At 40.3% G+C, this 69,640-nt stretch overlaps 3 protein-coding genes across 4 annotated transcripts; 2 read left to right on the forward strand and 1 right to left on the reverse strand.

Moving 5' to 3' along the window:
- Window positions 1-18,797: 18,797 nt before the first annotated feature.
- On the forward strand, window positions 18,798-44,172 carry chs1 (chitin synthase 1). The gene is made up of 35 exons (XM_070833113.1): window positions 18,798-19,050; window positions 19,233-19,310; window positions 23,139-23,274; window positions 24,804-24,989; window positions 25,327-25,528; window positions 27,288-27,448; window positions 28,512-28,587; window positions 28,990-29,108; window positions 29,348-29,525; window positions 29,780-29,876; window positions 30,044-30,140; window positions 30,824-30,945; window positions 31,319-31,414; window positions 31,862-32,026; window positions 32,121-32,268; window positions 33,099-33,164; window positions 33,258-33,433; window positions 33,606-33,664; window positions 34,059-34,259; window positions 34,366-34,534; window positions 34,687-34,802; window positions 36,266-36,445; window positions 36,554-36,658; window positions 36,818-36,935; window positions 37,782-37,863; window positions 37,948-38,183; window positions 38,504-38,610; window positions 38,723-38,804; window positions 38,998-39,151; window positions 39,502-39,606; window positions 39,845-39,955; window positions 41,083-41,220; window positions 41,353-41,432; window positions 41,744-41,810; window positions 43,983-44,172. Exons 2-35 carry the CDS (start codon window positions 19,264-19,266, stop codon window positions 44,055-44,057), a joined length of 4,257 nt encoding a protein of 1,418 aa, XP_070689214.1. The 5' UTR covers window positions 18,798-19,050; window positions 19,233-19,263; the 3' UTR covers window positions 44,058-44,172.
- Window positions 44,173-45,261: 1,089 nt separating this feature from the next.
- Window positions 45,262-53,632, reverse strand: ddx21 (DEAD (Asp-Glu-Ala-Asp) box helicase 21). 2 transcript variants are annotated; one of them, XM_070827991.1, is made up of 16 exons: window positions 53,475-53,632; window positions 51,919-52,125; window positions 51,506-51,643; window positions 51,117-51,189; window positions 50,668-50,846; window positions 50,413-50,530; window positions 50,020-50,205; window positions 49,711-49,856; window positions 49,394-49,543; window positions 48,931-49,092; window positions 48,613-48,732; window positions 48,209-48,282; window positions 47,846-48,005; window positions 47,309-47,443; window positions 46,305-46,349; window positions 45,262-46,213 (listed from the first exon to the last, which is right to left on the reverse strand). In XM_070827991.1, the coding sequence occupies exons 1-16, from the start codon at window positions 53,556-53,558 to the stop codon at window positions 45,959-45,961; spliced, it is 2,232 nt and encodes a 743-aa protein (XP_070684092.1). In that variant the 5' UTR covers window positions 53,559-53,632; the 3' UTR covers window positions 45,262-45,958. The 2 variants fall into 2 exon arrangements, with proteins under 2 accessions (XP_070684092.1, XP_070684084.1); XM_070827983.1 differs by having other exon boundaries at window positions 51,117-51,192.
- A 3,615-nt stretch (window positions 53,633-57,247) lies between these two features.
- ddias (DNA damage-induced apoptosis suppressor) lies at window positions 57,248-61,625 on the forward strand. The gene is made up of 5 exons (XM_070832302.1): window positions 57,248-57,369; window positions 57,576-57,737; window positions 58,338-58,446; window positions 59,047-59,342; window positions 59,807-61,625. The coding sequence occupies exons 1-5, from the start codon at window positions 57,248-57,250 to the stop codon at window positions 61,623-61,625; spliced, it is 2,508 nt and encodes an 835-aa protein (XP_070688403.1).
- The last annotated feature ends 8,015 nt before the right edge of the window (window positions 61,626-69,640 follow it).

Genomic DNA, 69,640 nt, shown 5'->3' on the forward strand with positions numbered 1-69,640 from the left:
GAGTGCACAGTGGCTAGTGTAAAGTTTGGTTGAGGAGGGATAATGTTCTGGGGTTGTTTCAGCTAGAGCCCAGTGTTTACAGTGTTTAGCTCCAGTGGAAAATCTTCTTAATGCTACATGATACAAAGACATTTTAGCCAGTTGAGCACTTCCAACTTTGTGGCAACAGTTTGGGGGAGCCCCTTTGTTGTCCCACCGTGACTTTGATATAGAGGAACTACAATGGTCTGCACAGAGCACTGACCAGTGAACGTCTTTGGGAGGAATTAACACAACATTTGTAAGCCAGATCTTCTCGTCCAACATCAGTGCTCTTTTGGCTGAATGGGCAAAAATTCAAGATCAAGCTCATATAGGCATGATGGTCAGGTGTCCACATATTCTGTGTAATTCTGGTCCAAGAATGACCTGGACTGGAGATTGTGCTACTGGCCTCCACAGAGTCATACAGAGCCTACCATCACTTCACATAGTCACATAAGCATATCTTATCTATAATATAAGTCTATTTTGCTTCCCTGTTCACATACATTTCTCACGAAAGGTGAATTCTACAACAGAAAAACACTTTTTCAGTCATTACCTCATGATGAGGGGTGCACTGCTTTTAAAGAGGTGAGAGGAGATGGATTAATACCAGCCCTTACAGTAACACACCCACAGAGGAAGCTCAAAATCCCACTTTACTTTTTTTTTACCCGCATCACAGGTGGCCCACATGTGTCTGGCCACAGATATACCAGACAAAGACACGGTGCCCTGTGTGATCTCTGCGGTTGACTGAACGCTGCACCTGTGCCATTGCTCCCCAAAAATATCACAAAGGACCTTAACCAAACTTTCCCTCACGCCATATTTCATCCTTCTGTAATCTTGATTGCCAGCCAGTCATCCTCATCCTTCATTTGGTCTTCATCACATCATTCATCTTCATGCTCACTTCTTATCTTGGACAGACAGGGATTAAGTGTACTGTAGAATGGCTGCTCCCTGTTAGCAATGATTAGGGGATCAGAGAGCACTATACAACTGTCAAACTTTCAAATTGCTCTATTGGTCTCGTTAAATATCACCCTTCAACTATCTTTCCCCACATATTGATACACATATCACTCTCTACATGATTCTTCACTGGCTTTTTGGTTATGTAGGATGTCATTGCAAACAGGGACAGGCTTTGACATAAGTAGTATTTTAAATATATACATCTTTGTCAGCATTTTCACATGAAATTGCAGCTTGCAGATTTTGTTGTTGCCCGCGCCCTCATTTACGAAGCAAAGAAAAGGAAGAGCAGCCGTCAACTGCAGAGGAGGGATTCTCAAATCCAGCAAGTCTGAGTAATGTCTGCTGCTTATACAAAGTGTATAGGTCGACTGAATAAACAAACGTATACTGCAAAACATCTAGTTCTGGTTTCTATAAGAGCTCTCACTGCCTACATAAGTTGTATTGTAACTCTGAAGCCCGCCATCATACATCTCACCTGACAGATGTTGTGTCTGTGCTCAAGAAACAGCACTTAGAGTGGACATCTGGGCCTTTGCACAGTGCGTGGTCTCCTGTCTCAGCATAAACCACAAACCCCTATTGTTTGGTTGTGGTGTCTGGCAGGCATGCCAGCCTTTGTATAGTGGACCTGTGCCCTACCCTATAGATCATTCCCTGACACCTCATTGGGCTTTTCTGTGAGAATCATTATGACAGATTAGATCGTTTGCAAATGCAGGCACCATATCAGGTGACTGCAAGTGGTCAGAAATGAATTATGTGATACAAACGAGTCCTCGAATAATTAAAGCTGCAACAGAGCACAAACCTCCCCTACATTCAGTCCATCCACACACATTTCATCATCTGACTACTGTAGCAGTGTGGATTGTGTGTACTACAGTAATCTTACAAAAAGAGGACACTTAGCGCTGACTTGATTACTTGTAAATATATATATTTTTTGGTACACGCACTAACTTGGTTTTCAAAGAATGTATAGACATAAAAAATGTGGATTTGAATGCAAGGTAGAGCAGCATGAACATAAGGCTTCTGTTCCTTCATCACTGCCTGATGAAAAACACACACACACACAAAACACGGTTGTCTGAAGCCAGAAGCTTGTAAACTGTGATTCAACTTTCAGCCTGGATGAACAAGACAGGCCTTTCCATCTGATTTCACTCTTTCATTCTGTCACTCTTTCAGCCTCCCATTCCTTTTTGCCCTCCACTCTTAATTTGTTTTGTTACCCTATCTCCCCCTCACACAGTCTCTTTGTCTCTCAAACACCTTTTCCACTAACCCGAGTCCAAGCTTTCCTCCCTCACTTGCTTTCAATTAGTCCTCTTGTCCATTTCTTATCACCTGCCCTTAATTCCTTTGTCCTTTCAGTTCTTTCTTCCTTTTTAATTCTCCACATTTGATTTTCCCAGTTTGCGGGAACAACTCCTCTGTCTCATCTCTCTTCGTTTGCCTCATTATCTCTCACCACTTCTCATCTGTCAGTCTATCTCCCTCTCTTCCTTGCTCCGTTTTTCATTCCCCACCACTCTGCCTTGATTTACTATGCACACATCACTGTTCTGTCATCTAACGATCCATTTCTTCATTCTCCCCTTTGTTAATTCTCTGCTGAGTAAGTTTGGTTTTCTAAAACAAAGCAAACCCCTGGTGGAAATTTTAAAAAATTGAGAAAACCTTTTTTTTCAATCTAATATTGCTGCCGGGCAGCACAGCGGCTCGATGGTTATCACTGCCACCAGCAAGAGGGTCCTGGGACATTTCTTTTTGGAGTTTCCATGTTCTCTGACTGAGTTTTCCTGCAGGTGCTCTAGTTTCCTTCAAGAGTCTCAGAACATGGTTGGTCTGGTGGTACACTCTACACCATACATGTCAAACTCAAGGCCCGCGGGCCACGTCCGGCCGTGAGATAATTTCATATCACTATTAAGAATGGTAAACAGCACTCCCACCTCTAATACTACAAATCCCACAATGCACTGAACAGCTGCCGTGCTAGTCAAGACCCGTGCAGCAGCCCCTCCTCCTGCAGGTATAATGTCACACCGATCAACGGATCAATGCATCAATCTGCGATGTTATAGCGACACTTAAGCTAGCCCCCCCCCAAAATAAATGGCTAAACGAAAAGTGGACTTTGAAAACAGAGACTTTCAAAGCAGGTGGGGGGCAGAATTTTACCTGTTTGTCGATATCTGAGGTAAACCCGTGTGTCTTGTTAGTGGAGCTAATGTGGCCATAATTAAAGAATATAAATATAAGACGACACTACAGCAGGATAGGTACAAAAAAGAAAAAAGTTATTTAAAATTCTATTTATTTTATTGAGGAAAAGTTGTTGAAGTTTGGCTGTTTAAATTCATATTTCTGGATAATATATATATTACATTATATTATATTATATACTATAATACAAGAGTCACTTTTAGAGTCTTCACTAAATGTTGAGCCCGTTTGGCCCGCGACTTAGACCGTGTTTTAAATTGTGACCCTTTCTTTGATTGAGTTTGACACCCCTTTGACAGACATAAAACATAATCACACAGTGTAGAGTCTACACTGTATGATTATGTTTTTTGTCTGTCCATATGTGTGACAGATTACTGACCTGAACTCTGCCACTTTTCCAGTGCGTGCTCGGATTGGTTTCTGGTCTCTCTGACCCTGCACTGTACAAGTGGATAATAGAACATGGATGGATGGATACATATTGCTTCCCTCGCTGGTTTGTCCAGTGAAGGACCTGCTACATGCATTCACTCATAACAGTAACAAGTATTTCAGCTGATTTTTTTTTGATGTTTTCCTTGAATATCTTTAATCATTTGCTTCAGTTGTGAATTTCCCCAAGTGGAATAACTGTGAAACCATTACACATCAACAGCAATCAGTGTAATTTGTGCACCATCATGTTGGCACGACGACACACTTTGACAAAATAATGTCTTATTGGTGTGGACGGTACAGCCATTTTGAGATTGCAACAGTGTCGTAGTCTGCACTTAGGTCAAACAATACCACCGTAGCTTGCTCAACAGGTTAGACTTACTGATATGACCTCTGTTATACAGCACACCGCCACTCAGTTCAGATGAAATAATGAGGAAAGCTGAAAATGCTGAGAAAAAAAACATTCTTCTTGTGCTTAAAGGATAAAATACAACACTCTTAGTTTGTTCTTTACTGATGCAGTGACAAATGTAATTGTTTGGCTGCTTGTGAAAATGAAAAAGACATACTGAATTAAGTAAAGGTGAAAGAACAGAAAGGGAAAAGCAAAATGGGCTGAACCAATTCACTTACTGTTATTCTAATGTAAAGTGCTCTCATTCTGTATAATGTCAAGAATTTATTAATACAAGAGAGGGATTTATGTGACTACGAGCTATCAAGGTGACGTAACTGTGCACATTTTCTCCTATTAATCTGATAAAGAAATCATTTGTTGAAACTCTTTAATGGCATTACGTTTTTCATTGGCAAAATAAATAACTTGATTCCATCTATGAGCTGATCAGAATTTGACCGACAACAAAGAAATTAAATCTTTGAAGGGAAAATTGTTTTTTCTATTTGAACAAAATGTACCTTTCTCCTGAGTTTGTTACAATGATTTTTTTTTCCCCTCAATACCTTGTCATGTTTCTTTGAGTCACAAAGTCAGGGGAGAGACAGAGATAAAGAGAAAGACCATACAGATGGATACCGAGCACAAGACTGACTAGATCAAGATGTGCAGCATGAATATTCTATTTGTGTACATCACAAGTCCTATGATATCATTCATCAAAATTCTGCAAAATGACATGCAGCTTCATTTCGATGTATGCTAGAAACAACAACCTGATTCCAAACTCAAAAAGAGACAGAGAGAAGGAAAGACAAACACACAGAGAGGTGAGTAAACAAGAAAACAAAGCAGAACAAAGAAGCTGATGCCATCTGGCTTGTTGTTTCTTCATTACAGCTGTTACACACACACACACACACACACACACACACACACCTCTCTCTCTCTCTCTCTCTCTCTGAGCATACCTTCAGCATTTCACTCTGCAGGACACCAACAATATTTTAATGTGATTCTGTCCTGAGGTGAACAGAAAGTGGAATATTTCACTTTGGGATTTGATAGAATTGCAAATGACAGCCAGAGTAGACAGAGAAAGAGTGGGGCGGCATTCAGAGCCTGTTCATTACTCGTTCAGCTGAGTTCATGGACTATACTCACAGCACCAATGACATTTGTAGGACCATTGTTATAGAATGTATAGTTCATGTCCTCTGTTTGCAATGGTTTCAATGCCGTTCAGCTGTTGTAAGACAGCCAACACACACCCTTTTCCAGGAGCACCGTCACTTTTAGAGTTTCTTCTGATGCACACTTCTAATTTTAAAAGTACTTCAAGAGCTACTGTACTGTATATTGTTTGGTGGAAGATCAGCATTGAACAATATCTGATTATGTTGCTGACAAACGGTTGATTAAACATTTTTATTGTCTCTAATAGTGTGTAGCAATGATCCGGTTAATGGTAAATTTAGTGGAACCTCGCCCCACGCTGAGAGAGGAGAAGCTGGAGTTCTCTATGCTCCAATAATGTCAGCATTTCCTGCAGAAGCTCGTCAACAATAATGACCGCTAATGTAACTGATTCCCACTGACACACACAAACACACACTTACTATTATACGATAAGTCTTTTTAATCATTCCTCAGCAGAAAAGTAAAGAACAAAGTAAAAGTAAAAAGTAAATCTCGATGTGATGCAGCACTACTGCCATCTGTCCCCAAGTAAGGACACATATACTTTCCATCTTTTTCTTTCGTTAATTTATCCTTATTTCAATAGATCTCTTTCCCTCTTTTTCTTCTGAGGTCTTTAATTTAATTAAAACTATTTGTTTTATGAGTCCCTCTGAATATAAATGTCCTGCTGCTTTCTTAAATAAAGCTGAAATAGATTATTTCCTATCTTTATCACCATCTTTCTGCCCAAGCTCTCCTGCTTTCCCCTTTTATTTAAAGCAGGAAAAAGCTCCACTGTCCAGAACTACATCTATCATATGAAGGAAATCCCACATTTACCCATTTGCCCTTAAGCTAAGACATTTATTCATTACATTTTTCATGGCAAAAAAGTAGAGAAAACTAACTTACGGAGATGAACATGGTGATATGGCAACAATATCTTCAGCAATATCTCTTAGTATACTTATACCAATGTCACCTCTGTCAGTGGAAAACAGACAGAAAGACAGAGCAGATAGCAATGATAGCAACGTTAGTTTACCTCTCTTAACAAGGTATCAAGGTTCAGTTGCCATTTTACAACACAGGGTTGCACAATTAAATGTATATAAAAAAGATTAAATTAAAACAAACTAAAACAATATATAGTTACGTATTCATATATAACTATATATATATATATAAACACACATAACTTATCGCATATCTTTACACAAGTACCATCCAGTACAAAAACATACATATTTAAATACATGTAGACACAATTTGAATTAGGTAGAAATAGACCTTGATAGCACGTCAGCACATAGAAAGAACATAGCAACGGCACTGCCTCAAGGCTGGTACAAATACTGACACATCATTTTCATGTGATAAATTCAAGTCTTCAATAGTTTTTTCATTATGCTTTTTACAAAATAATGTTTTTTGTCAGATTAGCAACAAGTCTATAGTCCATGTTACAAGTCTTGCAGAAGTCATTCTGCAGCTCACACAGCTTCACACAGCCCCGGTAATTTGCTGTCATACATTTGTTGCCTGTGCTGAAAATTAAAAACAACTTTGGCCCTGTGCTGATGAAGGTGACTTAGAAATCTTTGGATTGATAATTTACTATCAAGTGTGATTAATGTCTGAGGCAAGTCTGAAGTCAGTAATGATGAGTTGTACATTTGAATTTCGTGTAAGTCACCGCCTCAAGAGTGCATCCCTCCCTCACAAAAATGGTATTACCATTAACCTGCTCATTCAAAGCAGATAGGTGTACAGTGTCTTGCTCAAGGACACTCTGACATGTAATCAAGAGCTGGAGATTCAACCACCAAACTTGCAATTACTGAATGTAATTACTGTACCACCTGACCTTGTTGCCTTTATATTTTAGTGTCAGGTGAAGAGGTGAGTCCACATTGGCATCGTCAACTAGGAAGGGAATGATCTCTTAATCCAATCAACATTTTACCATTTTACCATAACATTTAAGGAGGATTAATGAAATAAATGGGCAATTTTATTTTGTATCTATACATATATACCCAGGGTCACAATGAAGTGAATATATATTTATTTATATATTTACATATACATTACTGACTTCAGACTTGCCTCAGACATTAATCACACTTGATAGTAAATTCTCAATCCAAAGATTTCTAAGTCACCTTCATCAGCACGGGACCAATGTTGCTTTTTATTTTCAGCACAGGCAACAAATGTATGACAGCAAATGACCACACAGCTGTGTTAAGCTGTGTGAGTTGCAGCATGACTTCTGCAAGACTTGTAACATGCACGGCCCTAAAATTACCCCTAAAATGTATCATCTTTACCCTTTAGTGTTAGTGAACACCACTCAAGCTCAGTTTTTCCCCTCCCACTGCCCTGCATGTTTAAGATGATTCCCTGCTCCAACACACCTGATTCATCATCACACTCTGTGGAAGCCTGATAATGACTCATTCATTTGATTCAGGGATGTTGGAGGGAAACACGCTGTTCTTGCTGACTGCCATGTTAGCCTACCTAGTTGGTAATCTCACTCGCTAACCCTGCAATAGCTCATATAGCTCCAGCTCTCGGTAGGTACTAGACTATAAATATTAAATATTAATGACTTAATGACTTCAAGGTACTTATGCAGCACCTTGGTGGATGAAGGGGATGTCCCGGGACAATGGAGGCAAGTGGTGAAGGGAGACACAAATCTCTTTGATCCAGGACACCTCACTGCTGACCCTGCAATGCGACTTGGCACTGAGGTACAGAGGAGCCTGAAGAACTATTTTCAGACAGACATGAGGGGGGGGGCTTTTGGGACACTGTCTTCCAAGGCAGTGTCCCAAGGCACACTACATTAATACAGTACTTAGTACAGTGGTTTTGGAGTAGAAACTTTTTTTAGTTCATTTTGAGATTGTCATGACTTTGTACAAATGGGATCCAAGTACATTTTCATTTCAATTACTGCAAACCACACCGGTACACATATGGCTGAAAGTTCAATAAATATTCAATAAGTCACCATAGAGAAAAAGAAGTGCTTGATTCCATAGTAATGGACTGAAATAAACACAAAAGCAAAGTGCTACACATTCAATAAACATTCGGCAGGTCACCCGTGAGAGCAAAAAAGTCTGTCATGTTGTAATCAAAATCACCGCAAACATATAATTCTCCTATCACATTAGTTTTCATCAGGCAGGAATAGTAAACTTGGTTGTTGTGTGTATTATGAAGGCTGATAAATGAGTTAGCTGACCCTAAAGCCAGAGTTTACAATGTCATGAAGGTGGTTCTGTTTAACCTACGTAACCATGGTAATTCCTGCCACAAACTTAGCCTGGTCCAGAGCAGATTATGTTACGAGTTTTGGCTCAATTGGCTGTAAAAATGCCATCATCTTTTCTGACCATGTTCTTTTTGAGCAAATGAGATTCTCAGCTGAGGGAATTCATTATTAATGCAAACTTGTTCAGTAACACGTCAGTAATGCTATTGAATGAAGCGGTGCCGATACTGTTGTACAAACTGTATGTGTTGTGTTGTTATGTGAATGCAGAAAATGTTCATTAACACACACACACACACACACACACACACACACACACACACTCACAGACAAATGTTACACAGAATATCATAAACTAAAAGAATTATGAAGGCACAACAACTACAGACCTCTTTTATGCTTCGCCCTGATTTGCTGCCAAGTCCGCGTATATTGCAGCTAACAGAACAGATTAGAAAGTTGGTATTTATCACAGAAAATACTCATTCAATTAAGTTAATTTCACTTTGATTTGGCTAAAAACTAATAATGGAGAATAATGTTTAAATCTGCTGCATCACACTTAAAGTTTAAGAGCTCCAAAATGTGCAGCTGCCACATTAGAAATAAAAGGGAGGTATTGAGGCAATGAGTGGTAAAAGAAATAAACCAACTTATTCTGCCAGCATTTCTCTCCTGAATAATTTGCAGCAATGGTGTTATTTTTTGATGTGATTTTTTTTTTAATAGTTGTTTGTTATAATGCCCCATTCCTCTTGACTGAAGTAAGTGGCACGCACCAATCACTCCTCTTCTTTCAGTCTTTATTGAAAATACATTCAGCGCCTCGGTTAACAAAGACAGTTGATAACCACCTTCATGATGCCCATTATTTCTGATATCTCAAGTTAAGGGTTTGTTGAGCCAGCTCACACTAGGAAAACTTAGCTCTTGGAGGAACATAGTGATGTAGTCACCAGAGCTGCTGTATGTATTCTGGCCTGTGTGTTATTTTGTGGAAAATTGGACTCAATGAAGCAGTGACTGATAAAATTGCTTATCCAGCTTAGGAATCTGATGACTGATGGACAAAACATACCATCAGCACCGTCTCCACTACATTTTCCAAACATTTTTCACAAGCAGACTCCAACCGATCGATCGATCCAGCACTTAAACAGTTCTCTTATCAGTTCTTTTTGTTATTTTAAGAAACATTTTAAACAAATTATTAGATGCCATCTTAATGTGGAAACTCCATGCAACTTTATACTAAACCCCAAAACCATAAATTAACAATTTTAAACTAGTTTGTTCTTGATTGGAAATGGCACAGGCGTCTCCCAGAAGATTATAAGACGATGTACAAGAGGCATCATTGTGGAAAAAAATATTTCTCAGCTTTTATTTACATTTGAACAAAAAGTGGCATGTCCAAAATTATTCATACCCTTCTCTATAATCAATAGAAAAGCCTTTATTGGCTATTACAGCAATCAAACGCTTCCTATAATTGCTGACCAGCTTTTTGCATGTCTCACTGGTATTTTTACCCATTCATCTTTAGCGATGGGCTCCAACTCTTTCAGGTTGGAGGGTCTCCTTGCCATCACCCTGATCTTTAGCTCCCTCCACAGATTCTCAATTGGATTCAAGTCAGGACTCTGGCTGGGCTACTGCAAAACCGCTAACCATTTCTTCACCACTTTTGCTGTGTGTTTTGGGTCGTTGTCGTGCTGAAATGTCCACTGGTGCCCAAGGCGAAGTTTCTCTGCAGACTGCTTGATGTTGTTGTTGAGAATCTTGATGTATTGCTCTTTTTTCATGGTGCCGTTTACTGTGATTAGGTTCCCTGGTCCATTGGCTGAAAAACACCCCCAAAGCATTAGGTTCCCACCACCATGTTTGACAGTGGGGATGGTGTTCTTAGGGTTGAAGGCTTCTCCTTTTTTGCGCCAAATGAAGGACACATCATTGTGGCCAAACAATTCAATTTTTGTTTCATCTGACCATAAAACAGAAGACCAGAAGTCTTCTTCTTTGTCCAGATGAGCATTTGCAAAGGCCAAGCGGGCTTTTGTGTGCCTTATCTGGAGAAGTGGCGTCCTCCTTGGTCTGCGTCCGTGGAACCCAGCAGTGTGCAGTGTCCGTTGGACTGTCTGCCTTGAGACGTTGCCACCAGCAGAGCCCAGATTCACCAGGATGGCCTTGGTGGTGATCCTGGGATTCTTTTTCACCACTCTCACTATCCTCCTGGCCAGCACAGGTGTCACTTTTGGCTTCCGACCACGTCCTCTGAGATTTTCCACAGTGCGGAACGTCTTGTATTTTTTAATAATACTTTGCACTGTAGCCACTGGAACTTGAAAACATTTAGATATGGCTTTATAGCCCTTTCCTGACTTGTGAGCAGCCACAATGCGCAGCCGCAGGTCCTCAGTGAGCTCCTTTGTCTTAGCCATGACTGTCCACAAACCAACTGCAGAGAGCTGCTGTTTTTCACCTGTTGAGTTGATTAAAACTGTTCCCGCTGCTGCTGTTCCCAATGAATCAGGGTAATTAGGATGCTTTAGAACAGCTTGGACTATTTGGAATGGTATAGAACTTGCCACTTTTTGTTCAAATGTAAATAAAAGCTGAGAAATATTTTTTTTCCACAATGATGCCTCTTGTACATCGTCTTATTATCTTCTGGGAGACGCCTGTGTCATTTCCAATCAAGAAAAAACTTGCTGGTTGAATAAAAGTAACTTTAAGTCAAAATTTGCCAGGGGTATGAATAATTTCGGGCTTAACTGTATATGCTGGTGATGCGATTCTTTTTTTTGACAAATCTATCCATCGGTATCCCAAATTTAACGCAACTGATTTCTGCCATTACCAAAATAGTTTTTTGATAAGATCAACTGAATTTTTAGTAAATTCATTTGGAATAACAAAAAAATAAATCTCGGCTGAGACTTGAACGGGGAGAGCTATGGCTCCCAAACCTGAAATGGTATTACTGATCTGCTCTGCCACGTTCTGTAATGATTTACTTCTCAATGGAAAAAATTGAAATGAAGAGCAGGAATCATTACTAAATCATTATTCATCACGGCCAAAGCATAACTAAATCATCATTAAAGCCGTATCAATACTCGACTGACCCAAAAACAGAGAAAAACAACACCTTCTTGTAAAAAATACTATTGACATTTGGTATAAAGCACCCCAACCAAGAGGGGATACTCCTCTCATTTCTTGCTTCTCCCCCATATGGAGGAATACATATTTCAAGGCAGGAAGAGCAGATGGTGGTTTCAGAATCTGAGCAAATAAAGGTGTGCAGGATAATAGAGGACCCCTGCATGAATGGTGATCTTCTCAAATCTGATCAGCTGTGTCAAACATACTCTATTCCTAAAAACACTCTTTTAAATACTTGCAAATTGAAACATTTCATCATCAAAATACAAGCATAACATCTGAACCACCACTATCACACCATATCAAACTTTCAATCATTAAGGAGTCAGATTTCTTAGTTCTGTACAGCTTTGATGTTATATGATAGGGAGTGCACCACTGACAGGCTTAAGGCATGGAGACTAGATGTCCAAGAGGAATGGCATGCTGAGAAGCCTAAAAATAATCAATTAATACAAGGATGAAGCTACTACAATTAATTAATTAATTAATGTTAATGAGAGCTTACATTACCCCAGTCCAGCTAACCATTGGTCTCCTGATATCCTGGAGACTTGAATGTTTAGAAGGAAGGGGTACTCTGTTTCACTGTGTATGAGACGGTCCAAAAATAAAACGATATTGGAAAACAGTTGTTCAGACTTTATCTGAGATTGTTGGACAACAGGGGCACAGATGTGTGTACTCAGTATATATATATGTGTGTCCAAAGAACAATAGTTCAAAACAGTCAACTTTAATTGACTTTGGACTCCTGCTGGCCAGGAGGATGATAGCGTCATCTTGGGAGAAAATAGAAGTACCCCTGACACTGTATGGGTGAAGGACATGGCATCTTGTATTGTATTGTATTGAAATTGTGTTGCTGACTGCTTTTCTCTCTCTCTGTTTTTTTTTTTCTTTTTTAAATATGTGAAGCATGTGCCAAATGTTATGTTTCTTTTTCTTTTGATTGTAAAATCCATTATTAGGTAAAAGTTGAATTATTATTGTCCATTTGTATTTGTAATGTATGTAAAATTCAATAACAATATTGCACAGAATAAACATTGCTTTATTTCTCATATATAGAAATTATCTTTCTTGAAAAGCAACGTTTTGAACAAATCACAATAACTGACCATAATGTGAACATTGAGATACAAAAACAAATAAAAGAAACAATTATTTACAGCAAAAGACAGCAATATTCAAACACATCACTATTATACACTCTATAATGTTGTGATGATGGAAATGTAGAACAAACGACAAACAATTATTTACTGCAGAATAAAATACAGTGGTAAAGTGCAGCACGGGTGGGAGATGCAGGTAGGCTGCAAAAGGCTTAATGGTTCTCAGCGGTTCTTTGGAACAATCATCAATATGTCTTCTCTGGCAGAAGTTGGCTCATTGTGTTCCCTGCAAGTGAAAATACCCACCCGCAAGGGGTGTGGGATACTGGAGCGCAGAGGTAGTTTGTTGCAATGTTTGTGAGGAGGGGCAGAGGAGCTCTTCTCACATCGACACATCACAGGATCTTCAGCTGTCAGGATGGCGCTCAAGCTCAACACACTCTCAGAGGGACAAAGTGTTCTGTTCGATCGTCAACCTTAACTTCCTATCCTCTAAGAACAGCTCCTGCAAAGCACTCTCTGTTTTGTACAATCAAGGGTCTGTCTCCTCCATTTCTGCCTCTCCTTTTGACCCCCGCCCCACTCTGTTGCTGCTGCTGCTCTGTGTCCTTCTTCCCTGGCAGTGTCCTCCTGATGGTGCTCCTTTCCTTTCACATTGGCCTTAACAACTGCCTTTCTCAGTCTGTCCCAGGTGGAGTCACTCACCATCCTCCCTTTAATTCTGGGTTCAATTGCTGTGGCTTCATCCAGGAGGGCTTGAATGTTCTTCCTGAGTGTGCTCGGAGAGCTTCCCCCCACACCTTCGCTTTGATGCCACAAACATTGTATTTTCCTGCTTCACAGTGAAGTACTCTTCCAGTTTTTTGAGGAAGGTGGCAGTCACACGGTACACGTACTGTGGATGTCTAGAACATTGTGATCTGGACAAACTCCTTGTCCCTCAGGTGGTCCAGTTTGTCCTTAGTCATCGCCCTTCGCAGTCAGTAATCCAAGGTTTGCTGCTTGGATCGCTGGATACTGCTCCATGATCCATCATTAGCATCCTATTTTTAGAATGTGTGATATCCAATATCCATATTGCCATAATTATCAATAGTCACAGCTAATATCTTACTAGGCTCTTTCAAACACTTTGTTAATATATCAGAGATCTCTTTCGCCACTACTTCACTGGTTTGGATTAATACACTCCCCTGGCTTGTGAAGTGCACTGTAACAGTGTGATAGTGGTCCTAACTGAGCCCAGTCCACCCATCTGATATGATGGCCAGCTTTGGAACATCCTTCAGCTCTATAAACACATTGGCCTGTTCTACACTGTACCAGGTAAGAATGAATGTGTCACTGAGGTATCCCCTGGAGGGAGGGGTATATCTGGGGTTGAATGCATTGCTCATTTTCCTGCAGTAAAACTTTATTAATTTTCATTTTTGAAATGTTGTGTTGTATTGTGCTGTGCTACCCTTTTAAAACCAATATATCCCAGACTGTTACATAAAGCTCTTGGATTCCACTGTCGTGAAGGGGTTTAGGCCTTTGATTATGACCTTAGTCACAGCTTGTTGAACTCAGTGACCCTCTCCTCAGTCATCCTCCCACTAGCTGCAGTCATGATTGGGCTTTTGGGTTTGGTTTTTGGCTTGGACCATCGATGGTAGAGGGAGGATCGGGTTGCTTCACTGTAACTGCAACAAAAAAAGTTCCAAAATCTTATAACGGCTATTTTCAATCATTATTCTCATGTTGTATGATCTAGTCATGTGTGGGCTCTGGGCTGCTGGTATAGAACCCACACAGGCGCAAGAAGAGATGAACTACGGGCTACATGCACTTTCACTAGATGTGATAGAAAAAGGCAGAGAGACATACACAGGCTAAGAGACAGATCTCTGTTCTGGGTTTGGAAGACTAAAAATGCATCAAAGATGAATGTCTTGCTTTTATTGCAAATTAGGAACCGAGTTGGTGAGATAAGATGTGCAAAACATTAATAGAAAATCTGCTACGTTTTCTTCATTTCTCCAATAACGATAAGCAGAACTGATAACGTCAGAGCTTATCGACACTAAGGTGTTTCATAATTCTGCCCCAGGGCCCGTCTAATACCGGGTTGTGGTACCCATCCCTACAACTGACCCCAGACCATGTCACATCCCCATACTGCTCCCACCATTCATATGCGTGTTGAGTCCTGTGGACGTGGAACGTTAATCTCTGAGGACATGTACTACCAATGCCTCAGACAGACGCAGGAAACCCGAGACAGCCGTCATGCGCAGGCAACCGTGTAGTTAAAAGCACGTATATCTCCAGCTAAACAGTATCTAGTGTTTGTGAGCCATCAGCTACTGTGGCAGGAGAATAAAGGGGGTCAGGTTCCTGCTCTGCTTACAAGCCTCTTTTGTTTGTTTGATTACGGCTGATTTTGTGTCTCTCAGAGAATTACACTCCCCTTTGTAAAATACATTGCATTATATTCTAAGGGCTCATCACTCAGTGTAACAAGCGTGGTTCATATTTGGCCTGACATGAGCTTTTTCTTTACTCTTAATATGTAACAGGAATTCTTTTGTAATCAAATTAAAAGTGTTCCTGATCCGTCTATAAAGTCATTTTAGATTTACTGTGAATTTAATGCAAATTCCCTCACCATCGTGCAACCTATACCAAATCAATTGCACAGAAAATAGCAGTCTCTAATTAAGATTTCACACCACCTTTTCATTTCTATTCTATTATTAGAATTTCACCAATTACATTCAGTCTGTCAACCAATTTTTCTCCCACACTTGGGAATTTAATGCACTTCCAGTAACAAGTGTGATCTTAGGGCAGGTAAAGCCATGCTTACAGATTACGTTTCTTTTTTAAAGAGCGGACTGTCCTGATCCTTGTTTTGTTTTGATGACATACAGCCACGTTTGCAGAAACACCCTGATAAATCTGATGATACTGAACATTTACTAAGAGAAGTCCATATCGTTGCTGCATTGATGTCAGTGAGAGGTTAAATATGAGACATGTACATGAACTAAAAGGTGAGAAGAAACTGCATTCAGACTGTTATTTGTTATCAGTTATTTGTGCAGAGGAATTTAACCTTGCAATTAGCAGCACAGTTTGTAAGAATAGTTCTATGTGACATTCCTCTAAGTTAGCCACAGCGGTGGCCAGTGGAGGAATCAGTGTGTGTGTGTGTGTGTGTGTGTGTGTGTTGGACTGGAGGGGGCCTTACCTAAATTGATTCTGACCTAAATATATTCTTTCGGCACAATCAGAGCTAATCGCTGCCCTGAGGCCTGTATGGAGCTCTTGCTTTACATGATTTTCAGAAACTCTTCCAGTTTGTTTGTTTATTTTCCTTTAATTTACTGATCAGCAATATTTTCTTTCACATTCATTCTGCTCAGTGACATTACAATCTTCTCTGGCATCTGAATGTATCTGCTGAAGCAGTTGGAAGCTAAATGTTTTTTCCTCATACACATAAATGCTATAATTTTTGACTGCTAGAGGGAAGAAAGTAGAGTCCAAACCAAACACAGCAACAAGCCCTGATGCTTCCATTTATCAAGTTCTTATGTATAATGTACCAAATTATTGCCTGATATTATCTACACGTCAAACAAAAACAGAGCAACAAGGACATCCAACAGTGTCTGGCTGCCTTTTAAATGTGATACAAGTCGGTTTTATTTTAGCCCTGCCCGCTCTATTGACTGCTGAGAGAAATATCTCAGTTCCCTCCACTTGTTGTGAATTCTTATCAGCTGCCCCTCATTCACTGCAGCTCTCCACCACTCACTCTGGGAAAGGTATTGTACAATTGGCTTGTGAGCAGCCCACAGTTTTATATTGAGGGACCCCAACCATAATCACCGGAAACAATGAGCTCAAACTGGCTTGTAGCTACAAACAGCTGCAGAATGGGCAGTGACATTGGCAGTGCCACACACCCTTTCACATTACACGCAGCCACTTGATTAACAATTCAAATTCAAATTCAAAATTAATTTAAAAATTGTATCTTTAAGGGAGTGGGGATGAAAGTGGTTCCCACTAGATATTCCCAGTCAATCTAGGGAATTTAGAGTCATTCCAACATTTCATTCATGAGTGACTCCTCCCTTGCCATTTTACAGGCTCTGAACAGCCGATAAATAGCGAGAGGCAACATAGCTTTTCCATGTGTATCTACAGCGGGAAGTTAATCTCAACACACAGTCCATATGGCTACTAATTAAAGTTTGGCAGTGAACATTTCGGTGTGTCCAAATCAGAGCCAAGGATGGGTACCTTGCTACTGACCTTTCTGTAGAACTGAGAGGCATCAGCTGTGAATAGCAGCAGCGATGCCCTTGGTGACATTACCATTGTGATGTGAACAACATTTCACAGATCATGGAGCAGGCCTGTCGAGCTGGGATCACTGCTACTGAAAAATGACAGACGCCAAACTCTTATCTGACACCACTTCTTGTGGTATGTTAGCCATGCCCGCCTCCTTCTAAGAACAATAAGAGATCTTTTTGGGAATATTTTAGCCTGGAAATGATCTTGCTCGTCCAGATTAAATCCATCCAATCTCTCTCTCTCTCTCTCGCCTCGCTGTCTGGTTGCTGTGTGTTATTATTATAGAACTGTTCTCAAACTCCTGAACCACCTGAAGGTGGGGGGAGATACCAGCGCCATGTTGACCATATGGCCAGCTTATTATGCACTGGCAGAGCATCTTAATGAGAGTCCACAACCTGACACAGACATTCTTTTGAGCCTACTCCACACATACACACAGGCACAAACACACACACACACACACACACACACAAACACATTAACATGCAGGCACATGATTTCATAGATGCAAACACACACACACAGACAAGTGCAAATGTACACACACTACTTAAAACACACATTGAAAACTGAAAAATCTTTGGAGTTTGAGAGCAGGCTACAACCGAAGCCCTGTACTGACACCTAGTGGGAAGAGTCACACACTAAATCTTTCCGACCATCAAGGTCAGCACTAACTGCACCAGCACAAACTGATTTAAGTTTTGTTTTGTTTTGGCGTTGGAATTATAATGAATGTCATCGACATACGTCCAAAATGATGTATTAACTGTTGAACGCCGGCAAACAAGCGCATTGACATTAAATGTGGGGCCGTTAAACAGGATTTGGCTTATGTCACGATACAACAACGGCACACTGGTTCCCACAGTGCTGGATGAGCTTTAAGTAGGGCATAAGCTTTACAACCAGAGACTGAGATTGAAAACAAGATAAAACTGGGCACATTTCATGCTTCCGTTGGGCAATGGCTCTTCAACCCTGACAAAAACTATTTCATATAGTATATAAAGCTCACTCTAAAACACTGTACTGGGCATTGTGGAGTCATATGTATGGATGCCAATGTAATATATTTCTTGTTTGTAAGTACTCAGAGAATAAAAAGGAGGCATCTTTTATGTGAGACCCCCAAAACAATACCATTGGAACTTCCATGCAACATTTCCATTGCCCAGTGTTATCTTTACTGCAGAACACTAAGCTAAGTGCTGGCCTTCGTTAATTAAAACGACTGTGAGAGCAAGTGTGTGTGCGCTCAGTGAAGTCAAAGCAGATGTGTGAATTGCAGGAAATGAGCTTTACTTGAGGTTTGTGTATGTGTCTAAATGATCCTTGTACTCTTTTATTGCCCCTCCTCCCCATAAAAACTGGATAGATAACTTTCAGTCTCTCACTGGCAAATTGTGATTTGTCATGCAAACATAGACGCACGTACGCACACACACACACACACACACACACACACACACACACACACACACACACACACACACACACACACACACACACTTACCTAAGGGGCTGAACCTGACTATATGGGTGTCACCCTCATAAGCCAGTACCAACACTTCAACAAAGGATGAACTGACAGACATCAACGGAGACTTTGACACCGATGGTTCCCTCTCAGTGTCATCTAATATCTTTTCAGAATGAACAGAATATAAAATACATTTGTTTCAGCTTGTGATTTCATTCTAGTCAGGATCATCAAAACCTCTTTCCTGAGTTTGGAGGACATTTTGTGAGATGGAGGTGAACTGAAAGTAGAGCCAAAGCTTCTACAGGTGGATTGCTGAAGACTCGAAGATAAAGATCTCATCAACAGAAGAAATAAAAACATCAAGGTAAAGTTTCTCTGTTTTCTTTCATTTTAATATCACTTAATGAGGTCAATGCTGACCGTAATTCAAAGAAATGATATTCTGTGTCACGTGTTGAAGTTTCACTTTAAAATAGCAACATATTATACCCCAGGTAATCTGTTTCAGTTCTACGCTTGAATATTTTCCCTCTTTGACGCACACAGGCTGCCATAAGGAGTGAAGCGGACAGGCAAGATGGAGGAATTGAAATACAGAGGAAAGAAAAGAGAGGGAAGACACAGGTAAAAACTCAACTGTACACATCTGAAGGTCACCACGTTCCATTTCTACTTTATTTTAGCGGTGATGGTTACAAATGAGAGACAGAGGATAATATGTGACAGGTTTATTTAAATGCTCATCACATTCATGAGGACGACAGCTGACGAAGCCCCGCTACCTGTTTGATCTTAATTGGGCGGCCTGATCAAATATATACAATGGGGAAAAGAATATCACTCTTCGGCTCAGTCTTTGTAAGGCTGTTCGCTAGACTTGTTAAACAAAATTGGGTCTGTGCTGTGAGGCATGATGGCTGGCTGTGGAAATGACCGGTGGAAACGTTCCGAAATTATTCCTATAATCTGAAATTGTCATTAAGGGTGTAACACAAAGCTACTATCTGTATCTGTAAATTAAGATACAGATTAAGTAAGCAGGGCCTACTTCAAATTAGACATGGCTTGCTTCATTTTCTGTTCAGCTGTTTTTTTTTACTTTACTTACACTCATCATATGCAAGTTCAGCTGCCGACAACATATGCAAAGTAACATAATGTTTCATATCTACCTAAATATTTACCTAAATCACATAATTAATAAATACTTGTATACGTACGTGTATTTGAATCTCACTCTGTGTGAGAAGTATATTATTACGAATATTCACATGCTGTTCAAATCTGTTCAGGCCTCATTATCTGTTCATGATGTATGTGAATAATGTAGTCAGGTTTGTCTACATACCTAGTTTACAGTCAGAAATTATGGTCTGCTACTATTAAAGTGGTTGTGGAGAAAAGGTTTAAGTTACCAATTCCAATTTGGCTTCAATTGGGGTTTCACCAGCCAACAGTTTACTGGAAGTGAAATAATTTCAGTGAATTGATTTCCTTGTTTGAGGGCAGCACAGGTTATCCTTTAACTAAGAGAGATACAGAGACACAATATATGATGCCATCAAGTTTTAAAGTTGTGTCTGCTTGGTTACTTTAGTACTTTAGACTTAGAAATACATTCAACACACTATGCAACTTTGAACAAGGCAGCTGTTCCACTTCCTGTCTACAGACACAAACTCAATAATATTTTGACCTCTTCGTCTTTCCTTAAGCGTTTAACTGTTAGCAAGATTGATATTATGTGGTGCCAATGGATACTTTTATTAATTTGTTCGCCAGGTGATAAATCAAAGTATTGTATTACCAGGTTTCTCTTTGGTATAATTTACAGTTGGAGGAAACAGTTAATTTCCCTTGTGCACTGCTGTGTTTCTCTTTATTGCTATGGCTGATATCATCCCTGTAGATACTGACTGCTGTTAGGGGGGTGCGGCTCTATTTAAAATGTTAAATACATACTAAAGTAATCACATTCTGCATATTGGTGTCTCTGAGGTCAAAAGAATATATTTGTGTCTGAGTTTAGCTTTTACTTAAATACGCTTGATGCTCTGCTAGCCTCTGTATGATTAGGGAAGGTTCTATGGGAAAACAATTTACATTTTCAACAACACATTAGGATTTTAAAAACTCTGATCTTCAGAAAACAAATATCACATTTTTAAAATAGTGTCCATAAAGCCTAAGAATGCTAGTTAATGACTTCCTATATATTGTTCAAAAATAATAACCTTTAGTTTTCCTGTAAATAATAAATTCCGGTACACACCTCAGGTGGGGTTGCACATTATGACTGTTAAGATGATTCTGAATATGATTTGATCGTGATGATTAATCGGGTGTGTTCCAGTCTGAGTCAGTCGGTGTTGACATTTGACAGGTCAAATCACAGTGTGTTCACTGTAAAGACTCTGAATCTTGATTAACAGATTTAAAGACTTTAAATCCTGACCCAGTGGCTGCCAGTTGTTCTTGTGAAGATGTTTTTGAAACGATTCATATACAGTGTCAGCTGTTGGTTGTCATCCATGTTTGTTTTGTGAACACACAGGTTTTGTGGGGCCATCTTCCCTAATCTCCAGTCGTTAGTCATTACTGACCAGGGCCCAGTGTATTTACTCCGTCATAAGGTTTATGCTTCCACCTGACTATCAAAGATTATCAAATCTGTCCAAGTTGCTGAATACAATGAGGTGACCAGTTTAGCAAGTCTTCTTATGATGCCAGGAGGTTTAGCAGCATGAAAAACACACAAACAGACTCCAAAAATGTGTATCTTTACTGACACTGGTGCCTGTTAAATTCCGTGTGACAAGACACTATACATTGACATCTCTGTATTTACTGTGCTGTCTCATGGCTTTCGATTGTTCGACTGAATTGGCATTATATATGATTACAGAATCATGTGATTACACAGTCTACGTGGTATTTATTAAAATTTAAGCTCATCTTTCAGACAGCATTTTACAAACAAATGTGACTTTCAGACAGTGGAAAGTTGTGTTTGCTCTTCCAATATCAACAGTTCGCATGGCTTCTAATGTAATAGCTACTTATCTGTATGCATCATCAAAGACCAGTGTGTCACTGTGCACCCTCGTGACCATGTGGACATACTGAAGAGCAGGTTCACTTGGACTCGCTTGTATTTTTGATAGTTGCTATGCCAAAGGTAAATCTCACAAAGTGTTATCAATTTGAGGTAGACAGCCCACACCCTGATAGGCAAATAGACGCTGAAATGTGTCTTAAGTTATAAGTGTCATAAGTTATAGTGCCAAATTCTTCTGTTCAAGTACAGTGCCAAAAAACAGTGTAATCAGAGGCATTCTGGGGGCTCAATCACTGTGAATCCAGCCAGGGACCCCTTCTGTGTTTCATTCACCTCATGCTACTATCTTTCATCTCACAGCATGTCAACCTGAGTAGTAACAAGAGAAGTCTAGAAAATAAGGAGGAAATATTGTATATAGTACATTGACAGCTGCAGGAAGGTTAAGGCAGCTTGTATCCTGACCCCTCTGAGATAAGAGTTGTTTTTTTATTGATAGATAAGTTAATTAATTATTGAACCTTTTGGATGTAAGCAGCATCTAACTCCACACACTGATTAAGACCTGGATCATCCATCCATCTTTATATACGACAATAAACATCTTTATTTGCTCTAAATGACCTCAAGCCCTCTTGTTCATAACTTTTCCAGTATATCGAACCCTTCCTCAATGCCGCATATTTGTAGTCACTTTCCTTCCGACACACTGGCCACTAGCTAGGGCAATAAACTAGCACATTCAGCACCCACAGCACAATGTTTTCCCTTGGTTTTATATAGATTCACATTCATTTTTCACTGTCAATGGAGTCTTTTGGGGAGTTTTTCCCTGAGAGAGTTGAGGATTGATGAAGAAAATTTGTGATTTGTGCTATTGGGCTGTAAATAAAATTGACTTGACTTTGAGCCAAACTAAATCTTGTAAAATAAATAGGTGAAAATTAAAATAAAAAAATACATAGACAATAATTCAATGGTCTAAATGCCATCTTAGATCTGCTATTTTGGTCAAATGAGTTGGGGTTGAGGGGCAGCACGGTGGTGTGGTGGTTAGCACTGTTGCCTGACAGTTTGCATGTTCTCCCCGTGCTTGAGTAGGCTCTCTGCGGGTACTCCAGCTTCCTCCCACAGTCCAAAGACATGCAGGTTAGGTTAATTGGTGACTCTTAATTGCCCCTAGGTGTGAGTGTGAATGGTTGTCCAGTCCAGGGTGTACCCAGCCTCTCGCCCAATGGCAGCTGGGATTGGCTTCAGTTACCCCCTGCAATCCTTAAGGATGAGCGGTGCAAAGGATGGGTGGATGGATGGATGGATTCTTGCCTTACTACATAGAATAACTGTGATGATATTTGAAGTCATTCAAATCCTGTGTGTTCATGTGTGTGTCTCAGGGATACATGGGATCCATTCCAGCTGAACCCAATAGGAGCTGAGAAGGAAAGTAAGAGAAGATGTTTCCAACTGGCCCAGTACCTGGTGGCCATTATTGTGGGGTTAGCGGTCTTGACAAGTGCTGTTGTTGCAAAGGTAAGATTATGTATCTGTCCATCTGTCAATCTATCCATTATGATTGCTGTTTCAGCACTGAAGACAGAGAACCTCCCTAAGGTTCCTGGAACTGATGTGGAGCCTCAAGAAAAAAAAAAAAAACTAACTTAGGGGTCGGTATGATTCAGATTGGATTTTTTGTTTTTTGATGCTCACATTTGAAACACCACCAGATTTGCCTTTAAATCAGCTCTGATAAACTTAAGAGTACAAACGACCTTTTGTCTCACAAGTCGAACTGATATGTATGCCTTCTTCACTATTTAACTATTGTGATGCATTTTCTTTTCTGGTCTACCCCAACAAGCTTTATTTTATTTTTTGTGTCACTGTCTGTGATGTATTACATTAAGAACCTATTTTGCATGTATTGTAATTTTGCATGAAAGCGCTTTGAATGTTTCGATTTGATTACTCCAACAGTATTGGTTGCTCTGTGACTTATGTCAATAGGTTTTCTTTGATGAGTTGCTACTGCTCTTTTTTCTCTTCTGTCATAATGTCAACTGCTGAATATGCATAACAGGATCATATTCAGACTCCTGTTGTATACTTACTGCTCTTACTGGCAGCAGTGTTTGAAGCTGCTCCTCTGTTTAACATCTTGGCAGATTAAAAGTGGTTGTTATAGCGCTTTTTTTTTTTTTTACAATAGAACAAAACTCTTAACACACATTTAATGTACGCTGTTGATACATTTCTATTAACTGCATCACTGCCCGTGATGTCCATCAGTAAGCTGCTGTTCCTGGAAAAAAACCGTAACCACCCTCTGTGAATAGAAAACCCAAACAGCATTGTAAACGTATATAAACACATACAGATCCTATGAAAATGTTTTAGATTAGTATTTAAAATTAGTTTAGATTTTTGGTATAATGATTGCAGTTCCATCATTATTTCATTATCACAACTTTCATTCAATTTTGCCAGTTTCTCCACCAAACATGAACATCAGTGCTATTTATGGTATGGCAGGGCTTACAGTGTGAAATCATTTTGTATCCCACCACCTCCTTTTGTTGTTTTATCTCTCTTTGTATCTCTGTCTCCTTCTTTGAAGATACCATCTTCATTTTTTCACTATTAATGTTTTACTCTGCAGTAAGTGCACGTTTGCTTTGTCCCTTCTGCTTGTGCCTCTAGTCCCTTTCAATTTGGATCTTCCTCCTTTGGCTTTGTGTTATGAATTATCACAGTCCCTGAGTTGCTATGTAATCAAACAAAACGGATTATTGCTCAGCTCAATAAAATTGTTTATTGTTGTGACTGTAAATGAGGACAGTAAAGCAGTGAAGTGTCCTTAGAGATATTCCTCACCAGCAACTAGAGGCAGAGAGGGGTTGCTATTATATCCTGGACTTCTTTATATTCACAGTGTACTGTAAGGGAGTACTGTGACTCAGAGATAAATGTTTATCAATTAAAGAACTAGTTTAGGGTATAAAAAATTCAAAGAAATTTTTGGCCTTCTGACTCATCTATCCCAACTGTGTCTGTCCAATCAGGGCTCCCTCTTGGTGTTGTCAACGTTGTCCAGTCCAGTCTCAATGCGCAGCCCAAAGGAAAAACAGTTCTACATGCTGATGTTGGTTTTCTGCCTGGTCTGCCCCAACTTCCTGGTGTTTCTGAAATCACTGTGGAGATGTGCCTTCAAGAGCTTCGTGCAACCCAACATGAGGACCATGTCATTTGTACGTTTAACTACAGCATACTCATTTCGTGTGTAACCCGCTTTACATGTAATTATAATGAATAAGATAGTGAGAAAAGTATATTGTAAATCCATAATTACAACCTTGCATAATAGGAGTCAAAGATCAAAACAATATTAGTTTTAAATCTGTGTGATGTTGTAACATATGAAAAAAGACAAGGAGTTTCATTTCCCGATTGTTACAGTGCTGCAGCCATAAAAAGGCTGAATGTCAATCTAAAGCTTAACTGTGATCCTAAGAATTGGCTACCTGTAGCCCACAGAATTACTGTAAGTATGCAAATGTAATGTGCGTGCCTTTGCATCTTTTCCAGATCTGTGCCATTGAGTGTTTGGTGTCCCTTGGCACTTCAGTCCTGGTGCTAGTTGTTATGCCTCAGTTTGATGTGCTTACTAATCTCTTCATCAGCGGAGGAGTCTGTATCGTGTCTGCCATTCTCCAGATAGTATTCAGATTACAGAGAGAAACATGGAAAATTGTGTTCCCACTGTGCTCCCTGATTCTCACAGTTGCTGGTAAGTCTCCTTATATTTACTGTCTGTCTGTCTGTCTGCCTGTCTGTGTCTCTTTTTAAACTTGACACTTGTATCACTCTCAACAACAGCACATTCAAAAGGTCTGGTGCTGTTGAGTGTCGAGTCCCATTTGGTTTGTTGTTGTTATCCCAATGTGGAAAAAAGAACACAGTTCTTTACTACGGGAGGCAAAAACATTCAATAGCCTCACCAAGATAGACAGTCATGTGCGGTCGTAGCCATTCAGATGGGTTACAGACACTATCCAGGTCGGAACCTGACCAGGCTGGTTGTGCAGATTGGGTAGAACTTCACTTGCCCAGTTTTCAGTCAGGTTGGCGAAAAGAAAAGCGCATGTGCAAACTCTAGCAGCAATAATGTCAGAATGTGCGGTTAGTTGACACGATTGATATTTTGTTTGTTTTTATCATGTTTTTTTTTTTAATTTTTTTTTTTATTGTGTACAAATTCTCACCGGTTTATAAGTGAAACTGATTTTCCCTTTAAGAAGAGAGGTGGCTGCTGTTTATATCTGTATGCTCTGATGAAGACTTCAAGTCAAAATGTGTCATTAGTTTTTGTACCTTAGCTGAAAAAAAATTATATATTAGATTTGTAATATGTTCACTTCTTCAGTTCACATGTAATTCTTTTAGCTTATTCATGTTCCATTTATGTTATTCTTTTAAAATCATTTAAATGAGTCTTAATGACTTAGTTGTCTCATTGTTGAAAGTTACTATACATCTTTCCACATTAGAACTAGGAATATTGGGGCAGCAGAGGGAGGGAGAGGGTGACAATTTGCTATTCTTTTCCTCTTACAAATCATGCAGTGATAATAATAACGACAATAATAAGGTGTCATACGGATTGTTTTGCTCTGTTTCTCCCACTTGTTTTGAACACACTTCAGTTTGTGTCTTCAGTTGTATAACTGTCTCAGGAGGTAAGTTTCACTAATTGGCATTTCAACACTGACTCAAATTCAAGTTGCGTGTAGGTTGCAAGCTCCAGATTCCATGATGGAGGAAAATAACTCAACAGCTCACATTGATTAAAAAAACATGTTTGAATACTGAAGCTTTAAGCTGCTACATGAATGACGCTTAATGGAAGAAGTAGATCATTCAGTTGTGTCAGCTGCATTGGTGACTACCATAGTGACAAATGACTGCAACCTTGTCTCCTTGAAATTATGTTTACTCAGCTGTTTTTCCAAAAGAGTTGTGGCAGCAAAAACAATAAGTGGCTGGATCATGTGCAGCACTGTACATATTGACGAACTTTGACACCAAAGGCCAGGGCTCATAGTCCTGTCTATGGTTAGGTTTAGGAAAAGCATGTGTGGTTAAGGTTAAGGAAAAAAAAATCATGGTTTCAGTCAAAAGTTAATGAACATGTTGTGTCTCAAGCCACTGTAGACCAAGCCAAACCAAAAAAACAATATTTCCCAAATCCTGAGTGCTGCTGGTACTGAAAGACAACCATAACAAGTTTAATAACGCTGTAGTCACTAAGAACAGACGTTGTATTGTGAGATGGAATATTTTGGCAAATGAAATATTTTGTAAAAAACATAAATTCTATAAACATAAATTCGAGGAGATGACAGTCAAGAAGCTATTGAGCTACTTCAATACTGGAATAATTTGTCAAATAATTACCTGGCATTTCAGCTCATTGTTATGGTATGCAGAGAAACAGAGCTAACAACTAACTGCTTAACTACTTAACTAACCACCTGTCAAACCAACAGGTTACTGCCTCCTGGGGGTTGATTACTATGTTCGTGTAACGTCATTTGTGGACAGACAGAGCGACGACTGCTTTATCTACATTGCAATTGGAATATTCTCTTCATTCCTCGTCTCCCTCTGCTGGTGGGAAAATCCACTGCAAGCTACAAACAGCATGCAGGTATAATGTTTTCTTCTTTTTTTTTTATGTATTTCTATACTCAAAACTACAAGTTAATGATGTAAAGAGCTAAAATCCCCACTAACCCCCTAGCCCTAAACTTTATCTGAATTTGATGCATTTCTAGCATGGATTCTCTCCGGGTACTCAGGCTTCCTCCCACAATCCAAAGACATGCACGTTAGGTTAATTGGTGACTCTAAATTGACCGTAGGTGTGAATGTGAGAGTCAGTGTTTGTCTGTCCCTATATGTCGGCCCTGTGATTGGCTGGCGACCAGTCCAGGGTGTACCCCGCCTCTCGCCCGAAGTCAGCTGGGATTGGCTTTAGCTCCCCTGACGGATAAGCGGTATAGACGATGGATGGATGATGCATGATGCATTTCTAGAGCACCAAGTGGTGTGAGGGCCCCTGAGATGCATGTTATTTCAAGGGGATAGAGGTGGTGACAATTTAGATGTTTTACTGGTTTCGCTCATGGGTGTGGCACCATGGCGCGATAGCACCCCTTAAATTGAGGTTTCACATAGATGTTCCAAAGTTGGTTGGCATGTGTATTCTGTCCAGACTTAAAAAGCCTCTTGGAGCCATACCCTTTAAACAACAGGTAGAACACATCAGACAACAGGCCAGTTAGGGGTCATAACAGGAAGTATGCCCCCTGTGATTTACATGACATTTTCATGGTGTGGTCTACACTTGATACACTAAAACGTGATACATGATTAGTGGGTGTTCTCTCGCACCACATAGTAGGAACAAAGTGGCATTTAAGCTCTTCTTAAATGCCACACACATAGAAATTCAAAGTTACTCTGACTGACCAGTGTGTAGCAATGAGACGGGGGCTACCACGCAGCCCAGCATGCACTAAGGTGCGAGGGTCCGCTCATCACTGCTTGCAGCTTTCATTTCTAATTGAATTGCTCACATGGCCAGCTGCGCCAGGTGTTTTTTGAATGTCTTCCAACAGAGCTTCAGCTGGCCCATTTGTAGTTTACATATATATTAAGTGGATATGATCAGTGAAACTTGTTTCCCATCTTTTCCTTTTCCCCTGCAGGACAAGCTGGCAGAATTGGACGGTTTCAGGGACTTTGTGTTTGTCATCAGCAGTATTCTAAGGATAATAGTGATAGGTAATTATCTGTCATCAATGTCCGTATAAACCTGCAACACTCAAAAAATCTTCCTGATGAAATTACGCATGCTCCTGAAATGCACTATTATACCCTACGCCACTTTTGTTTTGACGCTGCGACTGTAAAAGTCAAATTTCCTAAATTCACGCTAGAGAACAAACAGCTGTCTGTAATGTCAGAGGTGCAGATGGATTGCAGAGGATGTTCTCCAGCTGTGATGAAGTCTTCACTTATTTTCAATTTAGTAAAGCTGTTCTTTCTATTCTTCACAACACAAGACTGTTAATTTACTGTGCTCTATACAACATGCATGTTTGTGTGTGTGTGTGTGTGTGTGGGGGGGGGGGTTCTGTCACATTTTATTTTAAGTGATTGATTGTTTATTGTACTCTGTTGTAGGAGGGGTATATCTGTTCTACTACGGGCTTATTCAGAAATCTATCATTTGGTCGGACTTTAACCTGCAGAATGATGACTGGGAATTACTGCAAATAGGACTGGTGCTGTTTTTCTTACAGGTAGGTAGAAAAAAAACAGACAGACAAACTCACAGGCAGAGATGGGACTTCAAAGTTCAAGTTCTAAGGATTTTTATTGTCAATTTTTCTCTATGTTCAAGGACAAACAGAAGATTGAAAAGCTGTTTCTATCTCACCTTAACATATATATAAAAAAAAAAATTCAAAAAAATATATAAAGAATAAATAAGAATCAACCTATGTACAACAATTTCTATTCCCTTTACCTTCCCTCTCAGGCCTTCTGTTCAGCAGCCTGCCACTGGTTTGGGGTGGTGGCCTGTAAGATTCATTCTGTCAGGATGAGTTTTGCGCTGCCAGTATGTTGCACTGGACCTGCGGTACTACTGTTGGGACTGATACTTTTCATAACCCAGGCACAAAAACTGGACGGCGCAAATGAAGGGAGCATCACAGGTTAGCTTATTATTTTTAACATTCATTTATACAGTAGATTGATCATGTTGAGTTTGCACTCTGCTTGGGTGTGCTTTTGTTTGGTCCAAAATCCTTTTAATTTTGTTTTTTTTAGTCTTTAATCACAAAGCTGGAAAATTTACCTGTATGTCTCTGTATTATATTTATTCTGGGAAGCTCTGCGTGGTAAAAGTGAGAAACATAATTTCACTAATTAACAACATTCTAACTCATTTAGTTTGTTTTCAATGCAGCCTTTTGTGAAAGCTTGGCCTACTTGAGCCACAAGAACACAACCCCTGTGGTTTTACTGGAAATTACAAGGAGCATTTGTCGAACTTCACTCAACAAGTACGTGTGTGTGTGTGTGTGTGTGTGTGAGAGAGAGAGAATGGTTCATTGTACAATATTTCCACTCACTGTATTTCAGCCAACAGAATTAAGCATCTCCCTGTATCACATTTAAACTATGTTTGCATATTTTTGCTCAAAATGTTTCTGGACTATTTGATTGACAGCTACTACTTGCAATGGCCTTTTTTGATACTGGCAGTGGAGGGAGTGTGTATGTGGTCAGGCTTCGTCACATGTACCTACTACGTATGGAAGATCAAGGTATCTATATAAACACACACACGCGCCTTTCATTTACAATAAGCTTTTAAAGGGTCAGTGCACAGAGTCCCTTGTTAGCCATGTGGTTACTGAACATAACAGAACTGCAATCTTCATTGGTTCAATTATGGCGGGCGACCTTGTCCGTGTGTCATGCCCCTCTTTCTCCCCCATTTCCTGTCTATCCGTTACTGTCCCTGTCAAAAACATAACAACACAAAGACCCCCCACAAAAAATTGTTGAAAAAGCCTAAACAGAAATATCAGTTTCTTTAATATTTGCCCCAATACAATGGAAGTGGACATAATTTCATTTGCACATTAAAAAAATTACATTTTCAAAAGTCAGTTAATGGAGATGAGCCAGGGTAGCAGCAGAAGATGTGGACATTTCAAAAGCTAGCCAAATCAAACCAGAACTGTCTGCATGACTAGATACCAGTAAAGATCAGTGGGAATTTGTTTTCTTTGTCATTTGGATAAAGCAGTACCATACAAACAATAGGTTTGGAGTTAGTTTTAAGCATCCATCTAAAATTAGAGAGTCAAACTTATAATCACAACGTATCACACGGCACATTTTCTACATTTCAGGTAATTTTTCTCAACTCAGGGGCCTCTGACCTTAATATCAGACAAAGTGACATAGACCTAAATGCCTCTGCGGTCTCTGTGTGTCTCAGGTCCAGCGTATAGAGAGAACCTCTCAGCTGTTTGTTCGTCGACTTTATGAATCTGCTTTCATTGACCTGTCTCTGCTACTCAACACCAAAATGAAAGTGCCCCGAGCCCGAAACCAAGACAGGTAAGAGCGGTCCGAGTCTGTGAGAATATTTTATTCTGTTTTGGTTTTTTTATTTCGGTCACATTTTAAATATGTAGAAAAAACACTTGGGGTGATAATTCTGTGTGGATGCAGTAGAAGCAAAGACATCTCTTGTACAGGAGATGTAGATGCAAGACATAATTCATTTAAAATAAGTCATTTCTCTGTGTTAATAATGTACACATTTATGATGAAAAAAGATTATTTAAAAATGACCAAAAATAGAAATGTTACTAACTTGTATCTGCACCTGTGGTGGAGACTGATGAGAGACAAGCATGTTCACAACATGAAATCTTTGAAACATCTGCTGAAAACCTCTCCCTTCTCCTCTCCTGTCTCTCCTCTACAGCCATGATGACGTACAGAACTGTGTGATCTATCTTTGTGCCACCGTGTGGCATGAGAACTATGATGAAATGCTGAAGATTCTCACCTCTATGTTTAGGTTGGAAACATTGTCACTGTACATAAGTTTACCAGAATCAAATACTCAACAAGAGTTTCATTTTGTTTTCACATCTTTTTAAAAAGCCTCTGAACTGAAATCTTTTCCCTTTATTTTCCTCCACTGGTCTCTTCTTACTTCTCACCTTGATCTTGTTGCAGTGATGTAGAAGTGTACTGCAGGGGGTGTCAGTACACTGTGACATCACAGGTGCAACAGAGCTCAGTTCTGGTCAGAAGTGCAAGTGCATTTTCAACCAAAGAGGCAGTGACACAGCCTTTAAGCCTGGTGTTATGTTGCTTTTTAAAATGTTAATCCATGATTAATGTATCCATGTCATTTGTTTATTATTTCCTTTTATGCTTTGACAGTTTTTACAAAAGAAGAAAACACTTTGTGAATAGGCTTTTGCAGTATTGCTACAGTCATTTGTTGTTGTTGTTTCAGGTTGGACCGCTATCGAGGCGATCCAAAGGAAGAACACAATGACTGTTTTGACTTTGAATGTCACATTTATGTAGACGACGCCTTCATGACCCAAAAGGACACAGGAAAGAGAATTGTTAATTCTTATGTTGATGACTTGATCCATGTTGTCATAGAGGTTTATAGGTGAGAATATCTATCTATCCATACATTTGCCCTCTTATCTATCTACCCATCCATCGATGCAACCAAGCAACCATCTGCCCATTCCTCCATCCAGGGTGTTTACCAACAAAGAGCCAGACGATGTGTCGATCATTGAGACTCCCTACGGTGGCAGACTAATGTTTGTTATGCCTGACGGCAACATGCTCTATGTTCACCTAAAAGACAAAAGTCTCATCAGGAACAAGAAAAGATGGTCCCAGGTAAGTCAAAGCGGTGGTTCCTATAAACAATATCTGACTAATCTGATGGAAGTTAAAGGCTTGCCCAGTCATCTCTGAGAAAGAGCAAAATAAGAAGACATTTTCATGTACTGTTTAGTCCAATCAGAATGGGCCCATCACTCACTCCTCATACACACTGTATGGCCATCGTACCCAGAATCCACATCCACAAAATCAGTGACTCCCTGAACAGGCGTCTCTGTTAATGGGAGAAGGTGCTCTTCATCACTGATTATTTTCATTACTGATAAGTCTGCTGATTTTATTTCTCGATTACTCAGTCAATGAAAATGGCACATTTTCCAAGGCATTGTCTTTTTCAAATTGCTTGTTTTGTCCATAATGCAGTGACTTACGTAATTAATCAATTATCACAATAATCTGCAAAAACATTTTATCGTTTAATCAATTGAACAACTAATTTTTTCAGCTCTACTTTTTATTGTGAACTGCAGAATGAAAATAAACTTTTGATTAATCTTAATGCTTATTTTAGGCTTTTTCTACGATACATTCATTAGAATTAAAGGGCGGTAATTTATCACCTCCTCAGGTATATCACTGTATATCTGTATATTCCTGTATATCTGTAGGAATATGTTTATTTAGAAGTTGAGATATACCTTAAAACATGTTTGTATTATGGTTCCTTTTAAAACAATTTCTTTACGACTCCCAGATGAATTAAATGAATAACTGACAAGTCACCTCTTAAGTTTCTGTGGGACAAATACACTACTTAGATTGTACCTGTCTTTAACAATTTATCTCAGATTTTCACACTATACATTACTCTATGTCACTCTCAGATTATGTACATGTACTATCTACTCGGCTGGAAGGGCTACATTGTGAAGAACCCTCAGAAGGTCCAAGTAAGACTTCTGCCTATTGTGTAAACATTAGTATTTTGACAAGTGTAAAACATTTAAATATGTAAAATACATTATCTATCCTGTTTTGTGCAGCGCCAGAATAACCCATGCAGAGCCAGCATGATCTCTTTGGACGGCGAGATTTATCTGTTGCCTCAGTATGACAATGACAACAAGAGAAAATTCATCTCAGATGACAACACTTACATCCTGGCTCTGGACGGAGACACTGACTTCCAGCCGAAAGCTGTGATTCTGCTTGTAGACAGGTCAGTGACAGACAAATCAACTCTACATGGCTGAGGACTGAAATCCGTTGATATTACTGCTGGACAGGAAATACTTTAGCTACCTTTGTCAGTTTGTCACTCAACCAGTTAGGAGAATTGTTTAGTAAATATTTTTAAACAATTAAAAATGTTTTTTCATTTTCATGGACAGGTTAAGGATGTATGAAACTGTGGGTGCAGCATGTGGTAGAATCCATCCTACTGGTATGGGTAAGTACACTTTTTTTTTTTTTAAGTGGTAAACTGTTGTTTATTTTCATGTGTTTATACTTTGTCCTTTGCCCTGTGTTGGTTTGCATTTCGAATTCAGTTTTCCTCTAGTTCCTCTATAGCAGGTAGACGGTAAAGTAATTCAAAGTAGATCAAACAAGGTTCAAGGTGAGTAGTAACAACAGAAAGACCTCGATTTTACTTTAAGTTGCTTACTCTGTGCCTCAACATAACTGAGTGAAAATAAATCATTCAGAAAATGACCATTTTCACTGCTGAAGATAGTTTCTATTTTCATTCGTCCTTTCTCCTCCCTCCTTCTTCTTCCTCTTTTTTTATTACTCTACATGACTTTATCTCTGTAACTGGTCACTCTGCCTGTCTCCCATCCCAGGTCCCATGGTGTGGTACCAGAAGTTTGAGTATGCAGTAGGCCACTGGCTACAGAAGACAGCAGAGCATGTGTTTGGCTCCGTGTTGTGCAGTCCAGGATGTTTCAGTCTGTTTAGAGGGTCGGCCTTAATGGATGACAATGTATTAAAGAGATACACAACAACTGCAACCAGGGCTTCGGAATATGTACAATATGACCAAGGTTGACACACAGACCAGAAGTGCACCAACCATTTTTTTCATCTTTGACTGTTTACATCAATTTCACACATTTCTTTTGTGTCTTGCGTGCATGTATACACTTCTAGGGGAGGATCGTTGGCTGTGTACTTTGTTACTGCAGCAAGGGTGGCGTGTTGAATACAATGCTGCATCAGATGCATACACCAACTCACCACAGGAGTTCAAAGAGTTTTATAACCAGAGGAGACGATGGGGACCATCTACGCTGGCTAATACACTGGACCTTCTGCACAGGTTAGTGCTGTTTTCAGTAACAGTGGAGTTTACATTCTTAGCTAGGTAAAAAAGGCTATACATCCATCAGATGTTTACTACTGTGATATGGACATTGTATTGATATATATATATATATATATATAAATATATATATATGCCTTAAATTGCAGTGGTGCAGAGACGGTGAAGAGAAACTCATCCATCTCCAGGCTTTACATCTTCTACCAGATGTTCACTGTTGGTTCCTCTATCCTTGGCCCAGCCTCTGTGACTCTCATGGTAGCAGGTATGTCCAGGTCTACTTTATTACTCTACAAGCCCCTTCTTCTTGTTTGTCTAATGACTTCAGTGGGGCTAACATTTTCCTCTCTTCTACCATTGTGTACCTGCTTCCATAATCTCCACTCCATCCGTTTCCCCTTATACTTTCTTATGAGTCAGTAAGGGTTGAATGAATCAAAGTCAGACTCTTTCTGCATCTAAATGAACTTAGTGACTGAAAACAATTATTAGCTCCACTGTGGAGGTTGTAGTTTCGGGTGCTGTTTGTTTGTCTGGTCGTCTGTTTGTGGCCAGCATTAGAGAAAACTACTGGCCCGATTTTCATAAAACTTGGTGGAAGAATCTAAAAAAATTTGGAGCAGACTCACAAATAAGTAATGAATTGCAGGTCTGGGGCCTCCTTTATAATACAGTGCATTGGATCCATACTGAAAGTGAACGTGCACAAACGCCTAAAATCAGATTAATAAAAGTGCACACCTGCAGGTAATTTTCCCTTTATAAATCACAGTCCACCTGGAAATGTGCGCATGACGATCTGCCACATATTCCGCCCTCTGCATGTCCACATTCTCCCATAACTGGTCAATACGAAGCACCTAATGTATGTTGATGCATAGAAATGACCCTGCTGATCAACGGTTCTTAATGGTGAACCATGGCAACAACCCAGAGGGAGATCAAAAAAAGCAAGTTTCTGACAGAAATCAAAGTGTTTGTGTTTGAGGAGGAGGTAAGAAAGCACACAGAAGGCAGTGTGTGACAGCCTCCAGTGTCTCCAGTGCATTCTGTGCACCCAACAGCAAAGTCGTTTTCACTGCAGCGACTTTACACACAAAAACTGAAATTAAAACTAAAATCAAATTTGGCAATACATGTGCAGTAACAGAATAGATAGCTAAAAACTAGTGATGCTCTTCACTCTTCTTAGCTGCTAATTGGCGATAACTTGGATATCAAGAACTGATGATAATTCTGTCAGTTAACCAAGTTAGCGTGGTTAAGGTGAAAAGGTCTCCGTATATTCACACTTTCCATCAGGGAAAGTCAAGCCAGACTCTCCTGAAACCTGACACCTGCACATCCTGGCAGTATACAGCATTTCTGCAGCTGAGGTGTGCACTGCAACTGACCATGTGTCAGCAGCACACAGTCTGGCCCTCTCTTCTGTGCTCACCCATGCTGAGCTCTGGCCAGCATCTTGGAAGACTGAATCCAGTTTTCATCAAACATCGATGAACATGGGCAAAGTCAAAACAGACTTTATAATAACTGTAATGGTAATAACGAGTACTTAGTTATATCCTTGTGCAACAGCAACACCTGAATTTCACCTATCATATCCATCCATCCATCTTTTTTTTTTCCCTATCCTATTCATAATCTTCCTGTATTAACTTCATCCAAGTGTAACTACTTGCATCTGTCCTGTATTTATTTCTCACACACTATGTATTTTCCTGCCAGGTGCTTTCCAATTTGTTTTCCAAATCGCTGGCACCCTTTCCATCTTGATTTCAAGCATTCCTCCAGTGTTTTACATCATCGTCTGTTTTGTTGCCAAGCCGAATACCCAAATAACCATCGCTGGAATTATGAGTGTTCTGTACGCGTTCCTCATGACTGCATCCTTCTTTTCTATAATCGGTGGGTAAACCCTCTTCATAACGTTATATACCTGTGGTGACCTTTTTAAAAATGATGATTTAGTAATGTATTCTAAATGCATATTAACACAGAATGGTTGACTCTTAGGTGACATGGTGATTGAGGGCACATTCCTGACCCCCACTGGCCTGTTTTTGGTTTCTATGGCAATCATGTACATGGTGACAGCTATTCTACACCCAGAGGAGTTTGGTATGATTATGTTTTATTATTGTAAAGACTATTTTTAACATTATGTTCTGCTTCACGTTTTCACAGTTTTAAGTTACGTTAAATCTTATGTAGCGCTACATTACCAGTTTTATGTCACATTATGTTCACAGTTTTACATTATTTTATTTTCTCTTCCAGGGATGATTATCTATGGTCTGATGTATTTCATCTGTATTCCCAGTGGATACCTCCTACTGACCATCTACTCACTGGTTAACATGCACATTGTGTCCTGGGGAACAAGGGAATCCAACAAGTAATGCATGATCATTATTCCAATTTTAATTATTTAATGGTTACTTTAGATTGATTTTAAGTTAAGAGTAGCAACTCCCAAATTACAAACCTATTCATTCATTACTCTATAGCCAATGTTTTAGGTGATTAACTGGCAGGCAGCTAATGGTGTTAGTTGTAACAGTAAAGATAACTATTGTTAGGGGGGTGTGGCAATGCAAAAGTAGCATTAAGAGGAGCAAAAACAGTCAAAACAGCAGTCGACATAGTAGTATTCCCTATCAGTGGCATTATCAAGAGCACCAATAATGATGATTGTGTTAATATAACAAATAAATGACTAATAAATTAATGCTGTGACATCGGTCTATGGTCAAGCTCCATGTTTATGGTGAAAAGAATTTATATAGCCTGGATCATGATTGTTATCATTAGCTTACAGACCATATTGATTCTGGCATCAACGTGTACATGAGTATCACAATAACAATATCTGTGGTACAATCAGCCTCTATTTGTATGGCATACATAAGCTAATGCAGAAGAACATAGGAGTTATTAGTGTTAAAACATTCTTAACTTGAGCACCCAAAGGGAATGTATGAAGTTGAGGAGATGTATCAGTTATAGTAAACCACTACGACTAAAAACACTGAGGGTTTATAATGATATGGGTTACTGCAGACTTTAGGCAGATGAAATCCATCCAATCATGCATCCATTTTCTGTTGCCTATCCAGTTCCAGTCATGGTGGGAGCAAACTATTGTTGACCAATGATTTACTTGTGCAACAGATAAGCAGAGGCAGCAGGGAATTCATTTGTTTTCACTTTTCACTTCACCATTCTTCTGTCTGTGTGTCAGGGGAGGGGAGGAAATGAAGAAGAACCATAATATACTGTGTGACAGAAACTGTAAACTCTGTTGCTGGGACATGAAGTTACAGGTATTGTTACCAAAAAGCTACTGACGACCTTCGAGCAGATGAAAAGATGGATGGATGCACTCATGTTATCATGTTGCTTCACAGGTAACGCAGGAAACTGAGAATCTGATAATTCGACAGATCTCAGGCCAGACTGCAAAGCCAGACCCTCCTCCAGTCCCCAACCAGGAAATAACTCAACAGGCAGCTCCAAAGATGGAGCCTCAAGCCAAAGGCGACATAACCAAAGAAACCGTGGTTGTGGAAGAGGCTGAGAAACTTCCATCAAACAAACCCAACGAGACGGTGGCAAAAGGCCACAACGCTGCTGTCACACACAGGTGCTTATTAGTTTTCTCTTTCTTCCTTTCGGTTTCATTAATGCATTTGGTCACTGAATATTTTAGTTAGTCAATCTGTGAGGAATGGACCACACTATCACTCATGTTACCTTTCATGGTGAGATCATTAACACATCCATGCACACAAACTGCATACTCCTGATGGCAAACAAACGGTTGTATAGTACAGTTCTTGTCTCAAACTGGAAAACTTGGACGCTCATTTTGAAAACAGGCTTAGATCCTCATGATTCATGAAGCACATATACACTGTGTGAAGTCCATACTACACTCACAAAAACATGTGTGTCTGTGCGTAGTGATGACAGTATTGAAAAGCAGAGCATACCATCGAGTGAGTCTGACGATGACGATGATCACTTTATGATCGGTGAACATGAAGAAACAGAGGAGCTTCCTATCAGTGGTGAGAATTATTTCAACTGTGCATCTGTCCAGAATGTTAGACACTGTAATTCATCATGTAGGACACATCAAGTATAGCACACTATAATGACATTACTGGCATATGTACACAGACTGGGTGGAGCCGGTGAAACAGGAGTTTTTGAAGAAACTGACTTATGCCAACTTGAAGAGAAATCTACAAGAACAAATACGGTAAGTATTTTATTTTGTACAGAGACAAGAACATTTTTGTATGTACTTAATCACCAGGCTTTTGTCACAACACCAACAAAACCCGTGGTAATGTTTCCACAAAATAAACAGTGCATATCACTGAAAATTAAGTGCAACTTATCTTATATATATATATAATTACAGGTATTTGTTTCTGTTGTCTTGTTCTCAGATACACACTCCGTAACAAAAATCAGGATGATGTGTGTGAGGACTTGGTCTTGATGCTAACAGACACTCTTAATGGAGAGCTAAGTGGAGTGGGGCCTGAGGATGTTCTGTCGGAAAGCCAGCTGGAGGAGTTACAACATGCACTGTCGGAGACGGTGATGATGATAATAATAATAATAATAATAATAATAATAATAATAATAATAATAATAAAAGCACCTAAGCAATTGATTTGGTGAAAAAGGTAATAAGGTGTTGTTCTTATGAATAATGTCATAATTTGGCAAGAAATAGCTCAGCTATTTTAGTCTTCTTTCCTTTAACAATGCTTTTGTTATGTACATTTTTGTTAATGTAATTTATACATATCTCTTACAGATAAAATGTATAGTTTTATTATATGACATTTGAATGCTTCTTCTGATTTGATGAAAACCAGACTTAAAAACTCCTGCAGAAGAGAAATGATTAAATCAAGAGGTAATTGACTTCGTCCATCTACCAGGCTCGGCGTATCCTTAAGACCAGTCGAATGGAGAAATTAGAGAAGAGAGTGAAAAGGGCCATAGAGAAAACACTCACCGCTCCACAAGTTCAAAGACTAGATGAGGTAAGCTGCTTATTTCACCCTTGTGTCAGTGAGAAGCAAATACTGTGAAACACCTAGCAGGGAAAAGTCCATATTGGCTGGCAAGCTCAAAATCTTCTTCTGTACAGATAAGTAGTAACTGAAATGGGTAATGAAGCAAAAAAAGAGGTGTTGTTAAAACAGAGAATAATCTTTACACCTGACAGGTCTGAGAAAGTAAACTAAGCCAAATGAACAACCTGAACCTGTGTGTGTTTAGGGTGAACAGGACTTCTGGAACAAGCTGATCGAGCGCTATTTGACACCCATCGTTGACACTAAAGCACATCTGGAGGAGGTCACCAGGGAACTTAAGTCACTGCGCAACAAGGTCAGCTACTTGCATTTACCGTTTGTGTGTTTTTGGTGTTTGAGGCATAATTTCTGTTTAACATGAAGTGTGCATCGACTGACAGTTTGAGTAATGAATCATTAAAACATAAGTCTGTATTGTGAGCAAGCCTATAGACGGGTCTACAACAGAAGAGTGAGGCCAAAGGCAAGTCAAACAGGAAATTTCTCTATCTGCCCATTCATGTTTATTGCTCTGACTTTGACTGCTGTCAAGCAACTCGTAAACAAAGTGTACGTCACGATAACATCAGAGAAGGTAAAAGGCAAAAAGATCCTCCAATCAAGCAACAGCTAAAGTCATTCACTTCTCACCATCTGTTGCAGAATGCTGCTTTTAATCGGTTTAAAAGAAAGTAGTGACACAGGAAAGGTTGACAGCTTCCAGTCCACAGTGGAGTGCTGAGGACTTCAGGTGCTGCAAGGTCAACGAAGAATTTCTAGTTAGAACAGACAGATTTGGGAGCTCTGTCAAACGGTTTCAGGGCTCCACACTGGGACCAAAATAATCACTATAATCTTTTGTGAGTGTGCAAATTAAAATTTCCCATTCATGAAAGTGCATAGTGGTCCGCTGGCACTTGGTTCCCTACACACCACTCTTGCGCATGCACGTCACATTTCACAATGACAGGGTCCGTCTCAGTTGCCACTGATGATAAAAGTGCAGGCAAGGAGAGACTGACTGTGCTAGCGAAGAAAAAAAAGCACCATTGCTAACACACAGTGGTGAGGAAGTACTCACAAGAAGTGAAGTTGTTAGAAATGTACCCCAAATTTTTACTTATGTTCAGTACTTGAGTAAATGTAGGCTAATGCTAACGCAGTACCTGTGGCTGCTGTTGTACGATGTGATAGAAGATAGTATGTCAGCCATGTGTCAGCTCGCAGCAGAGACTGCATGACTGCATCATTTGGAATGGGGATGACAATGAACATAGACACATGGGACATTTTAGATCTTTCTAGGACATTCATGCCAGCTAAAATTCTGTCATAAAATGTTACTAATACTACTTACTACTCGTGTCCACTACTGCATGCACTGAAATTGGCATGCTATTAGTGTTAAGTATGAACGTACTCAAGTCTGCTTCCTCCCTACAGGCAGTCTTCCTGTACTTCATCATCAACGTGCTGTGGGTGGTCGCTACCTTCTTCCTGCAGGCCATTGGAAGTGATGTCATCAGCATCAAGATCCCCAAATACTTTCCGAATGGAACTTTATCTGGAGAATCCCTCAAGGTTGGGACAGATAGCGTGGTGCACAGATGGCGATAATTAAAGGAGGACTGTGACATCTTTTTGAATGTCTGACAGTAGCGCTGTAACTCCTGCTAAAAGTGTTCACCATTACTGTCGTTCTTGTGTTGACAGGTGGAGCCTCTCAGTTTGATGTTCCTGTTATCTTTTGCTATTCTTCTCTTTGTCCAGTTCCTGGCAATGTTATACCACAGGTGCGCGCGCACACACACACACGCATCACTTCACATTAATTTTTTTTGCAGCTCTAAAATCAGACTTGTATTTGACAGCTTCACAACTAACTGGCAGGTTTGATTCAGTGGCAGGCACAGAAATTATACCAGTGTTTTTAAACTGGCACTAAACGTTTTTCTCACCAGTAGCAGGGAAATTTTGCATTAAAACATTAACGCCTTTATGGAGAATTACAATGACATCTCCTATTGTACTTGAAACTAAATGTATTTGTCAATTTTCCCATATTTTTTACTCATGTTTCATCTTCGTACCTCTCTGTTTGCAGGATCTACACTCTGATCCATGTGGTGTCCTATCGCAGCACAGAGAAAGACTACAAACAGAGAGAAGAGGTAAGTAACAACACTCAAATATACATATGAAACTGCAGGGAATTTGTTTTTTTCATTGAAATTCTTGTCAGGTAACTTGCGAGACTTGCAGAGGCTTGGTTAGATTGAGGCAATATGCCATTTGGGCCCCTCAACATAACATTATTAAAGAAAGACTGCCAACGAACTTGTCATCGTGAAAACAGAGTAAAGCATAACTATCAATCAGAACTTCACTATCAAACAGAAAAACTAGCTCAGACACCCAAACATTATTACTACACTAGAGTGCTTTTTTGCATCAACATCTGCAGCACATTCATAAGCTCACAGTATATCACTGCCTAAAGCACTGACTGCTGGGATGGACCAGGACTTCAGAGCAGCCCTGAGGTTTGACACAGAGGAGCCAAACACAGCCGGCATACAAACACAGTACCATACAGTCTAAATATGGGTTTTACGCAGGCAGATCAAAAGGTATGAGCATGTATGCAAAGTGAAGGGAAAGGAGGGGTAAAGATTAGTGGTGGAGTATTGTGAGGAAAAAAACCCAAGGAGGCCAAGTGGCACATTACCTCCTACAAAAGGCAACAATGACATGTACGATCGAGCCTAAATTCTAGATTTGAAATACTGAACACACAAAGGAGATTCAAGATTTTACAACAGAATGACAAAAAAAAACAACTAAATTATGTATTAATTAAAATGAAACAATCCATATTTGATGTAGATGCATGACTTGCACTCGTTTTTTCATCCTTCAATCAAACAAACACTGTATAGGCAGAAAAGCAGTAATTGTATTTGAAGTTTAGACCAGTGTTGACTAATGTAACAATATTAGACTCTTAAAGCGTTTCATTTTCATGATTTGGTAAATTGTGGCATCTATACAATTAAATGAGCAGCAGGAGACCTCACCAGCACATATCAGCTGGCTCCATACACATGCAATATTCCTTAGCAAGGTAGTGATTAAAGTCAAGCACTATTTATACAGCGTCATTTAAAGGAAAATTACTATAAAATACAAGAGTAAAGTTTGGTTCGCACAGACGGACTTATAACCCTTAGAAAGCCACAGTAGAGAGGAGAGGGGACGTGTTTGACTTACCAGCTGTTCCTCATGTACTTATAGTCTAATATAGATTTTGTCTCCACGTCTCTTCTGTCATGTGCTCCGACTTTGTCCTCTTTGTCCACCTGAGAACAGTTTCCAGTTTCGACCTATTTGTAGTTTCTCCTCTCAGCCATTTTGGGCGGTTTGACTTTAGCCGGCTAACTTTAGCTAGCTAACATTAACTAAGTAGTGTCGCAAAAAAGCACGCAGCTAATATCACTATATCATTATCACTGGCGCTGCTGGAAAACTGACTAACTACTCGGTTCGCTTCATTTGAGCGACCTTGCTAAATTTCTTGGGTTTAATTGGAGTGAAAGAGGCCACAGAGGCTTCCCCTCACAGTGTTTCCCTCCTCCTGAACACACTCATTTGCCCAGTGCCGTAAAGTTATTCGGCAATCAAACGAAGCCAAGTTCACCTGCGCGTCTGCTGCAATACCACCTGTCACCGCCTATACATCCTGGGGGGCGCTGTTTCACTCATTTGATCTGAAGGCAAACTGAGAACATTCAGTGGGCTGGAAACGAGAAGACAGAGAAAATATAAAAGCACTGTATAGAAATGAGAAGCTGCATTGTTTCAGCTGCCAGGCCACAGCAATGACTAAAACAAAAAGCAAAAGAACACTCAATGAGATAGATAAGAAATTGAACAAGAAAAACATCAGTGGCCAGAAATTAAAATATTTAACCAGAATCTGAAATTAGGACCATAAGTAGTATGTAGTCCATGATAGCACCTGGTAAAACACTGAACAATGCTAATGCAAGTCCACTGCGTACTGTATTTTATATTAGTGTCATCAGTCAGAGCAAAAACAACAAGGAAAATTATTATTTCCTTAGAATAATCCTAACTCAAGAATAGCAGCGTCAATAACAGGCTACATTTCTCCAGGAGGAAACAACACTTTGAATTTAGTTTGAAAAAAAATCTTAAAGTGTAGAAGTATTGTGTATTGTGAAAATGTTCAGTACTTAGTCTAGAAAATATATGCATGAAACTCTTGGTTGGATCTACTCTTCATGAGATCTTTTTACCGTGTGTCTCTTGCTGTCACCTAGGATGATGATGATGATGGCCTGACTGTGGAGAACCACATTGCCAATGGACTTTCCATTACCAGTGATGACCTGTAGTCAGAAACCACAAACTGTGACCAGCACACATTGGCATCGTCAGGGGCAACCAACCATGCAGGTCCCTTACGACCTAATGGCTGAGAATAAAATACTTCTTTTTCTAGATTTCACAATGCACTAAACACGGTACACTTGATCCAACAGCATAGTGAATGTAGTCTTGTATCTATTTGATTGAATGTAGTTTAGTGTCCTTGTCCGAATCGAGCATCTGAAGATCCCATTGCGAAATAGTCTAGGAGGGTTGAAACTAATTCTAAAAGTTGCTTGTAGAAGATACACTTCAATTATCAAAAAGTTGACAAAGAAATCAATGTAATCTGGTGGCTGTTCATTTATATGTGTTTGCATCAACATCAGTTTTTCATACATCTGGACATGCAGATGAAGCAGCATTTTCAAAATGTATATCTAAGCTCCGTGTCATTTCAGGTTAAAAGACAAATACTTGAATGTGTTGCTCCCGGCGAACAGTGCCGATCCTTCCATGATATGCAATATTTGCACATGAAACATTTTGTGGAATACCTATAATTTTGTTAGACCTCATATTCTGAATAGTTTCTACTGTAATTTAAAATGTGTTGCTTTTAAAAGATTGTGTCAAGATGGTATTGTATGAGTCATTATGTATACTAATTGTAATAAAGGGATATAATAGAAATGTGTGAACAGTCTTGGTCTTGTAAAAGAGCTAAGTTGTATACATCTGTACATCCCTAAATGAAGTTTAAAAGCTCTGGCTCAGAATCATCAGTTCATTTTCATCATCCCACATTGAGAAATGGGTTTATTTGAATCTATGGACAAATACAGATTGAAATAATCAGGAAGCAGACTGCACAGTCATTTGATAATAAAAATTTTGTCTATAAAAGAAAGTGTTTGACACACGGTATACCTATGTCATATAGGGGTATGAAGGGATAACTATTTCCTAGGTTTGTGTGTGCGGTCGGAGGGTGTTACAGATGTTTGAGAGGACTTTTGTGGGGGTGATATTTATTATTCCAAAACCTCATAATTTGTGCAGTTATAGTTCCTCCTCAGTCTGGTCTACTCTCCTGGTGGCCGATTGCATTAACTTTAACTTAAGTTAAAAAGTAAGCAAGAGGTTACAGAAAGTTAACAATGCAAATTATACCTTAAAATGTACTTCTATGAGCGCACCCTCTACCCTTAAAAAAGACAAAACACAACCTCAGTTGACTTTTTTTAATGAATAAGTAAATTCATTCAAATGAATGGAAGTAGACAGATATTAAATAGAGGCAATTGCTAAGCAATCATCCAATATATCTTTGGGGAGAGAGGTTTCATCTGAGGCTAAGGCAGCAATCCAACACACAAGTGCACAACTGTAAAGGTTAACACCCATTTCATCCCTGCTTTCATTGGGTTCAGAGAACAAACAGTGACTCCAGTGCACCCTCATGGTTCTCTAGTGTATCAAGTTGTTGGCTCAGAGACGTGTAATTGCTGCCACCATTCCCCAAACACCTAATATAAAAAGAGTAACACTTAAAACTCATTTTAACTCATGGATGACACATCCCAGCTTTCATTTCATGTCATCAAATAATGCCAAATTTTTGCTGAAGGTTGAAAGCCAGTGTTTGTGAATCCTGTGCCACTCAAGACATGGCAGCACAATTATGTGATTCAGCTGTTGAGAACACATCATTGTGTGAGTTTTAGAATATCAGGCACTACAAACTGGCTGCTAGTGCTTCTGTAGTGACACAGAAAATCTGATCTTAAACCTGTAGGAAATGGCTGCCCGGATTACATTTCTCAGATAACATGTGATCACTGTATTTTAGAGTGGAAATTAAATGTACTGTATATAAGACATTTTAGAATTTTCAGTCAGTCTTATCAGTCCACAGGTTGGCACTTCAATAATCAAAAGCTTGACTGAAGCTACGCTTGTGTCCTCCTCTGTTGCCTGTGCCACCACTCCGGAAGCCATTACTGCGACCACCATTTCCCCCAAAATTTCGCCCCCTTCCACGTCTGAACCCTCCTCCTCTGTCACTGCGGTTGCCCCTGCCAAAGCCTCTGTCGCCACGGTTACTGAACTGCTTCTCCTCCAGCTCTGGGAGTTCTGTGGCTACAGTCAGTTGCCACCGGCGACCATCTTTCCAGTTATCCTGTTGAAAGATCAAGTGGGGTGAAAAAGGACGTCAGCAGATCTACCACATTTTCACCAAATTAATCTTGAGGAGTTTTCGCTGTTCTCACCTGAATCTCCTTGACTTTGCCAGCTGCGACATCAAAACAGACTCCCTGTTATAAACACAATGAGAGTGAGATAGTGAGCGATTCTGACTCACTCTTTTTGAGGGGAGTCAGTCAAGGTATGTGCTGTGCAATGAGAATAAAAGCCACAGGACATGCTCACTACAAAGTTTCACATATCTACTTTAAATGAGTTGTGTATGTCTAGCATGTCTGTAGCAGCACACTACACAATATTGTTTTTTAAGAAATGACACCATCTTCTCTTATTTTGTATTTTGATTTACCACCAGGTTTCCACATTTACTTTTTCAGTTTCCAAGTCCATTGCATACATTTTATGAGACACTGTGGTTCTTTAGAACACTACTGACCTCCATCCATACTCAACACCAAACCATGGCTAAAAAGTAGAATCTGAAAGGCTGAAGCTAAAACGTTTCACAGTGGCTAAAATAAACTGAAATTAGAAAAACAGGTCATCTAATGGCGCTTTTCCACTAGCACCTACTCGACTCAACCTTTTGGGTTTTCCACTAGGCGATAGTACCTGGTACCAAGTACTTTTTTTGTACCTACTCGGCCGGGGTTCCAAGCGAACGGAGTCAAGCCGAAAATGTGGCGTCAACAGAGTGCAGGCCACTGATTGGCCAGGGAGTGATGTCACTGGATGAGTCATGAGAGCGACTCGTTCACAAGAATCAAACCCGCAGTTTTTAAAACCCTGACAACAGCGACCTTGCGTTTTTATTATTTCTGTGAACGAGATAAACGGCTACACGCAAACCAAACGCTCCATGTCCTTAGTTGTGTTGTGTTTGTGCCGCATACAAATTACGCCACTGGAGTTTCGGGCCGCCTCCACCCACGTTGAGGTGGTACGCAATTGTAATGGAAAACGACCGAAGTCGGGTCGAGGCGAGTAGTGCTAAAACTGTGTAATGGAAAAGCACCATAACAAATAACATTTCTCTGAAGCACCAAAGACACCTCACTTATGTACATACCGCTTTGCCTTTGAGGAAGGTCATTCTGTTGATGTGGTTCTCGATCTCTTCTCCGAGCTGTTCTTTGAGGCCTTTCCAGGCATAACTCATGCTATGCATCTCCTGAGAACACACCAGCTGCATAGTGGTGAAACCCTGCAAAAGCAAACAGGTTAGGTGGGACTGGGGTTGTGCAGAACATAAAAGCACAACAAATTCATGGCAGAACCTAAATGCAGCAACAGCGATAACATGTCAGATGAGTGTGTGTGTGTGTGTCTAAAGTCTGCTGTAGTGTGAATCATCCTGCAGTTGTTGACCAACCCTTGCAGGGTACAGGGTACGCCTGCTGACGTGTTTTAACTATGCAACATGACATAAAACTCTATGAAGCCATCTTGTCTGGCAACGTCATGTGTGTGAGCAGTGGCTGCTGTTATACAGTGGTGTGTCTAGATATTACTGTACATGTTTTGTGATTTCCTTCTTTATTTGGGAGTATGTGTGTGTGTTATGTGCAGGTTGTTTATGAGGAGAATAAAACCAAACCAAACTTACAGAGTCAGAGCTGAGCAGTGACCTCTGCTCAAGACTAGTGGCTCCAGAAATATGGGCCAGGGCAGCGGCCAGAGCTTCAACTGCTCCTCTTTCCTCAATTAGCTTCTCAGCTGACTCTCTGAAGTACCCGATAGCGGTCACTGGAACAGAGTCCAGAAACCTGGATGCAATAAAGAAATAAAATCACAACAATCAGATACTTCTGTGTTTTCTGTCAGGAAATTTGCTTTACAATGAGTGGTAATTATGCAGGGCAGAGTCCATTTCTACAGATTTAAAGTAGTAAATTAGTTCAGTAGTCTCATACTTCCAAATCAAAACATAGACATTTTCCCTTTGCTCTCATTTCCCAGAATCACCTACCTGACAGCATCCTTGCTTGATGACTTGATGATCTCACTGGCTGTGGGAACACCAACACGTCTAAATGTGATGCCCTGGAATAATACCAAATACAATGGATTTAGTTTGACACTCAAAAGAGAAACACCCGATCGCAGAGAATGAAAGCAGATTCTTTGTGAATAAGATGTACAGTTTTACACACCAATTCTGGCTACGGGGTAAAGGAGACTTTCAGTCTGGTTTTTCTCTCTAATGAAACACTGTCACTCCTTCTGCATCTTCATTTCCCTCCCATGTGTAGCACAGGTGTGACTAAGGTTTTTTTTATTTTATTTTTACATAGATGCTCAACCAACTAAACTCTTCTTTGCTCATCTGCCTTCTTCTACTTTTGACTGCATTTTTAAAAAAAGGGCACATACTGCTTTGTTTTCTACGTAGCGCAGCTGGTCCTCTTCTTTCCTCTGGTAGAAACAGATGCAGACTCCGGTCCTGCCTGCTCGGCCCGTACGCCCCGAACGATGGATGTATGACTCCACATCCTGACAACAACCGCAGAGACAGAAAACATCTCAGAGAGAGTATCAACCAAAGGATACAAGTGTAGTGCAGCTGAAGCACACACAGACTCATTTTAAATGAAACCAGCACCATCTAGAGTACAACATCTAATTAGCACGTCCCATTAATAGAACAATATTCTCATGTTAGAGTTTTCTTATTGATTACTGGCAACACACCTTGGGAGGAGAACACTGGACCACCAGGTCGACCTCTGGGATGTCTAATCCACGGGCTGCAACATTGGTGGCAACCAGAACCTCAAAAGTCCCATTCCTGAAGCCTTTTAGAGTCATCTCTCTCTGTTTCTGAGGAATATCGCCGTGGAGGGACTGGGCACTCTGAAAACGTGCAAACAAAGTCAAGTGAGAAATGAACACTAGAGAATTTGTTTGCTTCATAGCTGTTTCATTCTATCTCTAATGGTATTATTTTGGGGGAATTGATAGATTGAAAACTCTGAATTACAAAAATAGAAAATAAAAACCGAACACACATTTTGAGCAGTTTGGTTAACAGTTGTCATGAAACTACACAATATAATGTGAGTGATATGTCAGTTGATGACATGAGTGTGCGTATGCATGTGTTATTATGTGCGTATGCATGTGTTATTATGTGTGTGTGTGTGTGTGTTTCTACCTGTTTGATGGATGCATTCAAGGACAATTCATTGGCCTCTTTCTTTGTTTCACAGAACACAATGGTTCTTCCGTGGCTGCCGCTGTAAACCTGGATTACATCCCCTAAAACGGCTGCACGCTGCGACCAGTGGGACGTTATGGCCAGATGCTACGGAGGACAGAGCAGGCAAGGAGACAAAAAGATAGACAGGAAGTTTCAGTTGCTTTAACTGCCCCTTGTTACGAGCAACTTTGACTGATCTAAGCCTGAGAACTAAGATTCCTGTAATGCTTGTTAAATGACACCCATCACCTCTCTCTCATAAACACACTTACTTCCACAGTGGTTGCAGCTTTCTGCGTTTTCTTGCCGATCAGGTCAACATGTTTGCACCCTGGTCTCATGTATCTCTTGGCAACCTCGTACACCCAGGGGGGGCAGGTGGCCGAAAACAGAAGGGTCTGTGGGTTGGAGTCGGAATCTGGAGAGGATCACACACACAAAATTTCCAAAAATGTACATACATGACCACACTACATTGAGCAATTAATCTACTATAATATACACTTAAGACACACAAACCTAAATCCTAGCACTCAACCCTCAACACAGACGTAGAAAATAACTTCACAGATTGACTTTACCTTTCTGATATGATGAAGCCAAAATCTCCTCAACCTGCTCTGAAAATCCCATGTCCAGCATTTGGTCCACTTCATCCAGAACGGCGTGTTTCAGTTTAGTGAGGTCGAGTTTATGGTTCTGGATGTGGTCTTTGATGCGGCCAGGGGTTCCCACCAAAATATCAATCCCATTACGGATTGCATCAACTAGAAAGGAGAGAGTGGGGTGGAGGGAGTTGTTGTTAACATTAATGTAGAACGCATGTTGTTAAAGCAGCAGACAGAAGTCAGGCCGAGAAACAAAATGTATATCTACAACGTCCTGTTATTCATGTTCTATCCTTTTAAAATAGCTCCGTAAAATGACTTTAAATCATGAAGGAGTCACCAATGTCATTTTTACATGAGACTTACTCTGTGGGTTGTATGAGCTGCCTCCATAGAAACAGGCCAGAGACAATCTCTTGGAGATGTCTTTGAAGTCCTTTGCGACCTGGATAGCCAATTCTCTGGTTGGAGTTAACACCAGGACCTACACACGGACACATAAGAGACTCAGTCACACACAAACATACTCAGAGCACAACTGGTGCCGGGTTTCACTGATTGGTGTGAAAGTGTGTGTGTGTGTGTGTGTGTGTGTGTGTGTGTGTGTGTGTGTGTCCGTACCTTGGGAGCCCTGCCTCTGACTGACATCGCCGAATCCTTCTGGAGCTTCTCCACCAAAGGGATGGCAAAGGAGAAAGTCTTTCCTGTTCCTGTACGGGCTTGGGCAATTACGTCCTCTCCGTCATACACATGATTAAAGGTCTTCACCTGAATGTCAAACAGGTAAGAGACTCCCCGAGCTGAGAAAGGGAGATGGAGAGAGGTGACGGAGGGTGATGAGGGGAAGAAAGTGGGCAGACAGGACAGGGAGAGAAAGACAGAGGATCAATGGTAATTTGTTATTCAACACCCCCAAAAGCACCTCAGCAGCTCCAAAGCCCCCTTGTATATTTTCAACATCACTGCCCAAAACTAAGCAGAGCGGCAGACACGTCAGGTTTTAGACAGGTGCTGGTACACCTCTGTTCTCACATCACAGTTAAGGTACACAAATCTAGTATCATGTTTACCTTTTAGTTTATCAATGGTAAATTGGGAGATCCGGAAGTTGGAGAAGGCTCCTTCCTTCTGCTCTGGTGTCAGCTGCTGAACAAATGAACAGAACAGTCTATATCAGTGTTATCTTACCCTGTGGCCAACTTTGAAGAGTGCTTGTCAAAGAAAACAACCCACAAATGGCAAGGACTAAAAACTAGCAATTCATTTAAATTGACTCATTTACATTTGTGAAACATTTTAAACACGCTGTTGTGGAATTACTTTTGCCCTAAATAAATCCTGCAAAAGAGAGTTATGTATTTTCATGACCTCAAAGGGCAGTCATCACACAGAACGTGTCAATACAAACGTTCATCTTCTCCTGAGAGGAAAAACTGTACAGTCAGTCTGTGAGACGCACCGTTTCTTTTTCGCTGTCACTAGCTGAGTCTTCACTCGACTGGGGAGTCTGGATGGGCGTCTGAACAGGGGCGCTTGGGGTGGAATGTCCATTCGTTGCTTCCTCTGCAATTGCTTTCTTTTGCTTCTTCTTTTTTTTCTTAAACCCCAAGATAAAAGAGGAAACATTAGACAGGGGGCAGAATGTGACCTTGTCTACCAGAGCGTGGCCAGAGAATATGCAATTATGTTTTAAGCAAAATTCTAATCACCTGTTTAGCCTTTACACCATTTACCATGACAAATCATCTAATGCCCAACAAAACTGGATGCATAATAAACATAGTTTGGTGCCCATCTAGTTCCAGGACTGGGCCTTTGTGATAAGGGAATCTATCTAACAGGTAACTACATATTCACACCATCATCACTGACCTCTGTGCCTTCTTCAGTGTTCTTCTTCGGTGTTTCCACACCATTACTGTTGCCATTCATGTCTGTGACATCATTTATGTGGTCGGTAACTTGGTCCACTGTCAACTTGTCTTTTTTCTTTTTCTTCTTTGGTGCTGGAGGTTCACAGTCTGGGTCCTCCTGCTCCAGCTTCTTCTTCTTCAGCTTCTTGCCCTCCTTGATCTTATTCTTTATTTTTTCCAATGGAAACAATAAAAGGCAATAGGTTTCAGTTAGTTTCTAGTTCACTGACAAACATTTTAATTATATCTTGGAGTGTAAGGTATGATATACCGAAGTGGTTGAATATGCTCAATTTTTCACATTTGGATAACTATTTAAGTGAATCTAAATTATTTTTGCTTATGACTGCAGTACTCAGTTCAACACCACATAGTGACTTTATTTTGATTTCTCATACAACTGAATCATTGTGCAGCGATCTAATAATTGAGGCACTGACAGAACCTGGTATGCTCTAATGTAAATTTCAGTTACTAAGCATATATACTGTTTCATATAAACTAATAGACAATTTTATTTGTCATTAAACAAGTACCTACCTACCTAGCGAGGGGTTTATTTTCCATAAAATATCTGTTTCACACATTTAATATCAAGCTGTAATTTCCAACATTATCACAATGGGGTTCAAAATTATCATGTATTTGATTTGCACGACTAAAGGTGCAGTCAGATAAGGTTTTTTTGAGTCCACATGTAGTGCTGCTTTTGATCCATAAACAACATCAGCTACACGACCGTTTTGATAATCACTTAATCAGACTTCTTTTGTCTTTTCGGACTGTTGCCCCAACCTATTTTAGCTTTGGTGTGTACATAAAAACAGGCAACTGACTGTATGTACACAATTAATCAAAGTAAATACAATCAATTATGCATCAAAGCTCTTTCATGACCTTGGAAATTGTAGTTCAACATAATAATCCCAAGTTTTCTGGGAGTGGTGTTTGGAATGCTTTGTTAAAAGGTGATAAAAAAAATAAAAAGGATCAACTGTAAGAATCATTAGTAACAGCTATAATTGAACCTAATTGGTTTTTTTCACTATTATGATCAGGTTGTTTTGAATACTTGACTAACAGCTGACGAGTCCAGCTGTATAAGACGTCATCAGGTCGCGCCCACAGTGCAGATACACACACGTGTGTAAGTAGTGTCCCACATGCTTCGACGTAGTCAACCCGTGAATCCAAGTGCTGTACACATCAGCTCGCTAACACATGGGCAAGCCATGTGACCTGCTAGCTAGACTAGGTGGCTACATTAACAATGTGTGCTAACATTACCGTAGCAGCGCGGCACCTGAACTTTCTTAATTCACACCACTGCTGATTACACGATGCTAATAATGTGTCATTACCAGCGTCGCTACATAAACCAACCCTTTGATTAGGTCGCTAACAGTTAGCTAGTCGGTTAGCTGGAGCCACATGTTGTCAAACATGGAGCAGGACGCCGCTCGAGCTACACGGATTTTTCTCTTCCTCTCACAGTGACACGCGCCCTCTGCTCACCTTCAGGGTTTTAGCCTCCGCCACAGTGTCCGTAGTCTCCTCCATGGCTTGATCTTCGGTCTCGAAGGTGATTTTTGTCGGCATTTCTTCCCGGATGAAACCCCTCTGCGTGGACACACAGGCTAACCCTCGGGCGCGCGGATGAAAGGAACGCGCAAGGCGGCGCGCGGAGGTGTGTTCACGAGCCAGACGTAGAAATGCAAGCACTAGATGGGACACGCCCCCTGTCTCCCTCTTGTGGAGGAAAAGCTGCAGCAGCGCACGATGACCACAACCTTGTTTAAAGCATGGATCTATATGTGGGCCGTTTTCCCATGATTCCATGCTCTGTAGTCGTTATGTTGCCATAGAAACGCCCCCAACCTTTAAAGGGAGTCCTAAGCAATTTATTTTTTTTAAATGTTTGAGATAACATCATCATTTCGTTATTAAAAACTGGTACTTTTTTGAGGTTTGTCTTAATGAGCTATTTTCTGTGAGCCACATATCGGCTGTGTGGCTATGGCACAAAATCCAGGATGAGATTGAATACTGTGTGGTAGTCAGTATACATCCGCATCTATGACAACAATATAATATAACAAATAGTTATAATAGGTATCCATGTGTGAATCAGATTTGTTCAATTTATTCAAGTAAAATAATCTCATGAATGGACAAGATATAAATAAAAATAAACATGTATACAGTCAGTAGAAATACCTACTTAAAATCAGGAAAGAAGAATCTAATTATCAAATCAAATTCTGTAAGGTTGTTCTGAAATGTATAAAATATTCTTCTGTTATATTGGTATCAGAATCATCATAATCATCAGAATATGATGATGGTGATTGTTATTGTAATGTTCGTGTCACATTTCCTCCCACAACACAGTCTCTGTTTTTTACCGTTGAGGATTTTTTAAAAAAGTTTTATCATTATTTTGAAAATGTGTGTTTTTACAGTAGGACTCCCTTTCTAGAGACAACATCCCCGTTATTCTGGATAATCTATTGACTATTTTTCCAGACTAACAAGGACACTTACCCTGGAAAGATTTGTCACTATTTAATATTCACCCTGAAACTGGCTTTGACTAAAGGCAATCCTTGTGTGCAAATTTGTAGTACATTTTAACATGTATTCATGTTTAACGAATCTAAAGCAGGCCAAAATACTTTCTACGTTACAATTAATTGTATGCATTTTACAGGATACTATAAAATAAAGACCAGACTTTTGTTTTCCCTAAAATTAGCTCCTAATTACTTCGGTGATATACACCAGGAATCTTCCGTATGAGAACTGGTGACATCATCTCTGAGGTCACTAATCCAACATGGTGGCCAACTGTGACATCATCTGTGAAGTAACACAATAAAAGACTAGGGCTGTATTGGAAATGACATACTATACTGGCAGTTTGTATGGATTAGGCCAAAATGTAGTATGTCTTATACAGTTTGCAAACAAAAGTAAAGTCTGCAGCATGCATGGGACTAGTCTACTTCACCTACTGTGTCCCACAATGCAAGGCGCTTACCGTTGTATGAACAAACGTTTCAGAAAGCTTTGTAAATTTTGACTTATTTATCCTGAGCAGTCCACCAGAAGATGTTAGTGATGGAATTTCAGGTGAGAAAGCTTAGCTTAGCTTACCTTAGCACAAAGACTGGAAACGGAGAAACAACTACCAGCAGTACAGTAGTAAAATTCTGCATCACATTTTGCGTGGATTCAGCTGCCTGTCCTGTTTCATTAAGATGTTGACATAATCAAGTAAGCATTGTGTTGAGTTAAGTTTTGTAGTAACAACAAGATCATCCACTTTACCACCCGAATTTCCTGATTTTCAGGAAATTATTATTATATATACCTCAGAAAAAATACCAAAATCTGGGCCTATGTGACCCAGTGGAAGGTATGGACATGCTTTGGACAGAGCCAGGTTAGCTGCTTCCCCCTGTCTCTAGTCTCTATATTAAAATAAGCTCACTGGATTCTGGCGGCAGCTCATAAATTGTATAAAAGAAGTGGACATAACTTTTGAGACTGTAAAGTGAAGCCATTCTTTGTGGAACAAACGTCAGAATCAGAATCAGAATTCCTTTAATAATCCCCAGGGGGAAATTGCTTTTTGTTACACACAGCTCCAAAAGAATAAGAATAAACTTCAAACACAAAAGTAAATCAGGTGAGTCCAGAGTCCAGGGTCCTCTCCTCTCTGGTGAAACAGTTCCCGTACAGGGTGAAGTTGGGCACTTCTGGTGCTTAAAAACCACTTCACTTCACTTCTGGTGCTTAAAAACCAAGATGGCGAGGGCCATGAAGACAATATGGGGACGCCTGTAAAGCGGGACTCAAGTCTTCAAGTGGCAGTCCACAAACCAAGCCCTGAGTCCAGATCAAAATTCATACTTGAAACGTAAATACGATGAATTACTGACCAGTAAATGAGTGCAGAGATTCTCCTCCTCCTCCTCCTCCTGCAGTATAAAAGAACAAATACAGATTTTTGGCAAAAACCTATTAACAACAATGAACCTGTTTTCCACTGCACATCTTTTCAAAACAGTAACAGATCAAGGTAAATATGTAGTGAGGGCTCAGGTCACTGTATCACTGCACTCAGAACAATAACAAAGAAGGTTCAATATGTGCAACAAAACAGGTATCTACGTTACCGTTTGTCTTTTTTTGAATCTGAAGCATCTCCTGTTTTTCTTTACGACCCTGTGATATAGTTATCCATTTCATAAAACTGGACGGTCTCTCTGTCAAACCACCATAAAAGCGTTTTTAGTTTGGTGTATCACCCGAAAATGAGTCCGAGTCGTTCCCTACCGAAAAAAAAAACCAGGAGCGGTCACGCGCCCCCCCTGTCATGCCCCCACGCCCCACTGGGGGTTCGCGCCCCACAGTTTGAGAACCACTGATTGTAGGGGATGAAAAAAGAGACATCCATTCCCCATGGTCCCCCACACGCTGAGAGGATTTTTTGGATTAACATAGTTCTTGATATTTATTTATTTACTTGTTTGCAGACGGAATTTCATTGTACTTTGCTGTATGATGACAATAAATCTGACTCTGATCTGATTCTGATTTTACACACACCTTCCACGATATTCACTCTGCCAAACTACATTACATTCACAGAACATCAGAGCCTGAATAGGAAACATAGAAATAACATCAGGTTTTGTGCACTGCTACTTCCAGGCTGTAAGTGCAGCCTATAATATATATTCAGCCATGTCCCTGTACAATGGTTAGCTTCATGCAACTGTTCAATTGTTTCCATGCAGGAGTATCCAGAGCAACACAGGACACAGTTAGTGTTGTAAAATCTAACAGGTTCAGACACAAATGCAGACAGAGAAACACATTTAAATGAAATATGGAAGCTATTAATACAGATTTAGCAGAGAATTTAGATTTTGTTTCAGTGCTTTGCTGCAAATGTACTGTTGCAGCTCCAGTCCAGTAGGCGGCGCTGACGCACCTGCAGCCCAAGTCGTCAACCATCAACAAAACCAAACAGGAAGAGGTGCGAAATGTGAATGAGTGATTTCCCACAGCTAAAAACACGTTAACAGTTAGATATCGACCTAATTTGTGTTTGTAAGCTATGATCCGCTTTGCTGCACCTTTATTAGTAATTGTTAGTGTCGGTGCTGCTGTCGTTACAATCAAGTTTAAGAAGTTTCAGTTAACTCTAGTTGGCCTGAGGTTAGCCTGCTAGCTACAGCCTGCTAGCTACAGCCAGGAGGGCTCTGGAGGCGGACTGCATGTCTGTCAGACGGGCTCTGGTGGAATGTGTTGTGTTGTCTCTACAAGATGCCTGTGTGTTTTACCCGTGCTGTAAAGGCTGCTTCTCAAGAATTGATGTGGAGCAGCAGGACACGACGAGGTAAAAACGCCTGCAACCAACCAAAAGGTCTGATTTGTGTCAGGACTAAAGAGGAAGCACTTCCTAACTTTGACTGTTTGATTGATTGCTCTGTCGGAGCTGCATCTGATGTGACTTGAATGAGTTCCTCACTTGGTGCATGTCACCGTTAAAGTGTAAAGTAAGCATGGCTCCACCCTCACCAGCCTTCTGCCTGCCCACCACAGATGCAGATGCTCCAGGTGTGGTTACAGCTGTCAGAGGGAGCAGGCTGAGTACAGATACCGTCTGTCACTGAAGGTGGCCCGGGACGGATGCATATTTGGAGTAACTGTGTTTGGGACCAGCCTGAACCCATTCTTCGGCATTCATGCAAGTGGTTTACAGAGGTGAGCACACAGAATGATGCCAAACCCCATCAGTTAGTATGAACACTTCATGTTGCTCTATATCTAAACTGCATAGTGAACCCCTTACACACACACACACACACACACACACACACACACACACACACACACACACACACACACACACACACACACACACACACACACACACACACACACACACACAATGGTCAATAAGTTACATGGTTTCCTTGAGGAAATGGTGATGCTCAGATTTTGACATATTTTGTAGTATTAGTGTCAGTTTAGTTTGCAGACATGGCCTGAACAACAGTGACACATTTATAATATCTGGTATTTACTGTGTGAAACAGCACCCCTGGTTTTTTACTTGAAGCCCTTTCAGAAATGAATTTTAACTTGTGTTATTTGTAGACGTTCCTGTTCCAAGCGAGGTTGCTTAACCCTGCTATAAAAACACTGTAAACCATATTGGTCTGAGGGAATAGACAAGTTAGCCATGTTTTACCTGTGTTAAGTGTGGCACATTTCAAAAGCTCAACTTGTCATTAATTTATTCTCTTTTTGTTGGTTAACTTAAAAGCCGTGTGGATATCTGTTGTGTCTGTAATTTTGCAGGTTGGTGGAGAACTTTGATGGACCAGTTGGCTCATCAACCAGATCCACGTTGTTGGTGAAGGCTGTCAAGGACTGTTTCATCGGCAGGCGTTTCATCTTTGGTATAAAGGTACAATTGCAATCGAGTACTGACATCTTAATGGGTTACGCTAGGCATGTACCAATACTTTTTTTTTTATATCCTCTAGCAGCTAGCACCAGGCAGTAATTTGATAGTAGATTTTCATACAGACAACTGTATAACATGACAACAAACATGAAAAATCTTAAAAAACACTGACTTTCATAAGAATCTGCAAATGTTAACGTCATGGTGGAGCTAGAGGAAAAGTCAGAATATTAAAGTCACTAGGAATCATCATCTGGACACCATGACTGTCTCTACAGAAGATTGTGCCAATCCATCCATCAGGTGCTTTTTAATCAAATAAGTGAGAACTTGCTTAGTTATAGAAAACGTCAACAGAATCTAAATCCATTGGATTCCTCATCTGGGAATCATAACTGGCTAAAAACAATTCTGAGGGTTTTAAAATAACTATTAGACAATGTATTGTTGTCTCATTTTTATTCTTATCTGGTCATCTAAATATGGATATCAGTATTGGTTGGGCATGCTGTATATATTTGACAGCATGTCCAAAACTTGTGTTTTATTATTTAGGGCAACTTGCTCTCAACCATCCCTGGTCTTGTCTGTGTCCTCCAGATAACCGAAGCAGAAAGTAGGCCTTGGGCAGCAGGGCCTGTTACGAATGGCTCCAGCAGGAAAGAGAAAGTTCACTTTATCGCCAGTCAGATGATTCTCCCCAAAGCAGGCCTGGAAGGCTGCACAGTGGTCAGTTACTATCAGATCCTTCTCCAGAGAGCTGCAGAATATGAGCTGGGATCCACTAAAAGACCTCCAGCAACAGCCCTGCTGCTGATTCCTTGTCATTCTCCAGCCAACAGCTTCAATGATACCACACTTTCTGCCTCAGGTCTGCTTCCCCGAACACTGCAAAGGTAATGACTTAAAGATGCTGCCGAGCATTGAGGGCAGATTATGTTTTAGACTGGAATGGGAATCAGACTGACTCCATCTGAAATCAAAGTGAAAGCACAAATTCTTATAAGCACTCACTATACTTGTGAGCTTGTAACTGTGCCTCAAAAGGTTTTTCCTCATTTGAAAGGTTTTTTTTGGAGTATGCAGTGTAAAATTTAAATCTAAAAAATTTTAAAGGCACCAAAATCACAAAGAGTAAATTTGATCTTATATTTAATATATGAAAAAGATTTAAAGACAGTAGAGGAGGCTGTCTTGCCATGGATAGTCCAGCGTCCCTGTACTTGCATCTTATTCATGTACTCCAACACTCCAACACTTCTCTTGCTGCTTCTCAGATACTGTAAAAAGTAGTTTTACATGTTTTTTGTCTTTCCATTCCACGTGCCTTTTAATTTATTTGCCTTTGTCTTCATCCTAGATCACAGTCCATAGACAGCACCTTTACTCCCACCCCTCCATGGCAACAATCACTCGGACTAATCACTTCATCAGCAGAGCAGGAGGAAGGCTGCAATACCCAGGACAGTGGCGATGAGAACAGCAGACAGACGGGCAACAATAAAATACCACATCATGCACAGAGTGGCTGCCTGGAGAACCATGAGGCCACAGAAGAGACAGCGCTGTCGCCTCTTCTTTCCTTAGAGTGCAGCTCTTACAGTTGTCTGTCATTTCCTAACCACCCATCCCCGTCTACTGGGAAAGTTGGCGGAAACACCCCCAACCTGAACACTTGGTTCAGTCCCTCCTCACCTGACCACAGCTTCTCCGAGGTGAGGAGGCCAACTGGACAGCTCACCAAAACATTCCTGTCAAGCTCCTTGGCTTGGGAGGATTTGCCTTTCTCTGAGAGTCTTACAGAGTTCTTATGTGAGGAAGACAAAGATTTTGACATTGTTCGTGAAACAGAACCACATCTAAATCAGAAAGAAACGGCAAGAACCAACCTAGAAATCCTATCACAAGACAAGAACAAATCAATTGAATCAACTTGTGTTTGTCAAAGTAACACACAGGTAACAGAGAGCCACTCGCTGATACTGGATGTCACTACTACACCTGCACCAAATGGAGGTGGCACACATGAACTATCTGACCAGGTACGCAGGAGCCACGTTGGGCGTGTAAACCAGAGTCAGCCCAGAAACATTTGTTCCAATGAGTGTGAACAGGAGAAAGCTAGTTCTTTGTCTTTTGAGAACGAAGAAGAGCAGCTTGAAGGGGATACCTACAATTGCTCAGCAGACCTATTCAGTAGCTCACCCCTGCTCGATATGAACACAAACACGCATGCAGAAACTGTCAGTCTGACCACAGAAGCCCCCCCACCGCTTTCCACGCCACACAAACAGCACCTGAAGAGTGAAAAAGCTCACGTCCCACATACAACAGCAGACAAACAGAAACTGGATAGCAATAAATGCATTAATAGAGGCAGTTTAATTCCACCAGGCGCACAAGAACTTGACTTCATCCCCGATTCTCAGTCCACCCCCATCGTAAAAGCAGCTTTAGTGACAGGGTCACCTGCCTCCTCACGAAGAACCTTGACATTTGGCGAATTTGCTTTACAGCCCAACAGTCGAGATTCTTTTAACAGAAATCTGCAATCTGAAATGAACAATAAAAATCAAGCCAAAATCACCTCCTTTCTTTGTACATATAACTGTGCCAGTGCTAACCAGCTGTCCCACTGTAGCAGAGAGTCTGCAGAAGAAAAACAGATGTGGAGTATGACATCCAGCCGACACAGCCACAGATGTACTCCAAAGAGAAGGTTCTGGAGGCCAGACAGACATAAAAACCATCTGCAGAATCAGCAGCACCGGGTAGCCCAGAGACGAGCTCTAAAAGCAAGGTCTACAGGAAGGATCAACCACCAGTGTGACCCAAGTGATTGTGATGTGACTGTGTGTGATTATGAGAACAGCGAAGTCGTTGCCGTCCCTCCTACTCCTGTTGCTAAAAGACAATGGAGCGTGAAGCTCAGAGGAAGAAGTCATGCTGAGCACAGCAGCAGTATTGTCAGTTATAATCGTGAAGGGCAGCATGGAGATGGAGTTAACTGTAAAAGAACACTGTTGGATCAAACTCTCACATTATCACAAGGAGGTCTGACACAAATAGAAAATTGTGACAGCGAGACTGTTGACAAGCGAACTCTGGATGGATCTAGTTACCTCCTTGATGATGAGAACGAGGCATGTGATTGGTCTAGAGATCTGTTCTCTGACTGATTCAAGAAAACTTTTTTATGTGTTCCAGGCTGACAGACCGAGTTGTGAAACACCTATAATTGTATAATTGAGTTGTACTACTGCTGCTGCTACTACCAGTTCTGTCGCTGCAAGTAGTCGTAGCAGCAGCAGCAGTAACAACTTCACCACAGCAGGATGTATAAAGACACTACAAGAGAAACCTTACTGCCATAAGTACTATATTTAACCATGTCTGGGTTTTTGGAATGAGCTATCCAAAAATCACATACAGGTTAAATGCTCTTTAAATAAAGAGATTTATTTTGAAAGGAAGAATCTCCTGCACATGGTCAACTTTTAAAATAATTAAGGCTTTCATTGGAAATGTGTCTGTAACTAAAAGTTTCAGATCAGATGAACTTTTGAACATTCAGGTGTGTAATTTTGACCCTGTTGGAAAACTTCTGACCATACTGCACGGTTCAATTCAATTTTTAAATTTTTTTTATTTGTATAGCCCAATATCACAACAGAGTGTCTCATAGTGCTTTACAAAGTTCACTGAAATAAACAAGTGTAAGAGAACAAACAATCAAACTGCTCTAAAGGCCATCAGCTGCTGCACCTTCACTGGCATCATTTACTCATAACCCTACTTATCATCCATTTGTTTCTGAATGCTATTAAAGCGGAGTGACAGTAAATTGGTAATGTGTATGATTGGATGGGTATCAGATCAATTCACTGCTGCTTACATTCAAGGACCACTTGAAATAAAATATTAACATTTTTGACACATAGTTTAGCGCCTTCATTGATAGATGATAAAGACAGAAGGGAAATACTGGTGGAAAGGAGGGCCATTGTTGAATTATTAAACTTTTTCTGCTTCAATGTTTGCTTAAACTTAACTGGCTGAGAGAACAGAGTTTTGTTAAACACCACAGCAGTTGGTTTTCCATACAAAGACTGTTTGTTTATTTGGAGTTCCATCCATCCATTGTCTATACCACTTATGCATCAGGGTCGCGGGGGACTTTGGGCGAGAGGTGGGGTACACCCTGGATTGCCAATCACAGGGCCAACATATAGAAAAAGACAAACACTTACACTCACACTCACACCCACACCTATGGGCAATTTAGAGCCACCAATTAACCTAATGTGCATGTCTTTGCATTGTGGGAGGAAGCCGGAGTACCCGGAGAGAACCCACGCTAGCATGGGGAGAACATGCAAACTCCACACAAAAAACGTGAAAACTGGGATTGTTGGGAGGATACAACTGGGCGTAACGGGGTAAAGCAATGGATAAGGTAAAACTGCTAGGTGTTGGAAGATAAGAAGGAAAAGCACTGGGAATGGCTACAGGCAGAGCTGTAGGGAAGAGGGGTGTGTTTGAATTAGTAGGGGCAACATTAGCAACATGTGGGTTATGGGGAGAATGGGGGGTAAGGGTAGGAAGAGGGAGGGGGAAAAGAAGAAGCTGGAGGAAACAGGGTGCTTGCCAATGTCACCACTGTAGGTTGCTGAAGTGGATGCAGTCTGTGCAGCTGAGAAGGCTAGTGTGGTAGTGGGAGCATATCGTTCAAGTGTCTGGATCTCGAGTGGGTCAGAGAAAAGCATCTGGAGTGGGCGACATCTCTTGCACACCGAAGACGGAGTCTTCCCCTGATGTTGCTGGGCAAAGGTCCGACAGTGTTGGAGTCGTCAGAAAACTAGAGGGCTTTTGTAGCATTATTTGACTTGAGATGCCCATTAACTGTTATCCTCACTGTTGGAGAGTAATAGAGTGTTCTTCGTCATTGTATAAATACATCACAGAAACCAAATCTTTGCATAACCCAACGCCTTCTCAGCATCAAGGCAGAAAAACCTGTCTGGTTCTCATCTTTCAAAGAAGACATCTTATTTAATCTCTTAGCTAATGTGGCTGTGTACAGTCTATAAGTTTAATACACTTATTGGTCTATATCCATTGGAGTCCATATTATCTTTTCCCACCTTTGGTATGACAGAAGTAAATGCCTCCTTTGAATTAACTTGAAAGAGGCCTTCAGTAAAGGGAGAGTTCTCTCATGCACCTATACTATTCTGGAGGGAATCTGTCACAGCCCAGTGACTTATTAACACTAAAATTTGAGATTCCACAATTAATTTCCTTGGTTGGGATTTCACAGAGTAGCTTGTCATTTTTATTTTCACCTATTGAGGGAAGTCACAGCCACAGTTTTTGCAATAAAAATCAAAACCTTACAGGAGTTTTGAAAAGTGAAATGTTTTCAAAATCTCCCATCCACTAGAAAACATTTGTTTTGGATATTTGTAGAAACCAATTTTCTGAATTTGCTGAATGGCAAAGACAGACTTAGAGATGGACAGACTAACGGACGAACAGAGGGACCAATGGAGGAACAGGCGAATGGACAAAAGTACAATTCAAAAACAGAATCTAACTGAAAAACAGATGTATGGATGGATAGATGGATGGGCAGTCGAACAGACGGATGGGCAGACATAATTCCCTCACGGCATTCCTGAGATACCACATTCAAGAAACTGGAACAAACTGATGGTTGCATGGGCAAATGGGTCATACAGACGGGTGGACACACAGATGGCGTTCCTGAGATACCACATTCAAGAACAGAAGGACAAATGCACAGACAGTCAGATTGGACAGAGGGATAATTCCTATGGTGATGGCTGTCATCTTTCAGTCCAAGTGGATGTTTGGGCCAAATTTGAAAAAATTCCCTCAAGATGTTCCAGAGATATCATGTTCATGAAAACTGGACAGATTAACGTACGGTTGGATGTATGGATGACACAAAGACATAATACCTCAGGTGACAGCTGTCATCCCTTAAAGTGGATGATTGTGCAAAATTTTAAGACATTTGAATTTGAAAAAATATTGAGAAGAAATTCAGATATTACTGAGATATCACATTCATGAAAATGAGATGGACGGAAGGTAGGACGGGCCAACAAATGGACAGACAGATGGATGCAATAACGACAGACCAAGGGTAAAAGGTTTATGCCAAATTTAGATACATTTCCAAAAGGTGTTCCTAAGATATCAAGTTCAGGAGAATTGGAAAGATAGACGTATGGATGGATAGACAAGACGTACAAACAGACAAATGGATAGAAGGACAACTCAGAAACATCTGTCACCCTTGTCATCTTTTAGTCAAAGTGGACATTTGGGCAAAATTTGAAGAAATTCCCTCAAGGAGTTCCTGAGATATTGTGTTCATGAGAACTGGACAGGTAAACGTACGGTCAGATGGAAGGACGGATAGATGACCCAGCAGCTCTACTCCGGGCCCCTCCCTGATGTCCGAGCTCGTCACCCTATCTCTAAGGCTGAGCCCAGACACCCTACAGAGGAAACTCATTTCAGCCGCTTGTATCCACAATCTTGTTCTTTTGGTCATTACCCAGAGCTCCTGACCAGAGGTGAGTGTTGGAATGTAGATCGACTGTTAAATCAAGAGCTTCACCTTGTGGCTCAGCTCCCTCTTCACCACAATGGACCGACATAGCGCCCACATTACTGCTGACACTGCACCATCTGTCCATCTGTCCATCTCGCGCTCCATTTTACCCTCACTTGTAAATGTGTGAACAGCAACTCGCTCCCAAATTTGCCAAATGTGCCAAATTTGAAAACGTTCAAATCTGAAGAGAATGTGAGAAGAAATTCAAATGTTCCTGAGATATCACATTCATGAGAATGAACGGACGGACAAATAGATGCATAAACAGATGGACAGACAAGACAAGACAAAAAATTCCTAAAAGGTATTCCTAAGATATCATGTTCACAAGAATGGGAAAGAAAGACAAATGGATGGATAGACTGATGGACAAACAGAAGGACAGATGAAAGGACTACTCAGAAACATGATCCCTCTGACCACGGCTGTCATGCTTCACTCCAAGTGGAAAAAGTTTGTGCCAAATTTGAAGAAATATCCTGAAGACATTGAACTTTGAAAAGATATTGAAGAAATTAAAATATTCCTGAGATATCGCGAAGAGAATGAGATGGGTGGAGCGTGAATGGATGCATAGAAAGTAAAAGTTTTTGCCAAATTTAAAGAAATCCTTGAAAGATGTTTCTAAAATATCACCTTTACAAGAATGGGAAAGATGAACAAACAACACAGATGGACAGAAGGACGACTCAAAAACATAATCCTTCTGACCACGGCTGTCGGTCCAAGTGGAAAAAGTTTGGGCCAAATTTGAAGAAATATCCTGAAGACATTGAACTAAGGAGCTCCTGAGATGTCACGTTCACAAGAATGGGTCAGATAGATGTATGAATAGACAGACTGACGCATTGTCAGGCAGACAGACAGGCAGATATATGAACAGATGAAATTCGGGCAGGCGGATGCATAGACAGTTGGATGGATAGATGGATAACTCCTCTGGTAACGGCTGTATTTGTTCAGTCCGAGTGGACGTTGGGGCTAAATTTGAGAAAATACCCTGAGGATGTTCCTAGGATATTGTGTTCATGAGAACTGGACAGATGATAGTCCATTCAGATAGATGGACAAATGGATGACTCCGTCAGTCCAAGTGGGTGTTTGTGCCAAATTTGAGGCCATTCAAATTTGAAAAGAAATTGAGAAGAAATTCAAATATTCCCAAGATATCACATTCATGAGCACGAGATGGACAGGACCAAGGGGAAAAAGTTTGTTCCAAACTGGAAGAAATTCCCAAAAGATATTTCTAAAATATCACATACACAAGAATGGGAAAGACAGACGTTCAGATGGATAGACTGACAGATGAAGAGACGGACCAATCAACGTACAGATGGATGGACAGACTGTCATCCTTCATTCCAGGTGGAAAAAGTTTGCGCCAAGAAGCAATTCCCTAAAGGTGTTCACTGCTTTTACCGTAATGTCTTCTGTATTTGGGCACCGCAAAAATACTTGGACGATAGTTTGGCCGTGTTCTTTGAAGTGGAGGCTGGCCTGAGCACAGTGCTTTGTCACATCAAACACTAAATAAATATTGTTCGGCTATAAAACAAAGCAAGTGTGTTGCACAAAGGGCACACATTAAATATGTAGTGAGTTCAGGTCACACCACAAAATCACCAAGACACCACAACTCTCTCTTCAATCTCTTTTACTGAATGAGTCTGTCAGTTCACGCCCTCTCCTCAATCTACTGTCTCTTTCAGTTCCAAATACAGACTGTATATAACAAAACACTGATATATTCCAGAGAATTTAAATGATCGTATAGTGATTATTTTTAAGAATCATACCTGTAATGACACAACATGTGACAGGGACTGCATCAGTTCACGCCCTCTTCCTCAGACTGCTGTGTGGGACAGATAAAATAATAGTGTAAAACAAACGAAAAATAAAATAAGCATGCCCTGCCCCACATGTCTAAACCATCACAGGATAAGCACAATTAACCAGCATGTGTACACACACACACAAAACATTGGTAAAGCAACAATACACCTCACATTCATTTAATATAGGTACATTCCCCATATCGCTGTGAGTTGCAAGACTTTAAGCTAGCGCTGCCACTTTAAGGGAACACAGTTGAGAACAATGTGATGCTAACTCTTGCAATAACTTTAAAACACCTTACAGTACAGGCTTTCACCTTTTATGTTACAACTGTCTTACATTGCTCTTTCATAACATGGTCACTGTCCTGTAGATTAAACACTGGAATCGACCTTAGAAGCAGAATACTGCGTCACCATACCTGTCTGACTCTTTCAGTTCCAACTACACACTGAAAGGGAACGTCTCACGTGCCTGTACCAAGTGCTGCGGGTGGTCCATTAATCCAAATACTCTACATATTCACATGAAAAAAAAGGTACATAGAATATTACTTATTTTTCTAGTGCCTAACCAATCTTATTACGATGTTAAATCGTTCTAAACATAATAATTAAATATTACATAAAATCATGAAAGCACTACAAATCCTTAACCCCCCTATCATTATTAGCAGATGGAACATCCCCCTTGAACCCTACAGATCCACTCATAAGACAGGGGCTTAAACTACACCACTACAAATATATGTCAACTGTGCTGCAATAATTCTCGGACATCAGATCCAAAATCAGCAGTGAATACTTTACAAATCATATGAGGAAACCAATTAAACAAATACACTCACTAGCCTACATACCAATACCATCTCTGGAGTCTCCTACACTTTGGTGAAACTTTCCTGACTGTAAATTTAAACAAATCTGACGTTTGTTTTTTACACCTAAATGACTTGAGGGCGTGTGTCAATGCCCAAATTTAATGTGAACCCTCACATAAACCCATGGGCTCAGCCCTGCCTTCTCACTGCAACACCACCACCGATATCGAAAAAGCAGCTTTTAGACACGGAAAAACAAATAAATGGTTCTTTGGCAAATGGTAAAATTTGGACTCTTTCCTACCAGGTATATGATTAGAGCAGTTATTATATAACATTAGGTCCCAAGCTGGAACTGAACGAGGGACACTGCACTTTTGAATGCCCTCCAGTCTAATTTGAATCACGTGAAGCTGCTGACCTGGTGTTCCACTGCTACTGTACGTGTTATTTCAGGGGTGTTAATGTTGGGATGAGTGTGTATAGTGACTCAGCTAAAAATAGCAGCCACTGTATATCATATATCATGACTACAATGTCCTGGATGTGTGTGTGAAAGAGAGAGAGCAAGATGAAGATGATGTTAACATGAGTAAAGTTGAAACTGGGACAAGTAAATAAATAGCTGGGCCTTTTGGTACTGCATGTGCTGCCCCATCACGGTTGTCATGCAGTCCTCTGGGTTTGGTGTTGTGTGTCTATGTGGATGTAACAACATCCTATTTGGCTGATCTTTTTCATTTGAAGTGCCATGTGTACATTTCTGGCATTGGAACCTTTGATTTAGGAATTCTCCTGGGGTACACATGAAAACTATTTTCATTGCCTAAAGACAGCAATGTCGGTCTGTTAGCCAAGTCTGTTGGTTGGTCCAGACGGAAATATCTCAAAGACTGTGCTCTCTCTACAACCCTTGCTTGGTTGGCCATGCAATTTAGCACATTTCACAGTCTTTGTGGAAAGTGGCAATTCCCGGACTCTAGCATCATTGTTGGGTCCAAATTTCAATTTGTCCAGTACTTAAGTTTATCCATATTTCTTTATCCAATAGTTTCAATATTCCAATACATCCAATATTTTCATAGGAATGGTCATTACAGCCTCCTGGCAGTTAAAATGAATATAGGCTCTTAGTCCTGTTGCTCTCCTGTTAAGCTGCCCAAAAAAACTACAAAGTTGAGTGCAAAAATCTTTCCAGTATATTTGTAAGTCAGTGAGCTATATTACACCTGTGAAGAGCACCAGTTCTTGAATGTGATGTAATTGGGCATGAAACCGATTTTGTGCTATGACAACACCACACATAAACATGTGGAGGGTTCTTGTACTGCTTGTGCCGGCAAGATATGTGTGTCTGTGTACTAAGACCTTGTACGCTGTCATGGAAGGCACAGTAGTTCAGGACATTTGCTATTGGAGTACTCAACAACTTCAGTCTTTTTCGTTTTGATATTTGGTGTGTGTGTTCCAGTAAATATAACCATGAGTATCAGCTCATGTGTTAGTCAGTCTATTATAAGATCTGAATGTAAGGTGTGGCCTGATGGTAGTGTAAGAGGAAAATACCCACACATCTTAAAAAATATTTTTTTGTTTGACCTTATTATAAAGCAGATTGTCGGACACTTTTTCTCACATTTTGATAACTTTTATCAAAATGTTTGCAACCTTCTCCTCAAACTACCTTTTCAACTTTTAATTGATTCAGGAAGCATGCTACTACTAAAATGCTGTGTGACTGTACTCTTTTACTAAAAATCTAGCAGTTTCATATCAGGACTGACATGACACTTTAGACTTTAGATGTTTTACTATTACAGTCCCAGAATGTGACATGTTTCCAAAAGTTACAGCTGTGTGTGTGAGCCAAGGGAGACCCTCTT

Source organism: Pempheris klunzingeri, chromosome 1, assembly GCF_042242105.1.
Source record: "Pempheris klunzingeri isolate RE-2024b chromosome 1, fPemKlu1.hap1, whole genome shotgun sequence".
Classification (NCBI taxonomy): Eukaryota; Metazoa; Chordata; class Actinopteri; order Acropomatiformes; family Pempheridae; genus Pempheris; species Pempheris klunzingeri.

Coding starts and splice junctions, on each gene's coding strand:
- chs1 (XM_070833113.1), top strand. CDS start 19,264: ATGGAGGAATTGAAATACAGAGGAAAGAAAAGAGAGGGAAGACACAG. Junction 29,526..29,779: donor AAATGAAGGGAGCATCACAG/GTTAGCTTATTA, acceptor TTTTCAATGCAG/CCTTTTGTGAAAGCTTGGCC. Junction 36,936..37,781: donor GGAACAAGGGAATCCAACAA/GTAATGCATGAT, acceptor TCTGTGTGTCAG/GGGAGGGGAGGAAATGAAGA.
- ddx21 (XM_070827983.1), bottom strand. CDS start 53,558: ATGCCGACAAAAATCACCTTCGAGACCGAAGATCAAGCCATGGAGGAG. Junction 49,544..49,710: donor AAGCTGCAACCACTGTGGAA/GTAAGTGTGTTT, acceptor TGTCCTCCGTAG/CATCTGGCCATAACGTCCCA. Junction 46,214..46,304: donor GCAAAGTCAAGGAGATTCAG/GTGAGAACAGCG, acceptor ATCTTTCAACAG/GATAACTGGAAAGATGGTCG.
- ddias (XM_070832302.1), top strand. CDS start 57,248: ATGTCTGTCAGACGGGCTCTGGTGGAATGTGTTGTGTTGTCTCTACAA. Junction 57,738..58,337: donor CATGCAAGTGGTTTACAGAG/GTGAGCACACAG, acceptor GTAATTTTGCAG/GTTGGTGGAGAACTTTGATG. Junction 59,343..59,806: donor CTTCCCCGAACACTGCAAAG/GTAATGACTTAA, acceptor TCTTCATCCTAG/ATCACAGTCCATAGACAGCA.